General features: G+C 32.8%; 6 protein-coding genes and 1 pseudogene across 10 annotated transcripts in view; 3 read left to right on the forward strand and 4 right to left on the reverse strand.

Annotated features, from left to right (window-relative positions):
* Positions 1–4287, reverse strand: part of LOC114396622 (ALBINO3-like protein 2, chloroplastic) — a 9791-nt gene extending 5504 nt beyond the window's left edge. Inside the window, exons 1-5 of the mRNA XM_028358702.1 lie at positions 3831–4287; positions 3602–3708; positions 2770–2897; positions 757–828; positions 423–524 (exon numbers count right to left, since the gene is read on the reverse strand). Coding sequence (XP_028214503.1) covers positions 423–524; positions 757–828; positions 2770–2897; positions 3602–3708; positions 3831–4192 — 771 coding nt within the window. The 5' untranslated portion in view covers positions 4193–4287. The remainder of the gene's footprint in view (positions 1–422; positions 525–756; positions 829–2769; positions 2898–3601; positions 3709–3830) is intronic.
* A 6345-nt stretch (positions 4288–10632) lies between these two features.
* LOC114396763 (probable UDP-arabinopyranose mutase 5) lies at positions 10633–13607 on the forward strand. Of its 2 annotated transcripts, none has more exons than XM_028358910.1 (3): positions 10633–11110; positions 12040–12169; positions 12263–13607. In XM_028358910.1, the coding sequence occupies exon 3, from the start codon at positions 12326–12328 to the stop codon at positions 13367–13369; it is 1044 nt and encodes a 347-aa protein (XP_028214711.1). In that variant the 5' UTR covers positions 10633–11110; positions 12040–12169; positions 12263–12325; the 3' UTR covers positions 13370–13607. The 2 variants fall into 2 exon arrangements, with proteins under 2 accessions (XP_028214711.1, XP_028214712.1); XM_028358911.1 differs by having other exon boundaries at positions 11026–11110; positions 12040–12097.
* A 12400-nt stretch (positions 13608–26007) lies between these two features.
* LOC114395150 (uncharacterized protein At4g13230-like) lies at positions 26008–27520 on the forward strand. The gene is made up of 3 exons (XM_028356859.1): positions 26008–26176; positions 26363–26473; positions 27070–27520. Exons 1-3 carry the CDS (start codon positions 26057–26059, stop codon positions 27316–27318), a joined length of 480 nt encoding a protein of 159 aa, XP_028212660.1. The 5' UTR covers positions 26008–26056; the 3' UTR covers positions 27319–27520.
* A 5121-nt stretch (positions 27521–32641) lies between these two features.
* On the forward strand, positions 32642–39018 carry LOC114396715 (protein LUTEIN DEFICIENT 5, chloroplastic-like). The gene is made up of 15 exons (XM_028358841.1): positions 32642–33117; positions 33338–33551; positions 34028–34099; positions 34206–34316; positions 34770–34961; positions 35095–35256; positions 35962–36057; positions 36143–36244; positions 36730–36762; positions 37067–37147; positions 37234–37316; positions 37743–37874; positions 38013–38073; positions 38256–38321; positions 38569–39018. The coding sequence occupies exons 1-15, from the start codon at positions 32789–32791 to the stop codon at positions 38758–38760; spliced, it is 1926 nt and encodes a 641-aa protein (XP_028214642.1). The 5' UTR covers positions 32642–32788; the 3' UTR covers positions 38761–39018.
* A 595-nt stretch (positions 39019–39613) lies between these two features.
* On the reverse strand, positions 39614–48066 carry LOC114395039 (sterol 3-beta-glucosyltransferase UGT80A2-like). 4 transcript variants are annotated; one of them, XM_028356725.1, is made up of 14 exons: positions 47799–48066; positions 47428–47624; positions 46478–46714; positions 45212–45323; positions 44293–44463; positions 42932–42977; positions 42677–42734; positions 42217–42394; positions 41830–41960; positions 41167–41269; positions 41001–41077; positions 40874–40921; positions 40638–40787; positions 39614–40130 (listed from the first exon to the last, which is right to left on the reverse strand). In XM_028356725.1, the coding sequence occupies exons 1-14, from the start codon at positions 47899–47901 to the stop codon at positions 39936–39938; spliced, it is 1806 nt and encodes a 601-aa protein (XP_028212526.1). In that variant the 5' UTR covers positions 47902–48066; the 3' UTR covers positions 39614–39935. The 4 variants fall into 4 exon arrangements, with proteins under 4 accessions (XP_028212526.1, XP_028212527.1, XP_028212525.1 ...); XM_028356726.1 differs by having other exon boundaries at positions 42932–42995; positions 47428–47611; positions 47799–48065; XM_028356724.1 differs by having other exon boundaries at positions 42932–42995; positions 47799–48065.
* Positions 48067–53230: 5164 nt separating this feature from the next.
* On the reverse strand, positions 53231–55838 carry LOC114396138 (annotated as a pseudogene).
* Positions 55839–57448: 1610 nt separating this feature from the next.
* Positions 57449–60622, reverse strand: LOC114395357 (wall-associated receptor kinase-like 2). The gene is made up of 2 exons (XM_028357114.1): positions 59674–60622; positions 57449–58779 (listed from the first exon to the last, which is right to left on the reverse strand). Exons 1-2 carry the CDS (start codon positions 60521–60523, stop codon positions 57626–57628), a joined length of 2004 nt encoding a protein of 667 aa, XP_028212915.1. The 5' UTR covers positions 60524–60622; the 3' UTR covers positions 57449–57625.
* Between the last annotated feature and the right edge of the window lie 326 nt (positions 60623–60948).

Here is a 60948-nt window from a genome sequence, read left to right on the forward strand (position 1 = left end):
TGTATGAGATAAAAACTAATACGAAGTTTGATTCCTTATTATAGGCAGAATAATAGAGCCAGTAGACCAATAATAGATATCAGATTACGACTTGATTAATCACTTGCCGTTAACCAATTGCTTTTGGATCCATCAACTTTGCCAGCTATTTTGGTTTTGGCAATTCTACCTTTATTATATCAACTAGGCTAAAATATCTTGTTAAACACTTGGCTTGGCTCAACTACATCCAACCCTTATGAAGAGGGTTGCTGCCACAACAGAATGACAGACTCCGATTCATTTAAAAAAAAAAAAAATCGCCTTCATAAGAATGACTTTAATGCACGTGAACATGAATATGGGGGTAAGACAACAAAAGATAAGTAGCACTATATTTTTAAGGTTATATCCCTCATGTATATGATTCAGTACTCCATTACCTGAACAGTGACGTAGTGCAAACCAGCAATCAGAAAAGGGAAGATGAACCCTGAATAACCATGAGAGAGTTCTGTTAAATTCTGGAACCATAAAGCACCGCCCTGCGACATATTTAACAAGTTTAAATCTTCAGCAACAGTGAGTGTCTGTATGCATATGACGCTTGTACCTGTCAACACTCAAGACTACTGTTGAAATTATGAGGTTTTAGGCATATTGAAAACATTGAATTGATATTAAAACGTAATTATGAAAATTATGCTCACAAAATATGAAGATACATAAAGCACATACACAATGTCCAAACAGCATTTTATTAAGTTAGTGCATTACACAATCAAAACCAGGGTGACCATCCAGTGACATCTTCCTTATGCTAATCATCCACAAGAAAAAGCACGGAACCTGGAGAAAAATAATAGACCAAAAGTCAAAATTATGATGAAACTTTTGTGAAGCAGCATTATGACCATATTACTTTTTTCTTCCTTATCTGGCTTATCCTGATTCCTGATTATCAAAAATCAAATTAGTTTCTACAACTTTCTTTACAACATCAACATTCCAAATGACAAATTGATAGAAGAATTGTGAGCACTGTTTTTCGAGGAACCAGGGACCTCCAAGGGAAAAGGTAAGTAGAGAGAAAAGCTGATATTTCATTGATGATGCTGAATTATTACATAGTATTATTTATACTGATTTTCTCACTAACAGAATTTGTCCTTTTGTGTACAGAGAATATCAGGAATTTGTTGTGCTTGTCTCCCTGCTATACTACCAGCATCACTCTATCCGATTTGGTGCCCCAGTTTGCATCACACGAAATCTTTAAGGTATGTGGGCCTTGTAATTGCTCTTTTGTTCCTGCTTTCTAATTGCACCCCTGTTGTTGTTGCCTTCTTGCTTAGTGTGTTCTCCCCTGTGTCTGTCATTGCTTCTGCTGTGTTCTCACCCTTGCTATAATGTTCTGAACTCCGTTAACACTAACAGGAAGGAGGCCAAAATTTAGTAAGTGTGAAGTTTATGCAATTATTTGGTGCACTAGGCTGGAGCAGAATACAGTTTTAAGATTGTCTCTTCACCATTGAATCTTTTTGACAATATTATGTTTTCATACTCCACTTTGATGGTCAGCCCCACAATGTTTCCATTTCAGACTTGAAGTGGTTGACCACCCCTGCTGCTACCTTATCTATGAGTTTTTCTCTTTCCATCTGTTCCCGTACCCTTTTTGTTCTCTGTTCCATCGTAATAAACCCTAATTGAGTGAAATGAAAGGAAAATAATTTCCTTGGATACAATAGTCAATTAACAGTTGCCAATGAGAGTAGGCTCAACAAGTAAGATAAAAATGCATCCCAGTAATGGTCCGGGGCTCCTAGTGGTAGTTTATTGGTAGGTCATCTGTAAGCTTCTGCTCAAGTTTGGCATGGCATGACCATGGAATGGGGCAACTTTATCCCCTCCACCTAAGATTTTTTATTTACTTACCACAAAATAAAAGCTAATAGATAAGCAATTCAGTCAAGACATTGATTATGAAGAGAAATGTTAGGAACACACTCTTATTGGTTGAAATTTATTGAAAATGACAAAATTGTGGGCCGGGGTCCCACATTATATTTAATGATTCTCTCCTGATTTTATTGTTTACAATAAATTTTACCCAACTAGAGGGAGTGTGTTTGAAAGAATGTGTTGGAGAGTGTGTTTCTAGCACTCCTCTAATTACGAAACATAATTTCTTTCAGATCAAATGAACCTCTTTGACAGAGGTTTCAGCTTCCAACCAGCTCATGGATGCTCCCTCTAATATTTAGGAAGGTGAAGACAGGCTCAAATATAACAAAAGAACCATCAAAAGTTTTGTTGGAATGCTTGAATTCAGTTACTAATTTTCTTTGGTTTAAGTTGTAAAGGTACATCATAAGGTATTGCACAGTCTTTAGAAATAGTAAGCAATAACTAGCAGCACCCTAATGGCCATATCACTCCATATTCCATAACTTTTTTAAAATGGCAATGCAGCAACATAATCTCTGTCGTAAGTCATCAACAAAAAAAATTTCAATTGAACACTATATATTCTGTTCAGGAGGAGTTGCTGTTGTCTTTTCTTTTTCAGATTTTAGACATTCTTTAATTAGCAAACATTGCATTTCTACTGACACTACATCACATAACCTGGAAATTTCTTTCATCCTCATCACAACAACAGCTTAGCTTGGAGGTTGCTTTTGGCTGTGATGTTATTAGTAAAGATAATTTGGGAAGAAGAAGAAGGAAAATACATTGCCGTAGGATTCATCAGCAATGTTTCCCATGAAGAACTAGATATCTCACCTGTACAATGAATGGTACCAGCGGCCACACATAAGAGGGACATCCAATTGCTTTTCTCTTCTTCTGGAAGAATAGAAACTGACGAATATAACTCTTTCCTGAGAAAGGCGGTGGGAATGGAGGAGGCACTTTAAGAATTGAAAAATATCAATAACAATTTAAGTAGATGAACTAGAAATGGAACAAAAGAAAAAAGATTTCTTGTATGGGGTAAGGTGAAAAGGAAGTATCCAGTCCCATTTTCTAATCACAAAAAAAGGAACAAAAAACGCTTTAAAGATAAAGAATAGTCATATACACAAAAAACGAAATGATGCCGAAACAAAGAGGCTTGTGTGCATGCATGCTCAAAAACACAATCTAATCTATATTTCTATTACACAACATTTGCACACAGTGGTACTGAAAGCTAGGTTGAAACACGATCCAATGCAACAGAAGTGAGGAAAAAACACAATTAAATAACAGCAACCTAAGCCAGATTGGAAAATAATGTTACATGACTGTAACTTATACCAAGCTAACAAGTGAACAACAATCCAATGAGAACAATCAGCACTAACAAAGTACTCATAACCTAATCCTAAATAAACATTTGAAACACAAACAGCATTATACAAGAAAAAAATATATTTAAAAAGCGATAATAATCAGCAGCAGCTGCATCATAACTTGCAAACCAGATTCAAATGAATCAACCTAGCGGAACCAATTCATTAAGTTATTAAATTTTGCTTCCAATTAAAATTGAATATTAGTAACACAATCCAAATAAAACATATTACCGAAAGAGATGCTATGAACTAAATCGAGTAAAGCACATGATACTCACATTTAGGAAAAAACTCTCCAATGGTTTTAAGCTTGTGAAGTGATAAAATCAGAGGACAAAGAACAACAATTCTGAGAGCCAAAGTAGATGAAATTATAGTTAACCACCTGAAATTCAATTACTGGATTAACACGAACGTTCGGTTCGGAATCGAAAAATTGAACTGATAAACAAGCGTTATAGTAATTAGTAGCATTAGCAGCAAGAAAGAGTAGACCTATTAGCTTACCACGGAAATCCAGAAAGATCGTGAAACGACTCGAGCATCGAAATCGCGGCGCGAACGGGAAAAACGGCGTCGTCTTCGCCGCCGCCACTAGTATCAGCAATCACTTTCAGAAGCTCCGAGTTAAGCGGTGAGTCGACACCGAACGAGTTCAGCTCCGGTTCTCGATTGTCCGAAATGTGAGAGGAGAAAGCGCGTGAGCGGAACGCGTCGAGAAAGGCGAGGGTTGGAGAGTGAGGTGATGCGGGAGCGGGAAGCGGAGGAGGGAGAGGAGAGGAGAGGACACGTGGAGGAGAGAGGAGGGAGAGGGAGGAGGACGGCCGCGCGCGGCAGAGGCGAGAAAAGAGCGCCGCCGCAGTCGCCATCGGCGGCGGAAACGGAAGGAAGCACCGTACGAGGGCCGAAGTGTAGCTTGGCTTGCTTGAAAATTGAATTCGGAGAAAGTACGGAAAAAATGTTAACAGTTTAATTGAATTATCAATGTTTTTAAAATTTTAATTCTTAAGATAATATTTAATTTTTTCACTGTATTATTTTTTCCCTTTCTATATTTGTTCTTTTTTAAAATATATACACTTCAGAAAAATATTAAAATAAATTAAGCATGTTTTTAGTCATACAAATGAGGTATTGTTTATTTTTAGTCTTAAAAAAAATTTCATAATAAAGTGAGAAGTGTTAACAATGTATATTTTTATTACGGTTATTTTAAATTTTTTATTAGTTAAAATTTATTTTAAAAACTATTAAATTATTAATGAAACTCATTAAATAAGAAATCAAAAGTCACAATTTTTGTAAATTCTGATAAATTTTAGTAAATAACAACAATTGAATTCAAAAGAATATATTGAAAGTGTATTATTGGTGTTTCTCTTACAAAACTATGTCATGTTTGTCCATATTTTCATAAATAAGAAACCAAAAGAAGGTGACTTTTTGTGAAATAAAAAATTACACCTAAAACATTTCTAAAAATGAGAAAACAAAAGAACTTAATCTATTTGTAAAAAATAAAAAGTGAATATTTTTAAATTTACAAAGACTGAAAATATATTTAATTCAAAAAAATCATTTTAAAAAATGTAGCAGGATTATATTTTACTAATAAGTTATAGACATTTTTATTAAAATAACTAAAAATATTAAACTTTGAATATTAAAAATTAATTAATTTGATTTACTTATTTATTAATATTTCAAAAACTATCTTTTTCTGAATTTTCAAAAACTATCATTCATAATATATTATTAAGAAGCACAAAAAGAAATAAAAAAAGATTATGAAATAAACCGATTTTGTAATGTTAGTTGATTTTTCAAATGTTCTTGCATAATGAATGGATGAATTATCTAAAATGATAAGAAAAACATTCTTCATTACTCCCCAATCAGTAAAAAAAAAAAAAAACAAGTATGTTCTTGAACTCCAATCCAATGGGGGTAGAGGCATGTGCCAAAATTTAAGAATTTTACTACTTAGCTTCTAACCTTTGTCAATCAAATAAGTTGTCAAAGATATATAACCTTAATAGTACAAGTTATTCAATTGGCAGTTAAGCGTATGGAAGATGAAGACTTAGCTTGTCTAAAGGTAGCCCCAAAATTTGTCATCCTCGTTTGTATTCTTTTTGTCGAAGCTAACATGCAACAAGTGGAGATAATTAAAACATGTCTAAATTTGTCTTGCTTGAGTTTTGGCCACTAAGTTGATCCCTTAAAAACCAAAGTCTTGTTTTTCTAAAAATGTCAAGTGGAATGTTTGCAATCATCTTGTTGGAGTTATTTTAATTCAACAAGACAGTAGAATGAAACACTTTTAGTAGCAACATTGAAAAGACTTCCAAAAGACTTAATATAGTTGGATAACTATCAGAATTGATTCTGGAACTAAAATCATGGTGAAAAAAACTATTTTATTGTTTTGACTTTCAATTTTTTTTGGAATTGATTATGGAAAAATTGAATCTGATCCAAAAATATTATTAGTAGTGGTTAAGCATGACACCTTTCTATGGCAGGTTATCTCCTCCTTTCCAGAGCAAATATTCAAGCCCTTTTTAGCTATTTTGTGCACTCTATGTGGTTACCTAGGAGGCTAGGAACATATGTGAGAAATTCGATAAATATTGCAAATATTTTGTTTAGAGAGATCTTACTAATAAGCGAAGAATACAAATAATGACATGTCTAGATATTTGTAAAGTTTAAGCTAAAAGATAAGATGCATGTACATTGAGAATTGAATTTTTATCACTAAAATTTAGGTGACTTAAATGCAAAGTGGAAGATTGTATTTTACTAGATGAAATTTAATTGAATGAATACATTGAAAGTTGTTTTTGTTTCAACTTCCTAGAGAACTTGTTTATTATAGTGAGTGACAATTTTCACTATAAATAGAATAGAGAATTAGTGGAGAAACACAACACATGAAAAGAGTGTGTGTGTGAAGATAGATTGTGAAATAAAGTGACTTTGTTGGGAGAAAAGTATTTTTGTGTAAGAGTGTTATCATTTCTTGTAACTATTGAGTGGGGTATTCAGGTTTGTAGAGTAATACACTATTTGGGGTGAGTTACAATCTTGTAATCATTTTTGTGATAGTAAAATACTTTTTGAATCGGTTTCAGGGTGTGAGTAATTTTATTTGTGGAAGCGTTGATTACCCAACAGTGGTATCAAGGAGTTGATTTCCCAACAAGATTTGTCTATCAAAAGTCTTTAGCTTGAAAATGTGTGTAGATATATACGAATACATATAATTGCTTAAAAAGTTTTGATAGGTACAACATTTTTTCTTTGAATCCGGCCTATAATTGCTTATTTACAAATTAGTAAGTGCAAATAAGTAATAAACATGACACTCGAGTGATCCAACCTCTTAGGTTCCCTAATAGAATGAATTCCAAAGAGATTTGGTACACTTTGGTGGAGAACGAAATCCACCAATATTTCTTTAATGAAAATTTGCATTAACAACTCACTAATAATTTGCAAGCAAATGAGCCTCTACAGGGATGACGTCTCTAGGACTTGAGAGACCGAAAACAAATTTAAGAATGAAGTCTTTTATTTACTCATAAAATAGTTTATTAAAATTATCATTGTTTTATTTAAAATTAATTTTTTGGATTTCTTTAGCTATTAACTATTTAATCTCTTTTTTCTAAACAAAGTTATGATATTGGTGAAGAGTTGTTGTTCATTACTTACGGTACCAATAAAAAGATTAATAGTTACTTATAATATTTTAATTAAAATTTATTTTCAAATATAATTTTACGATATAATTTGGGGCCTTTTTTTATGGGGGCCTAAAGCCCTTGTTTGGGCTGCTTGGGCCTTAAGCCAGTCCTAAGCCTCTAGAGCCTGAATTGTGTCTTATATTTGGAGTTGCACTTATTGCGTTATGGACAAATAGGAATGAGTAAATCTATGTAGCAAATCACATGCCTCCATTTGGGTGGTTCACAAGGTATAATGTGATGTCAAAGAGGTCATGAAAGCTTGTGACCATAGTTATTAAAATTGGACTAGTCTGACCAATTGGATCGAACCTGATGTTTAGGGTAGTCCGATTAAGATGCAATATAGGAAATGCAAGTGATCCAGTTTGGTTTGATTAGGTTTGATGAAACCCGATCATCCGGACCAAATTGGCTTGATCAAGAAGTTCTTTTTCAGTTTCTATAATATGTTAAATTGTTAATAGCTAATTATTACATGACATATAATATGCTCTTTTAATATTATTTATTTTATTTTGATAACAATATATAATAACTAATTATTACCATGTTGATCATGATATGATGTAATATTTATGTGTTTTATATATTTTCACTAAACTTATTTATGATCATCTAATAACTTTTGTATTCAGTCTTGGAAAATAAAATTTTTTGTAGTTATTTAATAATAATACCTACAAAATTATTTATAGTAATAAATGATTATATAATATTTATAGTTTGATCGTGACAATGAAATTAATTTTAGAGTAAAAATATGAATTGATCATATTTTGTTAGGTGTATTATATATTTTAATTTTTTCTATATATATATTGGGTCAACCATATCAATAAGTGACTTGCCCATTGTACCTTTGACACACTGACTTAGTACTCTCAACATACAAGGTTAAAAAGGATTTTTCTCCTTTTACGTTTGATTTTGCTCCATTGAATTCTTTTTTCGCAAAATTGATTGAGTGCTCTTGTAGATCAATCAATTTCGAGCAAAACCCATGCTTAAACTTGAGTAATTGCAAAAACAATCTTTCGCAAAATTGTTGTGTAAACCAAACATGTTCCTCTTTTATTTTCTCCTGATTGCTCGCTCATTGGTCAACGATTTTGAAACCAATAGAGGGTTTTTGAAGATAAACCAATTTCAAGCAAGTCCAACACTAGAACTTGATTTTCGTTCAAAAATGAAAAAGAATTTGCCAAAAAAAGTGATCTAGCATATTGTTGTGCAAATGTAGTTTGTCCTTTACATTTTATTTTCCTTTTTTTTAATCAAACCTTTGGCAAATTTGGTTATGGGTTTTCCCCTTCATTCGTTCTCCATCTGGTCGCGGAAAATGGTTGTAGCATGTGGGTCAATCTACAGGTCAACGAAAATCATTTTCTAGCATCTAGGCGAAGAACATGAATTGTGTTCAAAAACAAATTGGGAGGGAAGCTAGGATTGCAATGGTAAAAAAATGGGGGAAGGAAAAAATAGAAGAAATCTCCATAGGTGACAAAATAGTTCATTGACTTTTGGCTAACAAATAAGTTCATCTTACTCATTCCACTCACTAAGAAACACACATGTACATTTCTCATGACAATTTAGACCAAAAATGCCACTTAGGAGAACCCGTGAGAGTTAATGGTAAGATCATTTTATCACACTTTTTACACATTGAAAGGCGAAAAATTATTTTTCTATCTTTTAGGAACTGAAGTGATAATGCCTGACACTTTCAAGGATTGAAATGAATATTTATCGAATAACTAAACTATTGTGGTGCATAAAACCGTTCCAAATATTTGATAAAATTTTAGGTCCTGCTCGGGGTGGTTTCTCGTTTTGAATTTCAAAATTTTTAAAAATAAAAATCAATTTCAGTTTTGAGTTTCAATTTATTCTTTATTTTTAGTTTTTAAAAAGATGTTACAAATTAAATATACATAAAATAAATCAATTGTTTTTTATCTTATCTCCCTTTACTATGGAATAATGGTAGAGGTAGTGAGATAAGAGTGGTGGTGTCAATGAAATGATGGTGATGGCAGTGAGGGTGATAATAGTGGTGGTGAGGTTGGAATAGTGACAACAAGGATTAACTTATTTTTCTTATATATTTTCCTTTATTAATATTTTAATTTTTTTTTATATTACTCCCCTTGGATCCATCTCTGAATTCAATTATAGATGATTTTTGTGACATGCAAGATAAATGTTTCGTGTTTTGATAGATTATTAATGTAATTAACATTTTGAAATATCAATTTATGAATATTTTGTGTACAAATCAATTATATATATTTGTTAGATAAATTTTATTTTTTATGATTAACCCCCTTGTCATCCAAGTTTGGGTTTACCCTTGTCTCTAATTCATTGGATCAAAGATTAATCTCGCTAGGTGCATAACTATCGTTGGCTCAAAAATTTTTTACACACAATTGAAATCGAATTCTCCTAATAAATCGTTCTCCACATGTGAACATAATAAAATTTACACAACTACGTCAATCTTTTGGTTAGTTCATATGAATTTACATGTCAAGGAAAAGTAAAGTAAATTAATAAAGAGAAAAATTATTAGAAGTATTATTTTATTTACTTAAGAATTATTTTTTTTTCCAAATTGTTAATAGATGATTTATCTAAACTTAATTTTTCTAAATTTCTTTTTATACTTTCTATATCTATTCTATATCACTCTTGAATCTAATGGCCTCTACTTCTTGAGGTACATTATTTAATTTATATTTTGGCTAGATATTGTTGTTCGTTTATTTACTTAGTCATCATTATATTAACTATATAACTTTATTTTATTTTTTGAAATTTATGAATGAAAAAATATAATTAAAAGAAAAATTTTCACTAAAAGTTGTCAGTCAAATTTTTTAATAGAAACTAATAACTAATCATCAATCGACAGATACAATAATATTGACCAGTGAAGGCTTAGTATTCAATTTGACTCTTAAATTTTATTAAGGTATTTAATTGAGTTCTCATATTTTTAAAAGTTTCAATTAGGGGCACTTGTCGTGCCAAATGTAACATATCCTCTTTGATTTTCTTTTGATTTCTCCCTCTTTACTCAACGTATTCAAAAATTAATCGAGGGATTTTGCTCCCCATCACTAGACAAACAAAACACACCCATAACTTTATCTTCTCGTGGTCGCAAAATGGACATATCGTTGAATCTCCTCCGCAGGTCAACATGACCCAATTTCAATAAGAAGCGACTCTTGCACGCAGGAGCATCAGGTCAATGACAATGGTGAAGGATTGAGGTGTGGAATGAGGTGCACTATTTTGGTGAAGACGTTTGGGTGGTGCTACGTTTGAAATCTCGCTGGAGAATGAGAGGTTGATGGAGATAGAGAAATTGTTAATGACGTGGGTCAAAATTGGCAAAAAGGGTAATATTGATGCAACTTTAAAAACTTGAGGACCTAATTAAAGTTTTTAAAAATATAAGGATCCATCTGAGCATTTTAATGAAACTTGACAAGTAAATTGAGTATTAAGCCAGAAATGGAAGTACGTATGAATTTCTCAAATCACAACAACTCCGTAAATAAATAAAAATGGCTCCTTGTCTAGAGTCCGAGTTTGAAAAGCAGGCCCAAGCCGGAGTGTGGTATTATTGGCATACGGCACATGGCACGTGAGAGAGAGAAGCGTGTGAAGAGAAAAGCCGAAGCAGGCGTAACTTTTTTCTTTTTCTGTTTGTTATTATCAATTTCGTGTTTTCTCTCTTCTTCTTGTTACAAGAGAGAGATTCAAGGATCTGGTGCCCCTTCTTCCTTCCCCTTGTGTTGTGTTGTTGGGACCAATTCTTTAATCAGCGAGAGAGAGGGGGCGCAATAGTAGCCTTTAGCTTCTTTATTATTATTGTTTAGGGATGAGTGAGGTGAATGAATGAGAACAAAAACTCCGCCATCGCTCTTGTCTCTCACCATTGACTCTGCCGTCCTTAATCTCCCCGACATCTCCGATCTCTCCCATATCCCTGATCACATCCTCCTCGACCTCTTTTTGGTACGAGTACCACTACTTCTCTCTTTTTTTTTTTTTTTCTTTTTCTCTCTTGTACTTAGTAGTTAACTAAGGCTGTACTTGCATACCTTCTTTTTCTTCTTGATTCTTCTGATTGATTGCGACATGCCCTTTTGCTTTTATTAACGTCTCTTCTTTAGATCTCCCTTAAAAATCAAGGCTTGCTCGTAAATTTATGTTGTTGCACTCGTATCATTGAAAGGTTCTGCAGCTGCAAACTCTTTTGCCTTTGTTTTCTTATCATTTTTTGAAAGGAAAGAAAAAAAAAAAGAAACTTAGATGTAGTTCTTTAAGCAATGTTCTCCTATCAAAATCTTAGTTTCATTTTATCGCCCTATGCTGTTGGTTTATAGAAAGCATTGCTACATGAATTGTTGAGGTGAGATTCCAATTCTGATTAGAGAACAATACCGAAAGTACATAAGGAATTGCATATAAGTTTTGTACTTCTTGAAAATCCCGAGGACTCATGCTAAGCAAAATTATGAAACAAATCTCAATTCTCACTGGTACAAGATTGAATTGATATAGTTATGTTGTTTGGTCTTTTTTGGGGAGGAGGGTTGGTTGAGGATTTCCTAGAATCAGATTTTCCTTTACTTTCTGCTTTCTTGTTTGGGATATCGAATCTTGAAAATTGTTTATCCCTGTTGCTGTAAATGTTGATTTGGTTCTTACTTCTTAACTGCATCAAACGAGTGAGGCTTTTTCACAAGTTTTTTTGTGGAATTTGAGACACGTGTTTCATAATTAATTGGGGATGGGAATGTCAAATATTATGGATCTGGTTTCAATCCTTTTGTCGTCTATATATTATTATGAGTGATGGTTCTTGCGTTCTACCCTGAAGTTTTATTTTATTCTCACTATCGTTCAGCATCCTCATTGCATTACTTAATTTTCATGGACAGAGAATATTGAAGGCTGGGAAGCTGACTGAGAAAGTTCTGAGACTTTTTATAGCAACTGGTAAGGATGAAGTCCTCTCATTTGTTCAGGCACTCAATATCCAACATATTTTGACCCCTGTGCTTCCTACCAGTGAGTTATTTTAAGATTTTATCTAATACCTTACAGTAGCTGTTCCTGTAGTGGCAAAGGTTTGTTTTCTGACCTTTGAATATCTATGTGCAGGGTGTTCTGAGGCAAAACCAGACTATTAGTTTGTGGGATAGTCTGTATTCTGTACCTTGCAAGATGTCTCAAGCAGTTATCAACGAAAATGAAGTGGACATTGTGATTGGTGCACTGCACTCTGATCTTACAACTTTTATGAATGAATGGAAGCCAATTTTCTCCTGTTTTCACCTGATAATAATAAAAGATCCTGATCTCAAGGAGGAACTCCGAATTCCTGAAGGGTTCAGTGTGGATGTGTATACAAAGTCTGAGATTGAGCGAGTGGTGGGTTCTTCCACTTCTGTTCGCTTCTCTGGCTACTCTTGTAGATATTTTGGCTTCCTAATTTCACGGAAAAAGTATGTTGTCTGCATTGATGATGATTGTGTTCCTGCAAAAGATAATTTAGGGATACTGGTGGATGCTGTGGCTCAGCATATTGTGAACCTTCAGACTCCTGCCACCCCTTTCTTCTTTAATACTCTGTATGATCCATTCTGTAAGGGTGCAGATTTTGTTCGCGGGTACCCATTCAGCCTGCGAAGTGGGGTTGATTGTGCTCTGTCATGTGGGTTATGGCTCAATCTGGCCGACCTTGATGCTCCAACACAAGCTCTCAAGCCTGGACAGAGGAATTTGCGATATGTTGATGCAGTTGTGACTGTTCCTTCGAGAGCCATGGTGCCTGTGAGTGGAATCAACATTGCCTTTAACCGTGAAGTTGTTGGTCCAGCATTAGTCCCAGCTTTGAGGCTTGCAGGGGAAGGGAAATTGAGGTGGGAAACTATGGAAGATATATGGAGTGGAATGTGTGTGAAAGTTATATGTGATCACCTAGGTCTTGGTGTGAAAAGTGGGTTACCTTATGTTTGGAGAACAGAAAGGGGTGATGCGATACAAAGCTTGAAGAAAGAATGGGAAGGGGTGAAATTGATGGAGGATGTTGTTCCTTTCTTTCAGTCATTAAGGTTACCTCAATCAGCAACTACAGCAGAGGATTGCGTGGTCGAGATGGCCAAAACAGTGAAGGAGCAACTGGGGAAGGTTGATCCTATGTTTTCGGCGGCTGCTGAAGCCATGGAAGAGTGGGTCAAGCTCTGGAAGTCAGTTAGATCTGTTTGAAGCTCCCGAACTTGAGGACTCTCGTAGGAGTGGAGGTTATTGCCTTATTGGCTTCTATATTTCTTTATTTTATTTAACTAATTTATATCTGCCTTTTTTTTCAGTTTGTAGTGAACTAAGCTTACATTTTACCTGACACAGTTAGACTAAAGGCTGAATAAAATGAGTACTTATTGGCTTTGTGACAATTGAATAAATGCTTTGTCTTGCTTTGTCAATAATTGGTCTTTGAACAGAAGTCCGACTCTGCTATTTATCTTTGTTTCTTTATAACTTCTCTAAAAAGAGAGAACACATGCTTTGATGTTTACAAACAGATTCAATCACAAATGACAAGGAAACAATTTTTAGAACATGATTGGAATTGCTTCTGCAAACCAATATCATATTTGGAGACCAGTAACTTGATTTTCATTTATTCTCTATTGTCATCATAGAATTTGGGTTCGATTCTAACTCAATCCAAAAGTTAGTTCATAGGATGAGGATTGTCTTTTATTTATATATATTATCTTGACTATATCACTAGTCCATGTGAGATCTCTAATCCTTTTCCCTCATGTCAAGCATAGGAATTTTTGAGTGTAAGTTGCAAAACTGAACATCAATAACCACCTGATAACTAGTGGTCAGATAAGGTTTGAGTTATACCATTTTAGAATTTGGATTTAGGCCATGCATAAGAAACTATAGCAACCCAACAATAATTTGTCTCGATGTTCTAAGTAATTGTGGATAATAATAGGCCATGCGTAAAAACCATGAATGGCTTTAGGTTAAGTTACATTTCATGCAATATAAGTTATAATTGACTGGGTGCTTAACATGACACAATATATAATTGGGTTGCTATAGTTTCGGTCTAACTCTTAAATTTTTTTTAGGTGATATGATATTCACACTCTTGTTTGATCTTTCCACCTTCATTTTTTTACCGTGTATCTTTGTTATGTAACCGAGGAGGATAAATCGGAGATATTTACACCCATGAATCATGAGCAATCATATAAGTGAATATGACACTACCCTTTAATTCAAAACCTTAAGGTTTAGGTTTATGGGTCTTGTTCTTACTTATATGATTCTCAACCTTCTCATTCTTACATGATATGAGATTTTACTTCACACTTGTACTCCAACAATCTTCCTCACAAGTGTGAGTCTTTTTTACATGGTAGCCTCTTCCTCAAGTAGAAATCATTTTTATTCATGAGTATTTTCATGGTGGCCATTATCCACATGCTCTAGATACTTGCATCACCGCTCCACTCACAGAACAAGTTGTTTGGATCCACCGTTAGGAAGACTTCCGATACAAAGAATTCCCTGACCAAGGATCTACTGCCACCATCTTATTTGTCTGACTCAGTCATCAAGTCGAACTATCGACTCTGATATCAATGTTGGAAAATTGAAGGGGTAAATAAACTAGCGTACCCCATTGCCCAGAGACTCTTCGTTATGCGAAGGTATGAGGGAGGGATATTGTACGCAGCCTTATCCTTGCATATGCAAAGAGGCTGTTTTCGGATTCGAACCCATGACCAACAAGTCACCAAGGCACAACTTTAGCGCTGCACCTTAGACCAATGAGTCATGAACAACCATATAAGTGCATTTGACACCATATCTTAACCTAAAATCTTAAAGTTCAAGTTTATGAGTTTTCTTTTCACTTATATAGTGCTCTGATGTAGGACTTTGTGTCACACTTGTACCTTAATAATATCTCATTCAAGTGTGAGTCTCTTCCACATGATAGTCTCTTCCTTGAGCAAGTATCCAATGATGACCTTTAGAATTTAATCGTGGCTATCCTGATTCATTTGACCATTGCTGCCAACATACTTTGGTACTTTGCACCGCCACAACACTTGCAAGATCTGTTGCTTGGTCTTCATGCATGAGCTCATTCATCAGGAAGACTTTTCATGTCCATGGATCCTTCACTACCATTTTACTCGTCTGAGTCGGTCACCAAGTCGAAGTATCGACTTTGATACCAATTTTTGGGAAATTGAGGGGGATAAATATTTGAGAGATTTACATCAATGGGTCATGAACAACTATAGAAGTGAAATGATATCACATTTTAATCCAAAACTTTAAGACTCTAGTTTATGGGTCTTGCCTGGTGCTCAACCTTTTATTTTTTCGTTACTATATGTTGATGATATACTGATTGTTGGTAACCATTTGTGTGATGTGATTGAGTTGAAATCATTGTTGAACAAAGAGTTTGACATGAAGGACTTGGGTCCCCAAGAAAATTCAAGGGATGGAGATTCACATGAAAAAGAAATCCAAACGGTTATGGCTCTCACAACAAGTTTATGTTGAGAAGGTGCTAGACAAGTTCAACATGAACAATGCGAAGCCTGTGAGTACTCCATTGGCAAAACATTTTAAGCTTTCTATAGATCAATGTTTGAAGATAGATGTTGAGTTGGAGTACATGTCAAAGGTTCCCTATGCTAATGCTGTTGATTGCTTGATGTATGTTATGATGCATACTAGACCGGATTTGACACATGCTGTAAGTGAAGTCTGGATCTTGAGGTACTAAAGGGAACAGGTCATGATATTATATTTGGTAGTCAGCAAGGTGATCTTTCAGTTGTAGGATATGTGGATTCTGACCATGCTGGTGATCTGGATGACAGTCTCTTGTAAGTGGGTCTATTTGTTGGAAATCCATTATTTAATCTTGTGTGGCAATGTCAGCAATTGAAACAGAGCATATGGCGATAGCAGAGGCTAGCAAGGAAGTTGTGGTTAGTAGGGCTAGTGAAGGAGTTGGGCATCAAGCAAGGTGGAGTTCAGTTGCATTGTGATAGCCAGAGTGCTTTTGACTTGACAAAAAATCAGGTGTATTATGCTAAAACTAAGCATATTGATGTGAGGTTCCACAAGATCAAGGAGTTGATGACATCTTGTAAGATTTTGTTCAGGAAGGTTCACACTTTAGATAATGCAGCTGATATGTTAACCAAGGCGATCACAATTGACAAGTTCAAGCATTGCTTGGATTTGTTGAATGTTGCCAAGTGCTAGACATGACAGGACCTCCAACCTAGGAGACCAAGGTGGATTTATTATTTATCGTCCACGAGACAATATTCGCCAAGGTGGAGATTGTTGTACATGACTCATATTTTATGGGCTGAACAAAATGATAGAGTAAAGCATAAAGGCCACCCGTTGTTGGGTTATAAAGTGGGTTGGGGTGTGGGTAAAGTCCACAATGTGTAATATTATATACTGTGATGTAATCTTATTGTTTATGAATAAGAAATAGAAATAGTTGCTTTGCTCCCGAGGACATAGGCATACTTCTCAATCCTCGTTAAATCTCTTGTATTTGTGTATATGTGTGATTTCTCTTATACCTTTTAGAATTCTGGTTGCTATTGCTAACAATTGGTATCAGATGGCGCTTAACTCTAAGGCCAAATTCGAAGTGGGAAAGTTCGATGAAACTGGAAATTTTGGATTGTGGTAAAAGCGAGTTAAGGATTAGGCTCAACAAGGTCTTCTAAAGGCGTTGCACAAATCAAAGCCTAATAATATGGAGGCTTTGAATTTGGAGGAGTTGCAAAAGAAGGCTACAACAACCATACGCTTATGTTTGGCAGATGAAGTTCTCTATCACGTGATGAAGTTGATGTCTCCGGGGGAGGTATAGAAGAAATTGGAGAGTCAATATATGTCGAAATCATTGACGAACAAATTGTATTTGAAACGTAAATTAGTTGAAGATGCAAAAGGGTTCAGATCTCCAACAACATGTGAATGCCTTCAATCAGATTAACAATGACTAGCAAGGCCGGATGTAAAGTTTGAGGATGAGGATAAAGCATGTATTCTGTTGTGTTCTTTGCTTTCTTCTTATGAACATTTGGTGACAACCTTAACATACGAGAAAGACTCAATCAGTCTGAAGTTAATATAGGCTGCACTTATGTCTCACTCTAAACGGAGACAAAATGCAGTGGAGAGTTTGCAAGGCGATGGTCTGTATGTGAAGGGGAAGCATGAATGTGAAAGGACACAAGACAAGAGTTTTGGTGATAAACAGAGGAAGAAGTCCAAGTCCAAAGAACACAAGAAAACAATGGAGTGCTACAAATGCAACCAGAAGGGGCATTTCAAAAAGGATTGCCTAGAGTTGAAGAAATCTGGTTAAAGAACGTCTCGCTTAGCAAATGTGGCAGAGACTGATGATTTAGACTACTACACTAAAGGAGATGTCTACTACAATGAGAGAGATGTTCTCTCTGGTTCATGTAGTCAGTTGACAGATGCATGGATTCTTGATTCTAGATATTATTACCATATGACTCCCAACAGGGAGTGGTTCACCACATACAGGTCCGACAATTTTGACAGTGACTGTATGGGTAACAACAAAACGTGTGGTAATGAGACAATTACATATTGCTATGGATGATGGTGGAGTGAGAACGTCGTGTGATGTTTGACATATCCCTAAATTAAGGAAAAAATTGATCTCACTTGGTACCTTACATGCTAATGGTTTTAGTTGCAGAAGTAATGGAGATAAGGATACCCTCAGAGTGTGTAAATGGGCGTTGACTGTGATGAAAGCACAATAGACTGTAGGAAACATTCTCAGCAGTGAATATGGCATGCTACCTACTCAATCAATCACCACGAGCATCATTAGATGAGAAAGTTGCAGGGGAAGTTTGGACAGGTAACCCTGTTGATTTTTATGATTTGAAAATATTTGGGTGTTATGCTTTTGTGCATATTTCTAGTGATGAGATCTAAACTCGACCCAAAGTCAAACAAGTGTATTTTCGTAGGTTATTCCAAAGGTGTGAAAGGGTTCAAGTTTTGGTATCTGGTTTCTAAGAAGATTGTGATCAACAAGGATGCAGTGTTTGATGAACAATCCATGTTGCCAAAGATAGTTGATACAACTATGCCAATATCTGATGGAGCTTCCCGTAACTCCATGGGGATTTAGGTGGACCTAGAGCACCTGTTGGTGATTCTTGAGAGCGTAAAAGCATGCAGTCCAAGACCTGAGGCGACACCCAGACCTGAGCCTAGATCTGGGTCTAGGTGGACAACATGAGAAGTACAATCTTGTCAATGATAGAGATCATCACACCATTAAACCCGTTGTCTGATATGGGTTTGAAGAATTGACTAAATTGGCAGCTTTTGCACTTTTGACTAGTGTTGTAGATCTTTATACCTTTCAAGAGGCTATGAATAGCCTGAAGAAAGACAAATGGATGGGTGTTATGGTGGAGGAGATGAAGTCTTTAGAAAAATTAGACATGGGAGCTAGTTGAGCTTTCTATGTGCAAGAGAGTCGTAGGATGCAAATGGGTTTACAAGAGGAAACCTCCAGTATTATTAAAAAGGAAGGGAAAAGTTCAAGGCTCGCTTAGTAGCAAAGGGATATGGACAATAGAAGGAGGTTGATTATGATGAGGTTTTCTCCCTAGTTGTGAGACACCTTTATCAAGACGATGTTAGCCTTGGTAGCCTGTCGTGACATGCACTTGGAGCAGATGAATGTGAAGATAATCTTTCTTCATGGTGATCTACAGGAAGAAATTTACATGAAGCAGCTAGAGGGGTTCAGTAAAGGTGGACTGAGTTGGTTGGTTTGTAAGTTGAAGAAGTTTTTGTATGGATTGAAATAGTCTCCAAAGTAATGGTATAAATGGTTTGATTCCTACATTCTTTGGATTGGTTACAAGCGATGTGAGTATGACTGTTGTGTTTATGTTAGAAGCCTTGATGATGGCTTACATGAGTAAGATGGTGGTGACAACGAATCCATGGGTATGAAGATCCCTTGTATTGAAAGTCTCCTTGATGGGTGAGTCCATACATGGAGGCCAAGCAGCGGGTCTCGTAGGTGTTGCGATGGTACAAGATACTAGAATATGTTAGCGACAATGCTAGACGAGCTGAGGTAGGCACAATTAAGCTCTAAGAGCCATTATTGGATACTTGTGGAATAAAATGAATTTAGCTCGAGAAAAAGACTACTATGTGGAAAAGACTGACACTTGAGGGGAGATTATTGAAGTATAAGTGTGAGGTGAAATCTCATATCGAGTAGAAATAAAAAAGTTAAGCGTCATATAAGTGAATAGAAAATCCATAATCTTGAGTCTTAAGGTTTTAGGTTAAATTGTGGTGTCAAGTTCACATATGTGATTGCTCATGATCCGTTGGTGTAGATCTTCTTGGTATTTATTCCCTTGGTTACACAACAATCTTGTTAACAATTGACAAGATATATAACAAAAATTTCTTTTCGTTAAATTTGTGACATGTAAAAAAAAATGTTGTTATCGAAGAAATAATGGTGGCATGAAAATTCACATGGAGAAGACCATGGAGGACAAGGAAGAACAATGCAATGCTTGTAGTAAAGAAAGTGAGATGCATAAAAATCATGGTAGAATTATGATGCATAAAAATCATGATAGAGTTGAAGCAAGGAGGAATAATTTCTACTTCTACCAAAATCAATTTCATAAAAAAAAAGTAGGGTGAAGGGGGGCATGTGTATCCGTACATATCTCCGTGTAATATTTGTCATTCATAATTAAGAGACTTGACTTAGATCAATCAGGTCAATGGGTTTTTTTTATTTACATGAGGCCACGGTGCATATCTATATCAACAAAAGGACATTTAACTTCAAATAGGTTCTACTTTATTATTAAAGCTTTTATTTTAAACTTCAAAGTAATTTTTAAGTAAAAAAAATTGAGTCAATCATAACCTTACAACTGTATTTTTTTTTTCTTCTAATCGTTGTCCCTTAATGCAATAGTTAAGAAATAAAAAATTAACAGATTTTTTTAGAAAATGTATCATTTAATTTTAGAAATCAAATTTACATCCATCATGATTTCAATTAAAACTTTTTCATTGTTGATTATTTAACTATTATCATTAGGATAATGGAAATATGATAACTTATTTCACTATGCATTTAATAACTAATGCTTGAGTTATAAATATTTCCAAATAAAATTAGAATATTTTCCATAATAGATATTTATAATCATAGACGGAAAAAACCTCTTCTATCTTATTTCATATGATGCACAATCATGTTTACGAATAAACTTTCATTCAATAAAAAAATTATGGAAAAAGTGCTTGATTAATCAGCTTGATTAATCAATTTAATCAAATGATGCCCAGGGTTCCCAATAGATTCAATAATCAAAGCAAAGCTAGCCATGAAATCGGTCTACAAATTTTAAAACCGAAGGTAATCGTTGAACACACATTAGAGTACGAAGTCCAAAATTATTAACTACTAAGTGTAATTTGAAAAGCTTATGAATTCTTGGAAATTTCTCATAATTGTCTAATTTTTCATGACTTAAAATATATATGAATAGATATATATATATAAAATAAGTTAATAAATTTTACAAACATTTGTTAAGGGACACAGTCTTATTTTTTAATACAAGTGTATTAGCAAATTACATCAGTGTGTATTTTAAGATATTATACTTATAATAAAAAATAAATATATATATAAACAAAACACACACACATATATATATATATATATATATATATATATATATATATGAAAATGTCGAAATGTGTCCACATTCAAGTTCCAATTGAGATCGAAATTCCACTTACCATGGTTTGGGAAGGGTTTCTATTGACTTGACCAGTTGGATAAAGCGAGCTACCTGACTGAGGCTCTTCAATGATCATTCTCATCTGGATTCCAAGAAATTCAGCATATATATAATTTGCATTGCCTCGACAATTCTTTACTGCAGATGGTTATGACCAAATGGACATGTTATATATATATATATATATATATATATTAACGTGTGGATGCTTACAATGGATCACTCAAAATCGTGATAATTACATTAAAGTGCATGCATAATATATAGCTTATTATATATATGGCTAATAACAAGATAAGATTAAAGGCCATGCAAAGTATATCATGAGTGTTTATGGATCACTCATCAAAATGGAAGAGTTGTTCCCCATTGGGGCAACTATATTCTCTTAAGTATTTTAAGGTCCCGAACTTTAATAGGTTTGATGGGATCATGAATCTGCTCCAGCATTTGAAGACCTACTGTGTATAGAAGGCGATATGGTAAAAAAATTAGAGGTTCATTGTAACATTGGTTCGTTCTTAGGATTGACGATGTTCTCCACAAATTAATGTGTTCCTTTGACACATCTTGTGTGAAAAGAAAGTTGTTTATAAAAATCACAGTTTAGCCTTTCAAAGAAAAAAAAAAGTCTTCTCAATGCATTTTTTCCTCACTCACTACTTAATTAGAAAACTTCGAAAGAGATTACTCCTTCCAAAACTTCCTCAAGTCAAATATATTTAACTTTAACTTTGAAATTCTAATGTTGTGATACATAAAAGAAAATACATCTTTTTGTTACGTGTAATGCTAATCATTTCATTAATGTAGTCCTATACATACATAATGTGTGAATTTCTCTCATTTTAGTATCTATTTGCTTTATTTGAGTGTCTCATGCCTCTTAGTATTACCTTCCTTATCAACCTCTTTGAGGAGAGATTGATAGGACTTGCTCTGAAACGGTGCATTCACTTTGACCATTCTGAGAATTAATGTTAGAATGCCCTAATAGACATGGGTAAATATTGGTTCAACATAGATGTGGCTCCAATTTGGGAACACTTAAAGAATTAATTTAATGCAGAAAAGAAATGTGGAAGCTTTAATAGGAAAATTCGCAGAAGGTGGAGTGTACTGGTGACGCAATTAAGTCGAATCACACCATAATTTAAACTTATCCAAACTATGTTCGTACTTCTTAGGTACATTGGAGACTCCTTGTGTTAGGTTGATGCCTCATATGGAGACTTCATCGATTTGATTACAAGAGAAAGGATTAAGGGGCCACAATGAAAACAGAAAAATTATCAGTAAATAATGTATATGATGGCTTTAAGAAAAGTATCTACCTAAGAAAAAGGTATGAGAAGTAAGCTATCTACAAAGCTAAAAGATCTCCCCAAGAGAACAATATTCAAGTACCAAAGACTTATGCACCTACACATGTTCAAACTATAATTACTACTCTTCCTAATCGTCACAAAATCGCCTAATCAAGCAACAACAATGACCTAATATGGGTTGCTCTTTGGATCTTTCGTCGTTCTTGAAATCCGTCTAATATAGTTAGCAACTCATGGACTTCCCTGGACAACCCTAATATGACTTGCCAATGATCACATGTGGATGTTCTCCAGCATTCTGTTGAAGACTGTGAAGCGTGGTGAAGAGGGTAATTGGTAATGGAAAGTTGGAAATTCAAGAGGACATTCTAGGCACAAGTTGTGGTAATAACCCCAAGGGTGTACACAAGAAAAAAAAAAATCCCTTACAAGTAAAATGCATAAAATTGTGAAATTAAAGATGTAAAATGTGTAATTAAGTAAAAAAAAATATTGGATGAGATAATATTTTTCTTAGTCTTTACACTTTGAAAGATCACTCTTTAATTATCAATTAGAAAATAACCTTATAATACATAAAAAGGATACAAAACATTTCATCAGATAAAATTACAATTTGAATCTTCTAAGTCTATTTCGTTTCCACTTTGATTCTTCATGTCAATATTTTTCCTAAATTTTTTTCAATTCAATTTAATTCTGTACGTGTCTAACTTTTTGGTTAAATAACAATTTTAGTCCCTTTTAATTTTTTATCGTGATTTTGTTCCCAACTTTAATCTCACAATTTAAAAAATCCATTTGGTTCAACCATTAAATTTGTATATGTTTATTTTTTAAATTGTATCCTAGATCTAATAAATTATTTAAGGTATCATTAAAAAATAATTTTAAATCAATTAAAATATAAAAAAAATAAATATATGTATATATAATTGATGATTGAATTAAAATTACATATTTTTTAAAATGTGGAAAATAAAATATGAAAAAATTATGAAGACAAAAATTACAGATAAAAAACAAAAGAGACCAAAATTATTGTAGTTTAGTCAAATTATTTTTTTTCATATCAAACATTATCTGCTAACTTTGCTCTATCTTTTAACTTTTGTTAATTTAGATGACGTGGATATGAGTTCAAGATAATGATGATTGATGGTGGGAGAATGAAGTTATTAAGAGAATTAATTGGTAAGTATCCAAAAAAAAATGGTAGGTAATGATGTCTTTACTATAATTATTAGGTATCTAAAATGAATAATAAAGTTACGGATGAGTTGGCTGCAAAGGAGCATATTACAACAAGCGCGTATTACAACTGGCTACAGAGGTTTCGAGCTGGTCAATTTCAGAATTTTGAATAATAGTTTGATGGTAAAGCGGGGAAAGTATGGAGAAAGAAAATTCTAATTCAAAATTAAAATGTTGTAATAATAATAATAATGCAAAGGACTAAATTGAATGGAAGAAAAAGTATAAAAAAACATTTAAATCTAAATTAAACATAGAGGAAGAAAATTTTAATTTTGACCCATTATTTTATATATAATGCATATATCTTCTCATAATAGAAATTAAACCAAAGTACAATCATTATAAAACAATAATTATGTGAAAAATAAAAGTTGGTCATGTATTGTTTCAAAGGCAGAAAAAAAAATGTTGCAACAGTTGTTAAATGCAAAATAAATTGTATTTATTAAGTTTGTATAATACTTTATTCATATTGTTGCAAAAAAATAAAAATATAGGAAGCAAAATATTAATGTCTAATCATACTTAAAAAGTACTAGTATTTACATATCTGAAATCAATACAGTGAAAAAGAAAAGTGTAATTTCTGTTTGATCTTCTTTTTCTCTAGCACCGGTACAATGCCAAGAAGAAGGAATATATCTCTCTCTTCCTCATAAATTAACTATTAGGTTACAAAAGTTGAAACTTGCTTTACTTCTTCACTCATTTCTTGCATTTGCATTCTTTTTTTCTTTTTTCTTTTTATCATTGATGAAAATAAAAAGAAGCAAATTGCAACCTCTGGAAGACAGTGCCAATGGCATCTGCTTCTAAACAAAAAAACAACCTCAGTAGGACAGAAGATGCAACCATGCATCTTGGATAGTTTTTGGGCACAAAAATTCGCTTCCCTGAGAGTGAATATAAGGGCATCCCACTGGTAGCTAGAAAGCAAGGACTTAAATATATAGATGCAATGATAGCAGCAAATGGGTGAAAAGAATTAGAGAGTCTGTCTCATTGTGAAAGCCTTTAATTTGTTCCAAGCGTGATGAATACCCCATTTCAGATAGCTAAGAACTCAGCTTTTATGTTGGTAGTATGTCCACAATATTGCAGTCTCTGATGCATTCTGGAAATGTGCAAGAATTGTCACAACCTCTCTAAATTTTAAGATTTTTCTTTCAATTCCTTAGAAAACTTATTTGGAGTCGCAAAAGTCTTTTTTGTCAAATTTAAATATTTGTATCTTTTTTAGAATATCCTTTGATTAGGTATAGATATGTATTTGCTATCTGCATGATAAGTATTTTTAAATACATGTGCCATGTTGATGTTGATAAAAGCTTAATTTCTCTTCTTCCCCTACTTTTATAAAGTATCTGTGCAATTGAGAAAATTGTACAAGCCTTCTTCACCTCTTTGGTTATTGTAGAGATTTGTGTTTGAGAGTGCTCCAAACTTTTGAGGTTTTCGTTTATGCTGAATTATATATATGCTGAATTAATGTCTTTGAAAATTTTTATTGGGCGCCACTGATTATTATATTTAAGTTTATCAAATTCGAGAGTTTACGTAAATTTAAGAGAGTTTCATAAATTTGACTCAGATTAAATTCGTAGACTTATAAGAGTTCACTACATATAAAAATAATAACAATATTTATAAATACTATACTAATTAAACATTTCAATAATAAAACAAAATAGTTAATAATAAATTTTACAATACTTAAATAACTAAGTCTAGTAATGCATCACTATTAAATAATAACTTGCAGATATTATGGTAGTAGTAGAGCATTTCCATCAAGGAGAATTTGATGTTATTAGAGAAAAAAGGTTTGATACTATTGGATGTGAGAATTTTTTGATTCGGAACCAACACACTAAATAACCCAAACATTTTGGTATAATTTTCTTAACTTATTGACTCCTTAACTCAGTAGTAATAAATTCAAGAATTTATCGAATTTACTTAAAATTTATTGAGTTTACCCAAAATATACTAAAAAAAGAGTTAACATAGAAGTCAACTCACAGGAATAAATAATAAACTCATAAAATCGTAAGAATTAAGAAGTTAACTTAATTTGATAACCATGATTATATTATATCGGTCACACCGTACAAAAATATATACGTACTCATTGATTTTAATTATTTTTATTTTCAAGACAAGAAGTAGAAGAAAAAAGTTTGCCTTTTTGGTATGCATTTTCCTTACAAGTAGCTAATTAACTGTCCTATAAGACTGGGTCTTTATAAGACCATTGATCATGAGTATCTTTTTTCTACCACTAGTGGGCATGAATTACTCTTGTCACCCGAACAAACCGCTGAGGAGCACTATATATACATATTCATAATGATTTACAATACAACAAAACCTCATACGATTCCCTAACAGAGAAAAGAAATTAGAAACTAATTTCAAGACACATTAAGACAATGGCAAGCTTCACCCTAGTCACATCCCTCCCAAAGTTTGGCCATGCTGGAGCAGCAATTGCTAGGACTCGTGTCTGGAATCCTAGGGTTTTCGCAGCTGCTACACCTAGAACTATCCAAGTAAATAATTCAAATTTGTGTTTATATATATGTAATAATATGTGTGTGTGATTAATTATAATTTGAGGAAAATGGAAAAAGAAAGTTGAATATGGCTTATAGTCTAATTATTATATTTTCCAGTTTATATATTAATATTCTTTCCAAAATCTTTTGCTTTACCAATTCTACTATCTTAATTTGTAGGTTCCAAGAGAAGGACCAGCAACCGCTGAAGGCACCACACAAGGAGCTAGTGAAACAGTCAATAACAGTTTGAACGAAGCGCAAGACAAGGCTTACACCACAGCGGAACATGTAATATTACTAGCTAGTGACAGTATCAATGCATGAGGGTAGCCAACTCATAAAATCAACCATTGTCTAGCCAATCAGTTATTGATTAGACTGAAATTGGACTCAAATATTTTAAGGTCTCAAGTAGTTTAATTGTGCATGAAAAAATAATAATTGAAAAGATAAATCTCAATAAAGATCATCAGTAAGATATTTTAACAAATATTACTCTTAATAAAATTGATAAATACTATCACCAAATACGTAGGTTGTTTAATATTGGATTATTTTAACTTAATCAAAAGTCTCACGATTAAATTTTGAATATCTAGTTGTATTAAATACTTGAAGGAAATTTTTTTACGGATCATAATAGTTTTATCTAGCTTAAACATGTGATTACCTTAAGTTGGAGATATTTGTGATCTAAATAAAAAAATTTGGTGAATATTTCACACTAATGACATTGTTGAAATAAATAAAGCCAAATTGAAAGAAAGAATACACTATAATATTAAAATTTAATTTGTTAAATGTTTCACACTTATACTAAAAAATTAATTCATATATATACACTATTTTTTTTAAATCCTAATTGATCTTTAATATTCAAACAGGTGGCTAACAAGACAAATGAGGTGGCTGGTCAGATGTCAGCAAGTGCTCAAAATATGGCTGGTAAAGCAAAACAGACAATGCAAGAGGCATGGGAATTCAGTAAGAACAAAGCCAATACCGTGGTAGGAAAGACTAAAGAATCAGCTGAACACGCCAAAGATAATGTGGTAGGAAAGACTAAAGAATCAGCTGAATACGTCAAAGATAATGCAGAGGCAGTGAAGAAGAACATGAACTCAAAGAACTGATTTAATGTCTCCATCATATTTCATGGTTACCATTTAAGCACTTTTTTTTTCTTTTTTCTTTTTATACTAATTTCATTTTGTTATGCATGGCATCAAATATGGAGAGGATCGATCGATATGTCTCTTCCCATGTGCCATTGATTAGTTTGAAACAAAAACTCATTTTGTTTCAATTATCAATAAATATTTAAGCCTTTCATTCTCTTGTTGTCTCTGTTGAAAAATGTCTATTCGTTAAAGTAAATTAGAGTAACAATATTTGTTCTTAAAAAATTACTTTATTTTAAGCTATTTCTTAATCTTAAAAGTGAAATTTCAATAATTAATTAATTAAATTTAATAATATTTGGTTTTGACATATGAAAGTTTATTACCTCTAATAACCTATAAATTTAAAATCATTTTTAATTAAAATATAAAATATTATATTATTAAATAATATAACAATATTGCCCTATAAGCATATATGCTAGATCATAGGATTTATTAAATCTATAATATAAATAAATAATTTTTCAAAAAATAAATTATATTTTAGATTTATAATAAATAATTTATATTGTGATACATTATTATTTTTATTTATTGATAATTTCTATTTTAAAAGTAAAATTTAAGTTAGAATCAAAGATGTTGAAAATGATAAATTGAAAGAATCTGCAGAAAAGATAAATTGCGTGTGAATGAGAAGGGTGCTCGATGTTATATGAAACAACAAATTAGGGAATTTTTTTTTTCTAGAGTTACAAAACGAAATATACAAAATGTAACAAGTAAAAAAAATCCTTGGGTTCATGTAATTTACTACTCTAACTTTTTTAATTTGCTTTATTCTCTAATTTATTTTCATGTTAATATTTATCCAAACTTTTAATTTGTTCAATTTGGTTTATTCTTTTAGGTGTTTAAATTATTTTTTTCATATAAAAAATTATCTGCTAACTTTGCTCTATCTTTTACTCCCTCTATCTTATGATAATTATTATGTAAGAAAAAAATAAATTTAAAAATATTTGTCATTTTAACTTGTTAATGTAATATTAATTATTTTTCTCACTGCTAAACATGCATTTGTTTGAATGAGTTGATCACTATTACTACTTTATCACTAAAAATAGTATAGATAGTGTATAACTTGTAGATAAAAAATTCAAAAATCTTAAGGATTATTTAGGATGATTGTGAATTTTTAGATCCAATTTTTTTTTAAAATATATTTTTGACTAAAATGTAATTGAATTAATTGTTTTTAATCAAACTTTGTATAGACCTAACTTGTTAAATCAATGTATAATTTCTTTATTTGCTAAAACCCAATCAATTGATAAAGAAAAAAATGAAATAAGTTGTTAGTCTTATGGGTATTTAGTATTCACAACCCAACTTGAGTTGAATTTAATAAAATTAAAATTTATTATCTGAACTAATCAAAATAATTTGGATTGAATTGAGTTAATTTTATTTAATTTTTCTATTAAATTCAAATCGAACCAGCTTGATCAATAACAAGTTGGGTTAGGTCTCTGGAAACAAAGTTTTAAATTTTTTTAAAAAAATTGTGATTTTTCCTTACCATTTTAATAAATTTTTGTGGGGATAAAATTGGAAAAAATGTTACTCCCTGAATATAACCATAATAATCAAGGTTCTCCATAAACTCAAATAATTGTATAAGACTTCTTTTTTTTCTTTTTTTAACTCATTTTTTTATTAGAATATGCATTTTGATATTTGTTCTTTGGATGGACAAATAAACATTGTACACTTGAATAATATACTTCGACTATTTGGACTATGCTTATTGTTTAAAAAAAATGCTTCTTGATATCAACGTAGCACATAAAGCCAATAAATAAAATACAATAAATTCTGCAATCGACCGAATCAACCAGCTTTATTTTAAAATGTTATATAAGAAACATATATAATAAATTAAAATAAAAATTGTCATATTAACAAATTTGATTTGATTGGTTTGGGTTATACCAAAACAACTCAAAGTTTCAAACCAAAGCATTTAGGCTAGCTAGGTTGGATTAGCTATAATTCGTGAATGCTTATACATATATGAACACACAGTCTTAATTATGCATGAAAAATAAAATAAAATAAAAATATAACTTTGAATAGTCGATTTTTCCAAAAACTGACTTCTCAACAATTTTTTTTAATTAAGTAGTTCGTTTGAACCAATCAAACTTTCTACCATATAAAAAAAATTGGAAATTAAAGAAAAAAACGTGTGGTAAAGAAATTTAAAACTTACGTGTTTTATGCAGAAAACTACCAAAACAATCGTTGTCTTCTTTCATTTTGTTTTTATTTTTCCTTTTTAAGAGTGAGACACCTCGTGAAAGTATATACGTTGTCGAATCTGGAAACATCACAACATCTCAACGTTATACGACGGTCGTGTTGTTGAAAAAATTGAATCTTTAATAGATTCTATTTTCGAGTGAATGGTAGATTAATTGATAGATAAAAAGAGAAGTTAAATTAATTATGATAATAAAAACTCACATTAATTAATTATCATAATAAAAACTCACATTTTTAAAAAATACTAATAAAAACTCTCAAATAGCTGAATTAATATTTATGATATCATAGTCATGATATGTCAGTGAAACTGAAAGTGATGATAACTCAATGGTAATGCGGTAAAGACCATGGAAAAATACAGAAAATCTTTAAAAATGAACAAGCTATAACGACAGTGGAATAAATATTAAGTAAATATAGACTTGCACTATAAATAATTTTAATATTATCATCGATCACAAATCGTTATATATAATAAATTTATTAAATAACAATAATTACTGCAACTTAATGAAATACTGTCAAAGTCATATTTATCATATAATTTTTAGTCTAGTATAAAAATTTAACACTGATAATACATAAAAAGAAATTAATGTCATAAAAATAATGGATTATGTTTCATTTTGGTGCATATGAGAGGGTAAAGGGCCCCAAGAAAAACTATATACCAAATTACCAATACTACACGCCATCAAAGGGAAGAATCCAAAAATGAAAAGCAATAGGGATCAAGAATCAATAATCGATCATGTCACCTTCACAGGGACTAATCCCTCTTAAGGCAATCCATTAGAGTCATGAGAACGGGGAGGAATATAGTGTACATCCACTTTATTGTTAATAAAAAATTTAAATATATTTTTATTCTTTTAAATTCTGGTAATTGTTTTTTAAGTCTTTTAAAAAAGAATTTATTTTTATTAATCTTTTAAATTTTTGAAAAGATGTTTTTTGTCCTTCTCATTTTTTTTTTATTAATGATATCACAATTTGTCACCATCAAAAATATTTTTTTTAAAAATAAAATTCCTTAAAAATGATTTGTTAAAATTTAAAATAGTGATAATTCTACATCTATTTTTTTTCTTATTTAAAACCAACAAAATATGTAAAAAATGGCCACTATATCATACGAGTAAAATATTTTGACGGTTTAAATTTTCAAAAATCATTTTAAAAAGAATTAGAAAATAAATTTTGGCAGTTAAAAATTGTGTAAACTATAAACACATTGAAAAAAAGACTAAAAGTAGCTTTTTAAAAAATTTGAGGAACTATAAAAATATTATTTTTTAAAGACAAAATAATTATCTAAATTTAAGGGAATAAAACATATTTAAGTCATAATAAGATTCAATTTTAATCCATATACTCTGCAAAGCCCTTTCAGGCAATGCTTGATAGATAATGTTTTGAAGTTTTTAGGAAAATATTTAAATAGGGATGCTAAATTTTTATAATTAGTATTTAAAAAAACATTAAGAAATTATATGGTTAGAGAAAATATTAATTTTATTTTCATTTTTAATTGGAAAGATGTTATTTTATTTGCAAAGATTTGTTCTTTTTCCTTCTTTATTTTCTATTTTAATGACAAAAATGTTATTTTCACCACTATTGACAAAAATGTAATTTTCTTAACTTTTTATTCTTTGTCTTCTCTTTCATATTCTATCAAGTTGATGATTTCTCTTATTAAAGGGTGAGAAATTCCTAAACTGAATTATTTATAATTATATATTATTGATTTCTTGTTATTAATTCAAAATTATAGTATTTTCATATGCAGTGAGTGTAGCTCAATAGACGCATGAAATTTATAGAAAAAGACCATAATATAACCTATATATAAGTCACGCAAACAGCTTTTTTTTTTCTAAAGTTTTTTAACAATATTTCTTTTAGCACCTGATCATAAATTTTTTCTAAGTCAATAAAAATTATATGTAAGTCGTTTTGTTTTTTCTATCAACCTTTGTAAAAGATAAAATGTATTTGTAGATCTTCTCTGACATAAAAACAAATTGATTATTTGAAAATTTTACATCCATCACTTTAATTATGATCCTTGTCCATAAAATTACAAACCATTTTTCTTCTAACTTTTCCTTTTATACCAAAGGTTAGAACCTCTCATATCTATCTCCTTAACTGTCTATCCAACTCATTAGTCTCTTGTAGGAATATAATATCCACTACTTTCATTGACTAACTTGTCAACTTACCAATATTTCAAATAATAAATTTGATCCAACACTTAAAGTGTGTTTGATTTAATGTTTGAAAACTAAATTAAAATTCACTCTTCATAGAAAGTTGTGCATATAAGTTTGACAAATCATTTTTGCATTTAAGTTAAACATGAATATCATCAAAATAAAGATTGAGTTTGAAGTTATTCCTTACTTTTTTGTTGAACATAGAAAGTTTCAAACATAAATTAAGTTATATTAAACTTATTTTTAATTAAAATCAAGTTTATAAAGTTGAGTTTAACTAAACTCTACTATTTCAACTGGAATCCAAATTTTCACTTAGGAGCTAGCTTTTTTTTTTTTTTTTACCTATATTCATCCAAAAAAATGTAAAGACCTTTGCTTATTCAACAATATATCTAGGTATTGATACAATGACTCTAGCTCATCCAACACTATACTTGAATGATACAATACATTATTTCGGTTATCAACTTAGCATTAGCACAAATCCATTGTGAATGATTCATATTCGGCATATATTGTAGAGGAAAAAAAAGTATATTCTATAATTTATAATATAAAATTGACTATATACAAGTAGATTTGTTGGACCATACAAACGTTACTCATTTCGACCCAAAAAAACGTGGATTGTACACCCCCAAACAGAAAGAACGTGGCTTACTCTAATACGAACAAAACCATAGTTATAGACGGGAAAAAAAAAAGGGATAAAGAACAAAACAATAGTCCAGAAACAGCATCTAACCAACTTGTTCACCGTTGGTTACTCAAGATTCCACTGAGAAGCTTACACACGGTACACACTACACACTACACAGTACCAAGTATTGTGCTGTGTGCATTAACCGCTTACACGGCTACACTTATCCGTTTCCCACTTTTTCATTCAGCGACAACAACAGCAACACTTTTTTGTGCCATCCATGGCTTCCCACGTTGCTCTTCTTCGTGTCCCTCCTCCTCTTTCAATCTCCACTCAACGCTTCCATGCCAAACAGATTTGCATAAACGGACTCAAACTCACCAACACTTCTTCTTCTTCTTCTTCTTCTTCTTGTTTTCCATGTTCCATAACAACACAAAGAGGGTCTTGTTCCTCTGTGATTACATGTTCATCTTCAAATGGCAGAGACCCAAATTCGGTGGATGAGGAAGATGTAAAACAAGTGGAGCGCATTCTCGAAGAGAAACGACGAGCTGCATTGTCTGCTAAGATTGCCTCTGGGGAATTCACCGTGAAGCAGAAATCTGGGTATGCATAAAAAAAACCTTTAAAGTTTCAAAATTTTCATTTTTCCATCGGAATTTTCCTTTTTTTTTTGTGTTAATACAATAATGGGGTAGTTGTTAACATCCCCATGCGTCTTCAATTTCGGTCTAACTATAGTGCGGTGTATAATTTAAATTGGGTATAGTCAAAGAGTGGTTTTTGTTTATTTATATGTTCTCTTTTTCTGTTGGGTTTGATCTAGTTTACTTTCAATAATGGAGGGCTTGGCAAAGGTGGGGGTGCCCAATGAAGTTCTGGAATTTTTGTTTGGTTGGTTTGAAGGGGGTGGCGAGCACCCGAAAATTCCTGAGGCAAAAGGGTCAATCAAAGCTGTTCGAAGTGTGGCCTTCTTCATTCCCTTGTATGAACTTTACCTCACATATGGTGGGATTTTTAGGTTGACCTTTGGACCAAAGGTTAGTTCTGTTTTTCTTTTTTCTTTTAGCTGAAATGTAGTTTATTTCTCTTTGCAAACAATGCTTTATGTGGGATAACAAGGTTTTAAATTGCGGGCGTCATTTTATCATGTTCCTTGATATTGAGGGAAATTGCAGACAAATGGGGTCGATGTGACCACAATTGCAGTCACTTTGTGGTTTCGGAGACCCCATGAACCTTGATGTTGAGGTCGAAATTGCAGTCGTGGACCCTTTTTCAAAACCTTGTGGGATACCAATGGGGTTTGACTTACTTGCTTGACCTTACTTTTATGATATTTGCATGACTTGGGTTTAAGTTTTCAGGAGTTCCCCAATGGTAGGTGATTTGTAATCCCATTATGGTTTGCCATGGCATTGGAAAAGGGAGAAATTCCCTTAAATCTGAACTTTATCAATGAACAAAAGGGCACTGTATAGGGGATAACTGAGTTTTTCTCTTGGTTGTCTTACAGTCCTTTCTAATAGTATCAGATCCCTCTATTGCAAAACACATATTGAGAGAGAATTCAAAGGCTTATTCAAAGGTAATCAACTCAACAATCAGCAATGACTGCTGCTGTACAATTGCTTTTCTGTTCTCTCCCTTCTTTCATACATACCTGCATGTTATTCTTAGTACTTTATGTGCAGGGTATCTTGGCTGAGATCCTAGACTTTGTAATGGGGAAAGGACTTATCCCAGCTGATGGTGAAATATGGCGAGTTAGACGTCGTGCTATAGTCCCAGCATTGCACCAGAAGGTATTCTAGTGTTCTTGAACTGACTTATTTATAGTCACTTTGAATAATATCCTAGATAGATTTCTTGGCTGCTAAGGTCATTATTTAAAGGGTTCCCTTCTTAAGTTGGAGAAACAATTGCTAAAATATGTAGGTGAGAATGGGAATCTCCACCAGGAAATACTTATTAAACTAGGCACAATTGCGTTATTTGATAGTTGCTTGGAAATTTTAGAAGCTAGTTAGTGTTGCTATTTAATGAGAAAACATAGATCCCATAATCAATATTCATCTCCATCAGAATGTCATGTATGACATGATATGCATAGAGCATCATATATATATATATATATATATTCATTTTATGGTGTTGAGAGATGTTTGTTACTGCTTACATCATTCTCACTTTTTCTTAAATGGTTGCTATAACTTCTCTATCTTGATTTTAATTTCATTTCCTGATTGTGATTGTAGTATGTAGCAGCTATGATTGGCCTTTTTGGACAAGCTGCAGATCGGCTCTGCCAGAAGCTAGATGCTGCTGCATCTGATGGAGAAGATGTTGAGATGGAATCACTTTTCTCTCGATTGACCTTGGACATCATTGGCAAGGCAGTATTCAATTATGATTTTGATAGTTTATCAAATGACACTGGTATAGTTGAGGTATAGCTTTTGGAATATTCCCTTATCCTTCTGTATTGTACTATGTTCACGGTTCCAGTTTACAATTTGGTCATGCCAAGGAAGTTATGTGTATACAAGCTTCATATTGTTGCACTTAATTTAATTATATCAGGCTGTTTATACTGTACTGAGAGAAGCAGAAGATCGAAGTGTTGCTCCAATTCCAGTCTGGGAGATCCCAATATGGAAAGACGTATCACCACGTCTAAGGAAGGTTAATGCAGCTCTCAAATTAATCAATGATACGCTTGATGATCTGATAGCAATATGCAAGGTAATGTTGTCATTAGTGTTACACAAGCTTGCATTCTCAAAATAGGTTCACATAAGATGGTATGCAATATGTGATGCCACTGCAGAAAGGCACTTGTAAATATTGATATGCTGTCTACATTCTTGCACCTCTTATGATTATAATTTATGTTCATCATGAATATGAAATCTTTTTCACGATCTTTGGCACTATCTTCTATTCTAAACTTTGGTACTAGAGCCTGATTCCTAAACTGTTAGCACAAGTCAAATTCCAAGGAACCACTTGGTGATTAAGATGACCATCATTAGAAATGAATCACATGCTTGTTCTTCCATTTTCATCATTTAAGTTTCATCCAAATTGAAGCACTTGACATCTGAGTATTCTTGCTTCCATTTCTGTTCACGAGTTAGATTAGGAAAACTTCTATGGTTAGATATTTAGAGCATGGATTGGAATCTTTGGTAGTTTACCCAGAATATGTACATACTTCTGCACAGCAAAGATTGTATCTCTTATGTATGTAGCCATACAGTAGTTTTTTGGTGATTTTCTTTTAAACATTGGAAATATAAGATTCATGCTTTGATATCCATGTTAGTTAAATAAATACCAATTTTATAATATGATAAATTTTCAGCTGCCATTGCCAGTCTTACATCAAAATACAGTTCTGTGATTCATAAGTCTTTGTTTCTTATATTTTTCCATTATCATTTTCAGAGAATGGTGGATGAAGAAGAGTTACAGTTTCATGAGGAGTACATGAATGAGCAAGATCCAAGTATTCTACACTTCTTGTTGGCGTCAGGAGATGATGTATGTTAACTGTGTCTCAAATTATTTTACTTGATAAAAAAAAACTGGATGTGAGAGCAAAGTATGAAATAATGACTCTTTGTAGGTGTCAAGTAAGCAACTTCGTGATGACTTAATGACCATGCTCATTGCTGGACATGAAACATCAGCTGCTGTTTTAACTTGGACCTTTTATCTTCTATCCAAGGTAATAATTCGTGCTTAAGGTTCATGATGGGTGACCTCGTTTAATGAATCTAAGATAGGTTCTGATACCATCTTAGAATGTGGGTTTAGCCTAACTCAACCCTAAAAGCTAGCTCATGGGATGAAGGTTGCCTTCCACTTATATACTTTATCTTGACACTATCTATATCTGATGTGGGACTTGGATTTTTCCCAATAAATAAGCTGTTCACCTCATCCCTTGTTGGGCTGACTGTTGCTTTATATGGAATCGCAATATATTATCCTTTTTTTTTCATTGCAAAAGTTTTACTCAACCAAGTGGGAAAAATTTGGTAAATAATGCAGGTTCGATAGAACATTGCAGTTATTTCTTCTCATCAACCCCGGATTGAGATGTATACACTTAAAAATGATTTGTTTGTAGTCAGTTAAGTGAAGAATTAATTTATAATGCAGTAATGACTAATACAAGAATATTTTTCTTCTCCTTTTTGTTCCCTGCAGGAGCCAAGAGTCATGTCCAAGCTCCAAGAAGAGGTTTCATGAGATTTTTAGGGATCGTTTCATTTGAGAAAGTGATTTCTATTTTCACTTTTAATTATGGTAATATCACTTGTTTTCACTGTGTTGTTTGTTTTCAAAGATTTGTGTAGAAAACAGTAATAACAATAAAAAATTGTTTTACTGATTCCTATTCAATCTTTGGAAACAGAAAACAAACTGAAAATAGGGTGCATTTTTGTAATTAAAAGTGCAAACACAAACATTTTTTCAAACCTAACAGCCCCTTAACTTTCAACCTAGTATCAATTATCATATTAATAATACATGATTTTCATAGGTTGACTCTGTACTTGGAGATCAATATCCAACTATTGAAGACATGAAGAAACTCAAATATACAACCCGAGTGATCAATGAGGTATAATGATGGCACACTTCTCATGATGTTTCATCTCGTTATTCTGTAGCTAGTAATTGACTTTTATAAATATATTCAATTGTTAGTCATTGAGGCTTTACCCACAACCACCTGTGTTAATTCGCCGCTCTCTTGAGGATGATGTTCTTGGAGAGTACCCTATAAAGAGGTAATTACAATAAATATTTGGTCTTGATTAGCTGGTTAATAGTTTTGCCAATTTTTTTGTCTTTTTTAAAAAGTCTTATTCTTTTTTGTTTCATCTTCAAGTTTCTTTTAGCACTAACCATAACTGTGAACTCATAGCTCCTGGTTATAGAGTAATTACACTAACCTCCTAAAGGTTTGATTAAATCACTTGAGGAAAAACAGACCTCCCTATTTTGAATCTTTATAGCTAAACTCTTTTAAAATTAAGCCACATAAGTATTAAGCTACACAGGATTCTCTACAGGTGAAAAACCAAAGACAAACTTTTCTGATGTAGATGTCAGTGTAATTTAGGGAAACCTTAAGAGATATAATATAATTGTTTCCTCTCAATACATCTTCCTTTCTGATCCATGGTGATTTTTGTATCATTAATTATTTGCAGAAATGAAGATATCTTTATATCTGTCTGGAACCTACATCGCAGTCCAAAACTGTGGGATGATGCTGATAAATTCGAACCTGAAAGATGGGCATTAGATGGACCAAGTCCTAATGAGACAAATCAAAACTTCAAGTATGTTATTTAGAATTAATCTATTTGTATGATTTCTATCCTCTGATGTTAAGGAGGATGATGTCTTACATTAGGCAAGAGTTTATCTTTGCTATAATGTAATTTACAAGCAAGTAATACTGTTATTCTTTCTTTCAGATATCTTCCGTTTGGTGGCGGACCACGGAAATGTGTAGGTGATTTGTTTGCTTCCTACGAGGTAATGCTCATTGCTATGTTGTTAAGTTTTTTGGTTATATGCTATTTGCCAAGGATCTAGTTGGAGAATCTTAAAATCATTAGTGGATTCAGTTTTCTCGAGACTTAAGTGAGCAAATGCTATTGCTCATACTAATGATTATTTATGTTTGTATGCTTCTATATATGATGCTTATTGTAAAGACTGTGGTAGCACTCGCAATGCTTGTTAGACGATTCAACTTTCAAATAGCAGTTGGAGCTCCACCGGTAAGTTTGGTACTTTGTCGTTATATTTTCAAGCTTTGATGAAGTCCGAGGATATTTTAAATATTTTGGCAAAACCTTGAAGTTGCAGAACGATGTTCTTAAAGATTGCTTGAACATTTCTTCATAAAGTTTTAGGTTAACGGTGATCAAGCATGATTCTAGAATGAACTACACATCCCCATTTATCGGTTGGCCCTTGGCTTGCCATGATGTTTCTAGGATATGACTGAATCATTGTTTCTCATAGGTTGAGATGACTACTGGAGCTACAATTCATACAACACAAGGGTTGAAGATGACTGTAACTCACAGAATAAAACCTCCTATTGTGCCCTCATTACAGATGTCAACTTTGGAAGTGGATCCATCCATAAGCCTTTCTGATCAAGATGAAGTAAGTCAGAAAGGCGAAGTTTACCAGGCTCAGGCTCAGTCCTAATTGCTGCTGTATAACAAATCATAAACCATACAATGAGTGCAAAGGGGAGAAAAAGTAGTATTCTTTATATTCTTTTAGCTGCTTGAGTGAAATTTGTAGTATGGTGAGGCTTGATATCCCCAACAATCCCCCAAACCCAGCTCCTTTGCAAGGAAGAGGGCAAAACTTCAAATCCTTCACGCCTTTACAATTCTTATTAAAAAGGGTGGAATACACAAATTATAAATTTATAAATACAACCTAAAATAAATTTGACAAGAGGTTGAACAAAAAAAAATTGATTTTCTGCCCACTTTTAATGAAATAGCTACTAAAAAATTGTAGTATGCACGTTAGTTTAGTAAAACATTTGGATTCGGGGGGAGTCATTATTTGAATATCCACAGATACTATGTGTATCCGATATGTATCTAATACAACGATACGATTATTTTAAAAATTTATATAAATAATTAAACATTAATATAATTGCATTTATGTAGATTCTAATTAGACCACGTTAATATAATTGCATTTATGTAAATTCTAATTAGACCACGTTACTATGAACAAAGTAACAATTATAAATCATTTTCATCATAAATAACTTTTTATCATCTAGTTAAAAAAAAACTTTTTATTATCTACAAATAGGGGTAGCATTAATTGTGCTATTTTCTTGAAATTATTAGTAAAACGGTTTCTTGTTCATCAAAGGATAATATTTTGATGTTAACTTTCAACCGGTTACAAGAGTTTGGATATTTCACATACACATGTCGGTGAAGGAAATTAACATGCCAATACTTAGTAGTTTGAATATAATGCTTGAAAAAGGCCAGTACACAGATAATGCAACAAGTTTGCAAACTTCTTGTCCATGAAATATTGCAGAGAAAATGATTAGTTATATTCTACAAAACACTCGTTAATGTTGAGGGGTATATCATACAAACCTTACACTAAAAGAAAAAAGTAAAGTAGCAAGATCTTGACAGTAAATTGGACTATACCGGAACCTTCATAAATGCTTCTGGTGAAGCTCAAACTCAACAAAATCACCGGGGCAATTTACTTTTCACAATTGCTGATACATCAGAATTAGACTGAAGAACGGACATGGTTACATGGACGAGTATGCTGTATGAAGACAGGTTTTTTGTATGCATTTTGTTATGGTCGATGCATGAAAAAAGCTATTTATATCCAGAAGATTTAGAGCAACCAAAGCATCCTCGTATAGAGAAATATTTATGAACTGATTTGGGTTCGGCTGTGGAGGCTAATCGCTTGAACTCGGCCGGATAATGTTTATAGAAGGCTTTAACCGCTCCTAGCACCCCATTTTCATTTTTCATGGCATTAGCAAGTTCAACTGCACGCTTTTTCACCTGCATATAAAAGCCCGAAACGATGTATCAACAAAGAGTACAAGACAAAAGAAAAGACTTCCAATCAGCAAGAGTACAAAACAAACGAATAGACTTCCTGGAGGGCAATGAAAAAACGTTGACAATGAATGCACATCACCTATTACCATGATAACAAAAAACAAACGGAAACCGAAGTTGTGAAAAAGACCACTTTCAGTCAATAGTCACAGACTCCATACTGTATTTCAGGGGGCAAAGATTAATTGGTTTTTTACTTGGTTGTCTCCAAAATATGTCACTTCGCATAGCAATATATAAATCGGTATATCAAACCAGTAAATAAACAAATGTTTGATAAGCATAAACTATTAACAATCGCCAAGTAAAACGTATAATGATGTGCATATTATCATTTAATGATGGTATTAGATTTTTTTTAAATGTATAAACGGAACACATTTTATATGCTACATTCATAAATCGTAATACTAACTGCTCTGATCAGTAGTCACAGTTAAATATTACCTCTGGTTTCAGCATAAAGTGTATGGCATCAACCAGCCTATCAAATGAAAACTCATCCACCGGGATGGGTGCAGGACCTACTCCTCTAGCACGTACCCGATCTCCCCAAAATGGCTGGTCCCCAAAGAAAGGTACAATAGTTGTAGGGCACTACAAAAATGCAGAATAGAGATGATCTTATTGTGAGATGCATATAACAATGAAGTTTCAAAATTTCATATTACACGATACATTACTTCAGCTCTAAGACCAGCGGCAGTTGTTCCAGCACCCCCGTGATGTACCTGAGATTTGCAACTTTCAAGCAGAATTCAATTTAAATAAAAAAAATAGTACTTCTACTGAGAAAAATTTAGAAGGTACCACTGCAGTGCATCGGGGAAACAGCCAATCATGCGGACAGTTGTCCAATAAATACACAGATTTATTTTGTTCTGCCACTGAGAAACAGAAGTTACTACATGTTTCAAAATCAAAGCAGCAAAAATAGCATACCAATGGCTTGTTTGAAGTAGAAATTATGACTCACAAGACCCAAGACCACCCCAGCCTTTGTTGATGACACCTCTCTGCCCTGTTTCTTCCAGAGCATGAATTATAATTTGCGTCATTTTCTCTGGTTGTTGTAAAGGCTGTTCAAAACTCCAACCAAAAAATTACATTAGAATAGAGGTTGCAGTGTTTAATAATGGCATACATCTATTTTGATTATTAGTACAATCAAATGCAGAATTATAGCTCAGTAAAAATAGAGGTTTGTTTCTTCACAGTTTCATTTCTCTGCTTTGGCATATACAGGAAATGGAAGAGCCTTTATTTTCACTTCTAGAGCATGCCTTTTCTATTTTTGTTTCTCAATGTATACAATCTTGTCATTCAAAATGTCTTTCTTCTTAAGTGGATTTAGTTTGGAACAACTAATCTGAAGTTATGGGCACTCCCTGGAACAACTAAAAAAATATGATCTCTTAACTTCCCTTCTCATTGACAACTTTCAAAACAGAACTAAATATCAAAAGGTAAGGCACATTTGATTCAATGCCCAAGTGTGGAACAAACCACTGAGTCACACACACACACATACACACACTACTAGCAAATGCTACTTGAAAAAGTTATATTTAGATAGTGTATTCGGCAGATTCATCAAAGGGTAATCAGATGAGCTAAACACATGAATGCAGAAACTCACAAGGCTACCAAATCCAACATAAATAGGTTTTTCTCCCTCTTCAAGCCAATCTACTAGCGATTTTGGTGGTACATAATTTGAAGCAAGGTCAAGGAAACAAAATCCAACCACATCAATCTTAGGTCCCCAGTCTGCAGATCAAGTAAAACACAATTAGATTGTCACAATATCCTTCAAGAAACAGCTCAAGTCCAGGAAAACCCAGGTCAGAAAGAGAGAGCAAAAACTGGAAAGGAAAGAGATGCTGATGAGAGATGATAATGATTATGTAAGAGTATGCATCAAAACTACATACTGTAACAACAATTGCATACAACTATAGAGGTATATCAATAATAGAAAAGAGAGGACTACAATGTGAGAGCACACTATAAATACACATCTAACCTTTTGGTTTAGGGACTAAGTGAGGGCTCCATATATAACCATGGGGCACATCAAAAGGGTGAGTGTAAGATCCACTTAGATAAGTAATAGGCTTTAGCTTCAGCTCTTTCTTCCTAAACTCATTTATCAAGTCTCGTATTCCAAGCCAGATTAAAGCATCAACTATTTGATATGAGAGCTGAAAGACTCAAAACACAAAGCAAAACGAAACTTAGGCATCATAAGGGAAATTAATAGATGAGAAATGCTAGCTACACTCTTTCTAACACTCTTAATTGGAAATCATGAATTTTGGTGGGTCATATTTCTCATTTAATGACTCTCTCTCTCTCTTGATTTAGTAGTGGAACCCACCAAAATCGGTGATTTCCAATTAATTTCAGCCAATCATAGAGAGTGTCGCTAGCATTCCCCTTAACAGATTGGCTAATTTCAGATTAACAGAGACCGTAGAACTCACTCTGTAGCCAATTGGTTGCTTAACACGGGAAAGAGGATGAGGAAATTCACTAGTAGGCCTGCAAATATAGTAAAACATCATCATGCAAAATCAAAGTATAAAAAAATCCTATAATTTATCTACTTATCTGTTCTTTATGCAATACTGAGAACTATCCTAATTCCCAAGTCAAGGCTTGATACCCATAGGACAAAACTCAACAGAAATATAGATAATTAAGGGCAGGATTAGCCCATGTCATGAAACAAGACTTACGTCCATGGCATTGTGAAGAATATGTGAAGTGGAACCTTTAGATATTCTGCAACATGAGTATGCCCTGCATAAGTTTATGTAGGTTAAAAGAACATAAAAAATATTTCTTAGTAATACATAATAGCTGCAAATAATCTCTCAGATAGTTTGCTAGACTCGTCATTTCTATTCCTCTTCAGCTAACTTTATTTCTATTTTCTATTAGTAGTTTCCATGTTTGGGACTTAGTAACTTAAAGGAGGAAATTCTTGTTCAGTCTAAAATGTGTTTCATCATGCATGTCAGCTTGAGAAAACTAGGATATTGTTCTTCCCCTCTCTGACATGAGTTACTTTTCACAGCCACTATAAAGAGTCCCATAAGTTTATTTCCCATTTCTTTGCTGAACTAGTATACCCTTTTCAGTATCATAATGAAATGATGTAATCCTCAAAACCATAGCTAATCTAGCTGTTTAGCCATCACAGTTCCCTACAATAACAAATCAATAAATCCTGGAAATTGCTGCTGCCAATACACTCTTGCACCCTATGCCTTTGACTTGGTCCACTCTTTAAATTTAATACTTTCAAACTCAATCAACATAGAGCTCCAGAAACCTTGCTCTTTATGGTCTCACAAGACCCTAATGTGGGAAACTAACACCAACTAAAAAGTCACTCTAGAGAGGTTTCCTTGTAAGATGTTCATCAGTATCACAAGCTGCCAAACCACACTAGAAAAGGAAAAGAAAATTTCCAGATATGCTTCTATATTTATTTTTTCCTAGGGTCTACCCAGACTACAATTAGAAAATGTTAGGGTAATAGTTCCAATATGCTTATCTGTCAGTCTTAATTGTCCTTATCTGTTAAGCAGTCAGAGTAAATGTAACAGAACCTGTATGATTTAGTTAGTTCCTTCAGTTGATAGTTTCAGAAAAAAAAAAAGTTTTCCAATTTTCTCTTAAGCTTTCTCTTATATTCTCTTTCTCATTGATTCTTGATTTCTAATGACAAACATAATTTAAACTTTAGATTGTGATCCTCTAAAGTGCATGGTGTACTTTTAGTCCATGAAATGTTGAATTAGTAGCTATTGGAGGATTAACAGATAAAATACAGGCACAATTATAATGAATTGTGATATTACTATTCTGTACTTACCAAGCACTTCAGAGGATACAAATCCTAAAATTTTATGGGACATCAAGTTTGATGTTGAACTTTTTGTTACTATGCAATCTCTTATTACTTGATAAAATATTTGAATTAAATTCTCATTACAATGAAAAAAGACTTCTCTTTCAATGTTATTTATAGTTATTATGAGGCATAACATGATGAAATTTAAAGGAAAACTAAATTTAAGTAAAATCTAACCATATGCTGGAGGATTGGCAATTATTGCTTCTGCTTTAAATGGGGCATTAGACTCTGGGTAACGACTATTGCATGCCTTGACCAAAGTATTAATAATATCCTTGATTTGATTTCTTTGTGTATGTATTTCTGAAGGTCCTGATGGCAAGAAGCCTTTATTCTTGACCATATCTGATGAAATCATGTATATAAATAATTTGAAAGCATGAACAGAGAAGAAACACTATTCATCAAAAGACTACAAATATTTATATTTGAAAACTGGCACAAACATCCCCTCACCTGCATATGTGCAAAACTGTATCATTCATTCCGAAGAGTAAATCTCATTTCTTGATTCTATATTAATTCTTCCATTTACCTTCTATTCAAGCTATATATATCTTTTTTCTTCGTACCCCATTGCCCAGAGGCTCTTCGCTATGCGAAGGTATGGGGGAGGGATGTTGTACGCAGCCTTACCCTTGCATATGCAAAGAGGCTGTTTCCGGATTCGAACCCATGACCAACAAGTCACCAAGGCACAACTTTACCGCTGCACCAGGGCTCGCCCTCCAAGCTATATATATCTTAATTTTTTTAAAATAAAGTTTTTGGGAATGCCTCTTTTACAAATATCTACAGCATAAATGACATTCTTTTTAAGGAGGGATGGGGTGTCATGAGACCTAGCTCACTGGCTAAGGTGGACTGTATATTTCATCTAATTAATTATGTTTGTGTTGAATTATAAAGAAAACTACAAATCGAGTCCTACTATCTGCAGCTCAAGTTAGACTGTTGGGTCAAGCTACTAAGAAAAGATAGTTCCAGTGGTCACTGGTCATTACAAGGTGATGTCATTACTTAACACCTTTAAACCATTAAAACAACTTGGATCTAGAAAGATCATATTTTGGATAAGACAAGAAACACTTACAACCAGCGAGAACTTTGGGATCTCCACCCAAAGGGTAAAACTCCAAGCCTGCATTCATGACAAAATCTTCGAAGTTCTTATGAGTAGCTAGCCTAACCCTGTGGCCATCTTCCTACAAAAGATACCAGCTTCAATTAGATTGCATTACATAGGATTAAAATTGACTTTAAGCAGTTAAGTTGAAAAAACTATGCTTATAAAGGAGGAGAGAATGAAAATGATTTAAAAAATAAAGAAATATCAAGATTTTAGAAAGTAAAAGTTTGATAAAGCACTAAGCTAATTAGAAACAGAGTTTGTGATCCACAATGAAACATAGAAGGGGCTGACAGTTTCAATCATAGCCAAAATAAATGAATGTAGCTCTAAGATCAGCTATGATTCCTGTGGGGTGGATACACGGGAAGCCATATGAAAGGGTTATTGTCAATACATTTGGAATATCATATGTTCTGTGTACAAGTTGTGAAACTATAAAAATTTCATCCTATTCAAGTGTCTCTCAATGGCACAAAACTGCCATTTCCTTTTGAACTACAACAGACTACAATAGTTTCAACTTGGATAACTTAAGAGAGAGAGGTAAGGATATCACATGCATATCTATCTGAGGTAAACTGTAAATCTACTGTAAGCTCAATTGCTACACAAAACCTGAACTACACCTTCTTAGAGGATATCAGTGATGTTCCCAGGCTTTTGAAAGCAATTAAGCAAGACAAAGCAGGGTCTCAGCATTACAAGTAGAAAATTACAAAAATATTTTTTTGGTGCAAAACTATTTTGTAAACAAATAATAATAAGGGGTTCATCCAACAGTTCTCAAATTCTTATTTATCCCAAATTTTAGTCCAGGGATTGATCAAGACTGATAAAAGGTGTCCAAAATATCATGGTTTTAAAGGTTTCTGAAAAGCACCTGCCATTAATGTAAGCTAGGTTTAAAATTGCAGACTGCATCACTCTGTATCACTCTGCACCACTGCAAGCCTACCCACAATTTAAAATCTTGAATATATAACCTCAGCACAAAGAACTAATAACCTAATTTCTATTATTCTGAAATGTTGCCAGTGTAAAATTAAACATTTCAAACCCTAATTATTTCCAAAAGCTCAAAAAAAGTAATGATATGCAACACATTCTTCTATCCTCGATAGAGAGTCTACAATAAAACTATACACCAAGTATTTTCATATTCTATTATATACTACTCCTATAACATTGTGTATAACTAATACTACAGAAACCAGGAATGCAAAAAACCTGAAGACGCTTCCCCATGGCAACAAATGGTTGGACATCTCCCCGTGTGCCAACTATAAGCATTACGATTTGAAGTGGTTCAATAGGCTGAATATCCTGACTGTGTATTGCATCGCAAAATTCATCATGAGATTCATCGCATTTAACATCATGCTCAATATTACTTCCTTCTCCTGATACTTTAATTTCAACTGTACCATCATCCTTAAGTATGGAAGCCCGTTTTATCCATCGCATCTACCACATTTGCAAACAGTTTCCGAGGATTAAAAAAAACGCATGCAGAGAATTTAGGAACATTAAATTAAATATTTTAAAGTCAATCATTCGAAGTAGCATCAGGAGATGCAAGGCATGCAGAATAATTGTTGGCTTACTCAGCAACCTATTAATGGATGTATGAATGCATGAATACGGATATGTACAATTGAGACCTCATTTAACACGAAACTACACTCCAGCATGCAACTGTTAAGACCCTCCAATTAAATTGATGCATGAAGCTAACTTCCCAACAACAAAATTTCAACTGAAAAAAAAAATCACGTAAATTTTAAGAATGCAACAGTGATCTAGTCAAACCTTTTTCTTGAAGGTAACTTTCTCATCAAGGAACATTCAAATCACATAAATTTTTAAGAATACAACAAAATTCATCATCACATAGTCTGGTCCTCAGGATGACAGTATAACGCAAACTTTTAATGACAAGTTGTGCTGGTAACCAAAATAAGTGACTGCAAACATTGCAAGAATAAAAAGCTCAAAGAAATTTCTTACAAGGACTAAAAACAACCCCCCCCCCCCCCCATAAAATTACACTTCAGCATACCACTGTACAACTTAATAGATGCATAAACCTAACTTTCCAACAACATTCTTAGTGCGAGTTTTCAATTGCATAAAACTCGAAGAATTTTTAATTTACAAATCAAAGATTTTGGCGAAACCTTTTTCTTGAAGGGAACTTTCTCGTCAAGGAACTTGGCAAGCGCCAATGCACTGCTTCCCTTGCTCCTATCAACTTTAGCAACAGCAGCATTCTTACCGTTAACCTGATCGGCCGGTTGAGCAACCGGCGCAGCCTCGGCATTCCGCGACGGCGACAACGACAACATAGAGGAGGATGGATTCCTGTCAATAGGCCCTGCGTAAGAACAATCCAAACACGAAACCAATCCACATAACCACATGAATTATTTTTATTTATTTTCTCATTCTTATTCTACACTATCATCATCATTCCACATTTTCAATTGCATCATGTAATAACACGCGATCTGGAGAAATGAATGAAATGAACGAAGGAGGAAGGGGTTACCGGAAGAAGCGGCGGGAACGGAAGTGTTGTCGGCGTCCAAGTAGACTGAGATGTCACTGGAGGAAGAGGAAGCGCGGCGGAGGTGAGTGTTCGCTTTGGCCATCGGAGAACGAATGATGTGTGTAAGGGTTTGTTTGTTTGGAAGGATATGGAAAAAGAAAAAAAATAGTTTGGTTGATGGCGATGCTGCGGAAGGAAGGTATATAGTTTTTCAGATGCTTTTGCCTTTTTTTCTTTTATTTTGATTTTGAATTTTTTGGGGAAAGGGAAAGGAGAAGGCGTCAGAAAAGATGAAGGTGGTGACACGTGGAAGGTGGTGGAGGGAAACGGTAATAAGGCACGTCGTTTTATTAGTTCTTCTTTGTTTGTGTGTGAATTATTATGATGATAACTGCTCCACAAAACCGCTTCGGATGCTTGTCACTTGTCGCCGGCATGCATGCATGTGTCGACCAAACTAACTACCTTGCGTCTTTGCTTCAAAAACTCTTTTTTTTTTTTTTTTCTCTAACGAGAAGAAAAGATTTTTAGATTTTTATCAATACAACATCCGTTTTTTTCTAGTGTTGTTTGATTCATTTTCCTGTTTTTTTTAAGAGCTTAATAATATTTATATACGGTTATTATAAAAAAAAATCATATATTTGTATTATATATGAACCAAAAAAAATTATAAATATAGCTTTTAAATAATTATTACCTTTTCTTTTTATTTTTTTAATTTTATTATGTAGAAATCAATAAATATAATAATTTTTCTTGATTCTAATGAAATATGTGTGAAGTTTTCTATTTTTTTTCTTCATTTTACAATAAATACATGTGTAAATTAACTAAAGATAAAGAGATAAATAAGGATATAATTGTTAATGAATAATTAATGTGATGTTAAACTTTGTAAAAGACAGATAAATAAGAACAAAATTTCTTCAATCAGATAATAATTATAAAGAAACAGAGGAAGCATTATTTTTTGTTTCTAATTTGATTGACGATATTTTATTATTAAAATAAATTCATATTAATTGATATTTTTGGTTTTTAATGGAATATTGAAACATTTATTTTAATCTTTTCCCCTAATAAATATTGTGATTTAAAATATTATTTAATGATAATTTATTAAAATTAAGAAAGAGAGTAAGAATATTCGAGTGAAATTGATATCTAATAAGAGATTTTTTGGATAAACAATTCTATAAAAAATTATAAGAGAATAAAATAAAATAAGTTTTTTCATAAACTAAAATTAATTTATGTATAAGTTAAAAATTAATTTTTAAATAAATTAATATGAAAAAATTATTAAAGATTAACTTATGCATAATTTTATTTCTTATTATATTTTCTTAGTAGTATTTATGAGGAAAATTATTCAAGTTAGCCTTAAGTATTGTTGCCTTGAGGTTCTTATAATAAATGTCACCCTCTCTTTTTTATTTTGAAGTGTAATTTATTATTTGTAAATTTTTTATTATACTAATCATGTAAACATTACTGTGAGATTGGCTTCTTTTTTTTTTTTGTAAGATGACTTTTGATATTATAAATAAGAAGTCTTTTACAACATTTAAATTTTGATCGGTGTACTTATTCCATTTTTGAGTCTTGACAATAAGTTACATTTTTAATGATACTAACATTTTCATAGTGTAATGAATAATGATATTGGCATTGTTGAATGGTATGGAATTAAGATTCATTAGGAATGTTAGATGAACTATGAGATATTGGTTATGTGAGGCTAAAATTAGTTGAAAAGTTAGTTAGTAGTTAAAAGTAAAAAAAAATAATTTATTAAATTATAAATATTTGATATAATTAGTTTTTAAATTAACTGAAAACTATAAAATCATAAAAAAAAATAATAAAATCATGATTTATTTAAAAAGGATAATTAGGAAATTCGATAAATATATATTAAGGATAAAGTTGGAAGAAAATATAAAAAGATACAAACTAATGTTTTAAAAAACACCACTTCAAATAACATTTTAAAAAACATTATAAGTTATCAAAAATCTACTAGAAAAAACTTGGTTATTGAACAATCAAACAAATATTTCAACTAGTAAAACAAAACTAAAAGCTAGTTGAAATGTCTTCCCGAGCATAACCATTGTGGTTTTATTTTTTTAGTGATAAGTGAATAGGAAAGAGTTATAGATTACTCTAGGAATTGAAATTCATATAAGTTATGTTTTAAAATTTGGACTGATCCAACCAGTTTGATCATGAATCAAAGGTCTAGTCGAGTTGGGTTGATCATCAAATCGGCCGGTCATGTAGTTGTCCTGATTTAATCCCGGTGTAACACTTCGATTCAATGGTTTTGGTTGAATTAGTGAACCGATTAGACCAATATTAATTTTTTTCTTACAAAAGGCAAAGTTTAGTAAAAATACAAAAAAACGTGATGCACTAAAAAATTGAACTAAGGACCTAAAATTTATTTAATGGATCAATGTTACGGACCAAAGGTAGGTGAGGGCCTTGTATTTGAGAACAAGGTGAACTCCTATACTAAGCTACTGATATTGCTTTGAAATTCATATTTGATATCATTCATCATACTCGAAGGTTACATATATAGTATACTCTAGGTGCAAAATGACAAAGGTCCAGACAACAAATAACAGAAAACACTATTGTTGACAAGATATTCTCCTATAAGTGGATGTTACTCACTACTAACCTACCAACATCTTATTCTTCTAACTGATTTCCTAACTTGCTCATAGCTTCTGGCTTATCAATCAACTTACTATCAAATTTTGTGATTAATTATTAAACTTATAATATAATTAATACATATACTTATATTGATTTGTGTGGTTCAATTATTGACTCACTGATTCGACCAGTGACTATAGCCTTTGGCTTATCAATCAACTTACTATCAAATTTTATGATTAATTATTAAACTTATAATACAAATAATACATATACTTATATTGATTTGTGTGGTTCAACTATTGACTCACTGATTCGACCAGTGACTAAGCAACCCAGTGTCTCAATTGTAGCACCTCAGTTCTCGTAAAATAAATTAAAAATTTATTTTATTTTAAAATAAATAGAATTTAAGAAAAATAATGAATTTTTTGTAATTAAATAAATAAGGAAAAATAATTTTATTAATTAAAATAATATTTTAAAGGTAAATAAAATAAATACGTGTTTTTAGAAAATTAAAAAAAATGTTTTATTTATTCATTTGATAAACAATAAAATAGAGTTCATTTTTTATAAAATAAAAAATATAATAAATAACAATGTAAGAGTTTCCTAACTCCAAATGGAGACATATTAGGTCCGTTGTTACATTTTACAATATGTCTCTACGCTCTTTCTTCATCTCAAATTTGTTTTTCCTTATTTCTCTCCCAAAATCCTTTTTTTTTCTCATACATCCAAATCCGTCCCATTAAAACTACGATCTTGGATTCTTTAACCATTGGATCGTCGTAAGGTTTGGACACCACCCTTGTGGCTCATTTTTGCTTATTCTCACTGTTGGGATTTATAAAATAATTGTTGTAGAGAGATAAATGCACATCACTCACAGATAGTAAAATGAAGGCTCAAATCCTTTCTCATTCTCTCTAATACTTGGAAACTCTAGCCGAACAACCTGAAGAAAAACTTGAGGAATCTGAGAAAATCATTAGAGACGCTATTATCGCTGTCGGACTAGTAGATTTTGTGGTGTATGCTTAGATAATATATATGAATTCATGTACATTTATTTTTCATTTATATATACATATATATGTTTTTTAAAAATATTTGAGATGAACTCATGTTAATAATATCATATTATATGTTAGTTTGGAAAGGTATTTTCAATGACACCTTTAGTTACTATATAAATATTTACGTATGAAAATTTGTTTTTATATAATTGAGACCAGTAGATTTGTTTTTCAATGACAACTTAGGGATAAATACATCCGATTTGTGTATTCCTTTAAGTCTGTGTCAATCCCACATGGTTAGAGCATTCTCACAAAACAACGTGACCCTAACTGATATTCTTATGATTTTACCTAGTGAGAGTGACCTGACTTACCAGTGTATGATCTATCTTGTCATGTACTCCTAGGCGCCTAACGAGTTTTTCATTGATATGATACTACATTGCATATAGGATTGAGTCTTAGTATATCTCTTGCATAACACATGTGTAATGATCATTGCGACTTGCTACGTGATAATGGGTAATGAATTGTATGAGTGTGAGATATTGTGTTGTACTTGAGATTTGATATTCTGAACACATAATTAATGTGAAGGTGTGAAATGTGATTTGGTGATTAAATCCTTGGGACAAGTGATGTTACGCAATGAGTAGTAAAATGATATGAATTATGTTAAGTTGAGCTTGTTATACTTATATTCTATATATGTGTCTTCGTTTATCTCTACCTGTTTAGGAATGTGATAGCTCACTCCCTATATGTTGTGTGTTTGGATTCTGTGATGATCTCAATCTTTGTGTTTGTGGGAGTAGATAATTAGGTGAATTGCTTTAAGGAACCTCGTGCTGGAGGACGTCAGGATGCAATGTTCTAATAGGGTGTGACATTGGAGTATGAATTTCTGTTTTAATTGCACGATATTTCAACCATGTCATTTTACTTTATTTTATTTTGTTATTTAACTTGAGTTTTTTCATGAACGACTTTGTTTTGAGCCAGAAATGTTTTATACCCTTAATTGATAAGTTTTTAATTTGATGATTAATGCGAATGTAAATCTTTTACTTATGTGAACTCCTTTACATTTATTAAATAAAATTATTTTAAGTAATTCTATATTTTCATATATTTTATTATATAAATATGTATATCGCATTAGAAGGTGTCACAATTTCCAGTTCTATTTGTCTATGTTAGTTGTTCTAATAAAGAAATATAACTAATCTTCTAATCCACCTGGAATACTGGGTCCGGATGCCATTTTTATAACCAATACTAGTTATACACAGGGCAGCACCAGCATGGGAGCACGTGAATGAAGGAATTGACATTTTTTTTAATATACTTTGTTTTAGTCGTACTAGAGTAATTAAGTTGCTAATCTCTTGATTTAACCAAAAAAAGAATTGATTGCTGATTTGTTTTAATCCATAAGAATTGATTTAACTAACTGAATTAGACTCCTTTTAATGACTTCTCTCCTATTCCGGTTTTCTGTTTTCTGGGCAAACACATACATATATGTGTATAAAAGGAAACAAGTGATAAATTGACACTAAGTTTGAATTTTTATAAGCATATATTTTTAATATTAAGATTTCATTACTGTATTTTTCTATCGTATGAGCAAGAATAAAATTGAAATTCTTCTACACAGAAGATCAAATTAAAAAATAAAATACTGTTAAAAAGAGGGACAAAAATAAAACTTAACCCATTCCAAGAGGCCACTTCAACGAGCCAACAACAAAGTTGACATATATGATTACCAATTTTTCAATTCTCAAGTAAGCTTGAGTATTTCAAAGTTTAAACTAATATTCTTGTGGAGAAGTATAAATATTGTCATCTATCTAAGGGGATACACTTTCATACATGTGCTGACAAGTAAAAATGAAACACTAAAGCTTAGTTAAAAAAGAATCGGGTCTCAATCTGGCTTCCTAAAACGCTATATATATATATATATACATGGCTTCCTAAAAGGATGTGGACTCTAGATGTAGGGACAGTGACATGCTTTCCTCTGTGCACTCTTGAACTATGTCACTAGTTGTGTGCTCATGATCATGGTTCATCTGTAATGAACTTTGTGGCTTTCTCAATGCTTCTAATTATGCTGAAACCTCTTTCACTGTTGGTCTTTTCTTCCCATTAAGTCTCAAGCATCTCATTGCAAGATTTGCAGCGGCAAGAATGTCATCTTTCCTTCCTTCCTTAAGTACCCTGGCATCTAAAATTTCATAAACTTGGTTCTGCCTCACGGAAGAGATAAACTCTGCAATCAGATTCTGACCCTCATGTTTATATAAGAATGAAATAGGCTTTCTACCAGTTATGAGCTCTACAAGCACAACTCCAAAACTATACACATCACTTTTATCTGAAAATTGACCAGACTGAAAATATTCAGGGTCTATGTACCCAAAAGTTCCTCCAACATCTGTGGTTAAATGAGTCTTATCTAGTGGAACTGATCTTGATGTTCCAAAATCAGACACTTTAGCACTGTAGTTACTGTCTAAAAGTATGTTGGTGGGTTTGATGTCTCTATGGAAAATGGGAATAGAAGCTGCAAAATGCATATATGCCACTGCTCCAGAAACCTCAAGCGATTCTAAGGCGACTGTCCCATAGAAGGGAGGGCTCATTTTGTCTCCCATGGATATGGTGAGAAAATGTTCTATTGGGAATGAATTCATAGATTATTATTGGAGCTTCTGTCTCAAGACAACAACCTAATAATTTGACAATGTTCCTGTGGTTGATCTGGGATAGAATCACCACTTCATTGACAAAAGTCTCTATTTGGTTCCTTTCAATCTTTTTTGACCTTTTCACTGCAACTATGGTTCCATCTAGTAACATTCCTTTGTACACTGTGCCCTGACCACCCTGACCAAGAAACCTACTCCTGTTGTAGTTATCTGTTGCTCTTTGCAGCTCCTCAGCTGTGAAAAGCTTGGCCATTTCTCTATTTCCATAAAATGAGAGCTTCTCTTGTAACAAGTAGCCATCATTTTGCCTGAATAGCTTTTCCTTACGGTTGCTTTTTCTCTTCTTCTGTATGTATTGATATAACTTGTACCCCAAAAGAAACAAACACAGAAAGCCTGCACCTATGCCAACACCTGCAAATATACAAACAAGGACAAATTTTTCAAATTCAGTTGGATGCAGTAACTAGCCAGAAACATCTGTATATTTGCTCTATCAAAGTGAAAAAATTTCTTGGCAATGTGTCATCACTTATCTTGTTGTCTAGTCTATTACATTATGTATAAACTTAACTAAGGTGACGCAACAAAAACACTGCCTTATTATCTTATTAGGTGGCATCAGCTACGGCCATGATAAACACCAAAATTGCAACAAAACTATATTTGATTCTATATAGGGTTCAGATAAAAATACCTAAAGAAGCAACCAATTTGGCAGGAAAATTATTACCCTCAGATTCATTACAGTGGAATCCCGTGAAGTGGAATCCCGTGAAGGTTAAATCCACAACCGCAAGCATTCCCTGGGAACAAGTACAATAGAAACTATCCGGGTCCTCTTTGCAACTCTTGCCTCTGAGAGGAACTAAGATAGGAGTTAGGGCATAGATGATTATGCTGTTCTCTGTGCTTGTTGGCACTGGCAACCCATTGGCCTCTAGCATACTTTGTTCATCAACACCATAAACCTCTCCAATGGACTTAATAGTGTCACCATTTTTCACTGAGTAAACCAGCAAGGAAGTGATCCCTCTTTCTGTCTGATTTTCAGTGGGACAAGCACATACTACTGGAACTGTGAGCTCAGAACCAACTCTAATGCCATCAGAGGCATAGTAATTCTGACCCATCAGTGCCTGACATGTGGTGAGGCCTAGGTAAGTTTCTGTGACCAACTTGAAGTAGGTGTCATTCTTGGTGGCAGAGTAAGGTGTGTTATGCTGGTAGATGTTTCCTGAACATGAACAGAATACAGGAACAATGATTGACTTATTGGAAGGAATCTTGTCATCTCTTGAGATCTTGTTGATTGAGGCTATGGTAGATGCTTCAGAGCCAAGAAGGTAGGCAAGGCTTACAGGGTTGTCATGGGGAGATTTGAACCTGAAAACTAGGAATGAAGTGCATGACTTTTGAAGGCCATTGCAAAGGTATCCTTTTGGTGCAGAAGGGTTCTCAGAGCAGTCATAGACAGTGCTGTTGAGGTATACTTGTTGTCAGTTAAGTGATTGAGGAAACATATGTAAGAACAGGATTGTGCAGAGAATGTAAAGGTAGTGGAACTCCATGAACCTGTCTCTAGAGAAGACAAAACAATAGAATGAATAGATGAGTCGCAATTGAATTTGGTGGTGAGGTTTATGATCTAATGCATTCTGTACACCGTTTTTTTTCTTTTATTTTATGAAAGACTTTGTTATTAGTTTTTTAACGGTGGAAATACGATTAAACTATTTGAATTGAGCATCGTGTATTGATCCCTCTAAAGGAAGTAGTCAGACACTTTGAGTAGCAAAGTTTTGTTGATCCTGAACACCTTGCATTTCAATTGGAATACTTGCCTTGGTCATCCATTTGAAAAATCATCTGAGAGTTTAATAAGCTCCTTTGACTGAATATCATATTCTGCATACCTAATCAGAAGATACAACTAGATGAGTACCATGTAATCAAAATATCGTATTGTTAGGATTCAAGAGTGAGTTCGTTTTTGCTTCCAAAGGTAAAAAGTGAGTTAGACATAGGAAAAAAATTTCCTTATTAAAAGGGAGTTGACAAAGTAATTAAAGAGTATATATATATATATATATAAAGAAAAAGACCAATATAACCTAAGGCTTTTTTTTAATATAAATATAACGTAAGGTTTTAAAAGTTTGATTTATCATGTAAGGCTCCTTAAATTGTTTCTTAATAATTAGTTCATTGGATGCTGATTGTCCACTTGTTTTGGACTCTTCGCAACCAACACTTATTTCATCTCAACATGAAATTAAGATTGAATTTAGCTTAAGGCAGTTGTCCAAAAATGAAAGTTCAAACTATGCCTTGATCCCTTGTTAGCTGCTACTCTTCGTATATATATTAAACCTTTGATATTTTTTTAATCTATAATAAATATTTGATTTTTGTGATTGTTTTTCACTGTTGCTCTTTTATATATATATATATTAAAGACTTAAATATATTTTTATCCTTAATAAATATTTGATTTTTATGTTGATTTTCTAATGAAACAATATTTTTATTTTTGGTCCTTAATATTTTGTTTTAATCCTTTATAAATTGGTGAATTTTGTGATTGTTCTATAATAAATTAATGAATTTTGTTTTAGTCTCAATTAATAATAAATAATTTTTTTTATCAACAAATAAATAAAAAATTAGCTAATTTATCATAAATTAAAAATAAGTATCTAAAATAAAAAACAAAATTATTATTTTATTAAGTACTTAACTTACAACAAAAATTTATTATGGAACAAATGCAAAAATCAGATATTTATTAGGAATGGAAAATACATTTATACCTATATTAAAATTGAAGACTTCAAAGTTAAGACATTTTGCAAAAGTTTTTATTGACATTTCCTTACAAAATTAAGAATTCCTAACTCATTTCTCAGTTTTGAAATTTCATTTTTATACTACCTATATACAGGTGGTGTACAATATTAAACATACTATACAGATTTCATTTGACAGATGCCTAATCTGGAAATCTACAAAGCTACCACATGCTTGGTGGGAGGGAATACATATTTGCCAAACCCATGCTCGAAGCTTTCCTTTATGAGTAATTTAAATTGAAATTTCATATAAGGTTGTAGTTGAAAATAACTGTATGAACAAACTAAATTGAAATTCTTCTATATAGAGAGGTCAATTTTTTCTTTTTAAAAAAAAAAAGTAAAAATGAAGTAGACAAGTATTGATGAGGAATTTTCAATGCTCTACTATGCTTGATAATTTGTGGAGAAATATTAATATTGTCGTTTATCTAAGGGGGTACGCTTTCATACATGTGCTGAAAAGTAAAAATGAAGCACTAAAGCATAGTTAATGAAAGAATCGGACATCAATCTGACTTCCTAAAAGCTTATTGAAAAAAAATATATGTGGCTTCCTAAAAGGATGTAAACTCTAGATGTAAGGGCAGTGACATGCTTTCCTCTGTGCATTCTTGAACTATGTCACTAGTTGTGTGCTCATGATCATGGTTCATCTGTAATGAACTTTGTGCCTTTCTCAATGCTTCCAATTCTGTTGAAACCTCTTTCATTGTTGGTCTTTTCTTCCCATTCAGCCTCAAGCATCTCATTGCAAGATTTGCAATGGCAAGAATGTCATCTTTCCTTGCTTCCTTAAGCAAACTGGCATCTAAAATTTCAAAAACTTGGTTCTCCTTCATCAAAGAAATGAATTGTGCAATCAAATTCTGACCCTCATCTTCATATAAGAATGAAATTGGCTTTCTCCCAGTTATGAGCTCTACAAGCACAACTCCAAAACTATACACATCACTCTTATCTGAAAATTGACTAGACTGAAAATATTCAGGGTCTATGTATCCAAAAGTTCCTCCAACAGCTGTGGTTAAATGAGTCTTATCTAGTGGAACTGATCTTGATGTTCCAAAATCAGACACTTTGGCACTGTAGTTACTGTCTAAAAGTATGTTGGTGGGTTTGATGTCTCTATGGAAAATGGAAATAGATGCTGCAAAATGCATGTATGCCACTGCTCCAGCAACCTCACATGCAATTCTAAGGCGACTAATCCATGAAGGGGAGGGTTCATTGTCTCTCCTATGTATGTGATGGGACAGTGTTCCATTGGGAATGAATTCATAGACTAGTATTGGAGTTTCTGTCTCAAGACAACAACCTAATAGTTTTACAATGTTCCTGTGGTTGATCTGAGATAATACGACTACTTCATTGACAAAAGTCTGTATCTGGTTCCTTTCAATCTCTTTTGACTTTTTAACTGCAACAATGGTTCCATCTAGTAACATTCCTTTGTACACTGTGCCATAACCACCTTGACCAAGAAACCTGCTCCTATTGTAGTTATCTGTTGCTCTTTGCAGCTCCTCAGCTGTAAAAAGCTTTGCCATTTCTCCATTTCCATAAGAAGAGAGCTTCTCTTGTAACAAGTAGCCACCATTTTGCCTGAATAACTTTTCCTTAAGGATAGTTTCTCTCTTTTTCTGTATGTATTGATATGACTTGTACCCCAAAAGAAACAAACACAAAAAGCCTGCACCAATTCCAACTCCTGCAAATTCAAAAAATAAAATAAAATCAGGTGCAAGCATAGGCTTGCAATAAACATCCTTATGCTTTAGAGCAATTAGTAAATAACAAGTTCAAGTTCAAATTAATCCATTTATTTAAGTCAAAATTAAATCTTGGCATGATCTCATTAGTGATCATTTTGGGTCTGCTTGATTTCGTTATCACTATATTATTTTAAAAACTATTTTTTAAAACAATTTCAGAGTACTTAGCTATCAACTTTTCATACAAAAATATATTATACCCTTACTATTCTTTTCACTGTCAAATCCTACATAATCATTTTCAATGTCTTTTTCTTGATTTGAGATAGATAATTCAAGATTTCTTTGATTGGGGTATTCTGCCTTTGCCAGATTTCAAGTCTCTAACTCCAATTCAAGAGATTCATTTTTTTCTTTCTCGTAATATTATTTGTATTTTCACTAACATTTTGATTTACATTAGAAGATAAAAGAAGTAATTTGATTGGTATAACCTATGAGTTACCAAAGTTATTTCCAAAACAATTAAAACCAAAAAACAGAAACAGTTGAAAAACATTTTCTCATTCTCTTTCTTCAAGTACTATGTTCAAGTACACCATGTTCAAGTGCTCATAGATAAATGTTTAGAGAACAGAAATGTGCTCAGACAACAAACACATTCAATTATGCTCAGGTTTAATATACAGAAAACTATTTTTGATATCAGTAAACGAACAAAACCTTATTCTACTTTATTCTCTTCACTCTGCTAAGGTGATACATAAACAACCAAACCTTATCTCATTAAGGGTGTCATTCGCAAACAAAAGCTATGCTATGTTAAAACCAAATACCAAAATTTCAATACAAGTATATTTTCTTCTTGAAGAGTGTTTAGACAAAAGTACCTAAACCAGCAACCAATTTGGCAGGGAATTTCTGACCATCAGATTCATCACAGAAGGGCCCCTTGGAGCTTCCATCTGGTGCTTGGTAACATCTACAATAGAATTTATCTGGGTTCTCTTTGCAGCTCTTCCCTATTAGAGGAACTATAATAGGTGTCAAGGCAAGGAGGTCCATGCTGCTGTTTTTACTTTGTGAAACTGCCAACTTATTGGCCTCTAGCACACTTTGTTCATCCACACCATAGGCCCTTCCTATGGACTTAATAGTGTCACCATAGTTCACCAAGTGAACCAGCAAAGAGGTGACCCCTCTTGCTGTCTGATTTTCAGTTGGACAAGCACACAACATTGGAACTGTGAGCTCAGCACCAATTGCAATGTTGATTGAAGCATAGTAATTCTGACCCATCATAGCCTGACATGTGGTGAGGCCTTGGAAGGTTTCTTTTACCAACTCATAGTAGGTGTCATTCTTGCTGGCAGTGTAAGGTGTGTTATGCTGGTAGATGTTTCCTGAACATGAACAGAACACAGGAACAATGATTGACTTATTGGAAGGAATCTTGTCATTTCTTGAGATCCTGTTGATTGAGGCTATGGTAGATGCCTCAGAGCCAAGAAGGTAAGCAATTATCCCAGGGCTATCATAGGGAGGTTTTGACCTGAAAAGTAAGAAGGAGGTGCATGACTTCTGAAGGCCATTGCAAAGATACCCTTTTGGTGCTGAAGGGTTATCAGAACAGTCATAGACAGTGCCATTGAGGTATGCTTGTTGGCACTTGAGTGAGTGAGGAAACATGCATAGGAGCAGAATTGTGCTGAAAATGTTGAGGTTGTGAAAAAGCTCCATGAACAAATCTTCAGACAAGACAATGATGAGTTACACTTCAGTTGTTTTTTCCTTCTATGTTTAAGTCTTTAAGAGCTAGTTTGATACTTATCACGCGGTATGGCTCATTTTATCCTTTGTTTTGGTGTGCCGAATATTCAGCAAACGAAGGTCGGTTGTGCCGAATATTCACCAAATATAGATGACAAGGACTTTTATTGATATTGAAATGTCAAGGAACTCAACAAGAATTTTTTTTGCTACTTGTTCATGACCTGTACTCTATGGGGTCCAATCATAAATTGCTACAAAATTAATTTATTTTCCAACTTGAAATGATATATATCTCATTATCTTGGGTCAGTTAGGGACAAATTTACATCTAGCAAGGCAATTGAAAAGACAGTAGCTACATGTCATAGTCCAAATGAGCATTGTTGCATGTT

The sequence above is a fragment of the Glycine soja genome, chromosome 18 (genome assembly GCF_004193775.1).
Source record: "Glycine soja cultivar W05 chromosome 18, ASM419377v2, whole genome shotgun sequence".
Classification (NCBI taxonomy): Eukaryota; Viridiplantae; Streptophyta; class Magnoliopsida; order Fabales; family Fabaceae; genus Glycine; species Glycine soja.

Coding starts and splice junctions, on each gene's coding strand:
- LOC114396763 (XM_028358910.1), top strand. CDS start 12,326: ATGTCTCAAGCAGTTATCAACGAAAATGAAGTGGACATTGTGATTGGT.
- LOC114395150 (XM_028356859.1), top strand. CDS start 26,057: ATGGCAAGCTTCACCCTAGTCACATCCCTCCCAAAGTTTGGCCATGCT. Junction 26,177..26,362: donor CTACACCTAGAACTATCCAA/GTAAATAATTCA, acceptor CTTAATTTGTAG/GTTCCAAGAGAAGGACCAGC. Junction 26,474..27,069: donor CTTACACCACAGCGGAACAT/GTAATATTACTA, acceptor ATATTCAAACAG/GTGGCTAACAAGACAAATGA.
- LOC114396715 (XM_028358841.1), top strand. CDS start 32,789: ATGGCTTCCCACGTTGCTCTTCTTCGTGTCCCTCCTCCTCTTTCAATC. Junction 34,100..34,205: donor ATTCAAAGGCTTATTCAAAG/GTAATCAACTCA, acceptor CTTTATGTGCAG/GGTATCTTGGCTGAGATCCT. Junction 37,317..37,742: donor GGAGAGTACCCTATAAAGAG/GTAATTACAATA, acceptor AATTATTTGCAG/AAATGAAGATATCTTTATAT.
- LOC114395039 (XM_028356724.1), bottom strand. CDS start 47,901: ATGGCCAAAGCGAACACTCACCTCCGCCGCGCTTCCTCTTCCTCCAGT. Junction 41,270..41,829: donor ATGTTGGATTTGGTAGCCTT/GTGAGTTTCTGC, acceptor AGTTTTGAACAG/CCTTTACAACAACCAGAGAA. Junction 40,131..40,637: donor ACTTTATGCTGAAACCAGAG/GTAATATTTAAC, acceptor TTTTATATGCAG/GTGAAAAAGCGTGCAGTTGA.
- LOC114395357 (XM_028357114.1), bottom strand. CDS start 60,523: ATGGAGCTTTTTCACAACCTCAACATTTTCAGCACAATTCTGCTCCTA. Junction 58,780..59,673: donor CAAATTGGTTGCTGGTTTAG/GTACTTTTGTCT, acceptor TTGAATTTGCAG/GAGTTGGAATTGGTGCAGGC.